Below are 72,089 nucleotides of genomic sequence, written 5' to 3'. Positions count from 1 at the left end.
GCTTGGGTTTCATGATAAAATCTGGCTTCTACTAACAATAAATACTCGACCAACTAAAAGCAACTGCTTGAGCCTAACCCCACATAAAGCTAGTCCACTTCAGCCAAACGGGACATTTGCTGAGTACGTTGATGTGTACTCATCCTTGCTTTACCACAAAACACCAGGTTGTCCGCATTGTAACCACTGCTCAGGAGAAGGTGAAGCCGTGGAAGGAGACTTCCAGGAGTTCCAAGACTACGACGAATTCTAGGTGTGGGTTGGCGGCAACCCCCAGTCAGCTGCCTGTGAAGGCCTTGTCTTTACTGCGTTCCGCTAGTACTTTGATTTACTTGTTAAGACAATGACTATGTGGATGTCTATGACTCTATGATGTAATAAGTACTCTTTTATGTTATTATTCGAGCATTGTGTGATGATGTTCATTTATGTAATCGCTGTGTACGTGAGTTCTGATCCTGGCACGTACATAGTTCGCATTCGGTTTGCCTTCCAAAACCGGGTGTGACAACCTGGCTCTCTATTAGTAATAATAACCTGACCAACTAAAAGCAACTGCTTGACTTAACCCCACATAAAGCTAGTCCACTACAGCCAAACGGGACAATTGAGTATGTTGATGTGTACTCACCCTTGCTTTACACACCAACTCCCCTAGGTTGTCCATGTTGCAACCACTGCTCAAGAGAAGATGAAGTCGTGGAGGAAGACTTCCAGGAATTTCAAGAGTATGATGAGTTCTAGGCGTGGGTTAGCGGCAAACCCCCAGTCGTCTGCCTGTGAAGGCCATGTGTATCTACGTTTCTTTTTCGCACTTTGATAATTGTTAAAGACTATATGGATATCTTGGACATCATGATGTAATCAACTATTACTATCTTTTATGTTATTATTTGAGCACTGTGTGATGATGTCCAGTTATGTAACTGTTGTGTACATGAATAGCTGATCCTGGCACGTACATGATTCGCATTCGGTTTGCCTTCTAAAACCGAGTCTGAAATAGGTGGTATCAAAGTCGTGCTGACTGTAGGATCACTAACCTAGAGTAGAATGGTCGTTCTAAGGACTATAGACCCCTATTATCACCTTGACTTTGGTATCCCTTCAAAAGTTGGTCATATCGACCAAATCTATGTTCTACTATATATATTATACCTTCCTGAAAATTTTGTTTTATGCTAATTCCTAATTTTATGGTTTACTTGCTAGTCATATTAGCTCTGTTCTCACTCTTATGCTTACGGTATCTTTTGTAGATGGCTCGTCTTAGACACACCGCGCGGAAGTCAGTCATTCCTTTCTTGCCTTCTCGTCTCGCGGAGCGCCTGCTTCATCGTCCGGTGACTGGTCGGTCTAGCCATTTGGAGAGGCTACACCATCGCCTGCACGAGGAGCAGGAGCATCGGCGATAGGAGTTGGAGCAGCAGGGCTCTTCTTCATCGCTTCAGCAGGAGGTAGAGTCTGTGAGGAGCTGCTCTCCTGTGCCCCCGCTGGAGGCGCCCCCTGTGCCACCACTAGGTGTCCCAGCCACTGGAGTAGCTGTTGGAGGAGACCCCGACGACGGAGGTGACAACAGCAGCTCAAGCCACAGCATCGACCTTTCAGAGGAGCAGGAGCTGGAGGGATGGGTTGCTCGACCCATCACTCATGACGTCGCTCGCGGGTGTCACTTCCACGATGCACTCGACACCTTGTTATGCCAGACACTTGACCGGCGTACCTGGTCTATCGAGTATCGCTGTGTTGTCTTCCAGCACAGTCGCGGGGTTTACCCAGACCGCTGGGAGGCGACTTGCTTGATGCACCGTCCGGAGAACAGTCTCCGCCTCTCCGGGGTGTGGAGGTCTGCTCAGAGCATTACTCTATTCTGAGCGGGACTCAGCTGAGGCGCCCATGCAAGATGTCGCACGGTGTGCACTTTCGCACTACTACTCAATGCTCGGCAGGGTAGCCGATGGTCTTATCCTGAGGTATTACCCTCGCCGTCCATCTGGCAACACAGGACCAGCTCAATCTTGGTGGGAGTCCTACCTCGCCACCCACGCCAACCCCGACACTATCACTTGGGAGGAATTCAGAGACAATTTCCGTCAGTATCATGTTACAGCAGGTCTGATGACAGTGAAGAAGGAGGAGTTTCTGGCGCTCAAGCAAGGGCCTATGTCTGTCATTGAGTACCGAGACAGGTTTTTACAGCTGTCCCACTATGCTCCTGAAGATGTCAACACAGATGCCAATAGGCAGTATTGTTTCCTGAGAGGCTTAGTCGATCCCCTGCACTATCAACTGATGAACCATACCTTCCCCACCTTTCAGCACCTGATCGACAGAGCAATCATGACAGAGAAGAAGCGCAAGGAGATGGAGGATTGCAAGCGCAAGATTGGTGGACCTCAGCCTGGAAGTAGCAATCGCCCCCGTTTCTCAGGCAACTCACGTCAGCGGTTCAAGCAGAATAAGTGCCTGCCTTAGTAGCTGTTTCAGAGGCAGTACCCCCAGCATCAGCAGTAGAATTGCCAGAACAATCAGTCAGGAGGAAGTCAATACCAGAGGCAGAATCAGCAGGCACCGTGCCTCCCCGCCCCAGCAACCAACCAGAGCAGTCAAGCAGCCCCAGTTCAAGGCGGAAGCAGAGCATGTTTCCATTGTGGAGAGCAAGGCCATTGGGTGATGCAATGTCCGAAGAAGGTAGCCCAACAGCTGTCAGGCCCTAGTGCCCCAGCAAAGCAGAATGTGGCTCAGCCAGGAGTAGGCAACCGCACCCAGACGTGCTACAACCATGGGAGACTGAACCATTTGGAGGCTGAAGCAGTCCAGGAAACACCAGGCATGATAGTAGGTATGTTTCCAGTCGACTCCCATATTGCAGAAGTATTATTTGATACTGGAGCCACACATTCTTTTATTACTGCATCATGGGTAGAAGCACATAATCTTCCAATAACTACCATGTCAACACCCATTCAAATTGACTCAGCCGGTGGTAGAGTTCGAGCCGATAGTATTTGCTTGAATGTAAGTGTGGAAATAAGGGGGATAGAGTTTCCCGCTAATCTCATAGTAATGGGTACTCAGAGAATAGATGTCATCCTAGGGATGAATTGGCCAGATAAGTACCAAGCCATTATCAGTTGTGATAAGAGGATAATTAAGTTGGTGTCCCCACTAGGAGAAGAAGTGGTAGCTGAGTTAGTCTCACCTAAGCCAAGGAAAAGAGGTTGTCTTCAGATGGCTATTGATAGCAAGGAGGCAAATTCACTCGAGACTATCAAGGTTGTGTCAGAGTTTCTAGATGTGTTCCCGAAGGATTTACCAGGTATGCCACCTGAGCGGAAAAATAAGTTTTCCATAGAGCTTCTTCCTGGCACCGCCCCCATTTCTAAAAGAGCCTACAGAGTATCTGAACCAGAGTTGGTTGAACTCAAGAAGCAGATCGATGAACTATCAGAGAAAGGTTACATCAGGCCAAGCACCTCGCCTTGGGCCCCCCCAGTCCTGTTCGTGGAGAAGAAGGATGGCACTAGGAGGATGTGCATCGATTATCAAGCTCTGAATGAGGTCACAATCAAGAACAAGTACCCCTTGCCCAGAATAGAAGATCTGTTCAACCAATTGAGAGGAGCCAGCACGTTTTCAAAGATAGATCTGAGGTCAGGTTATCACCAGCTCAGGATCCGACCCTCAGACATTTCGAAGATGGCATTCATTACTAAGTATGGGCTATATGAGTTCACTGTTATGTCCTTTGGTCTAACAAATGCACCAGCCTTCTTCATGAATCTGATGAATAGTGTATTCATGGATTATCTTGACAAGTTTGTGGTGGTATTTATTGATGATATTCTTATATATTCTCAAAGTGAGGAGGAGCATGTGGATCATTTGAGGATGGTATTGCAGAGATTGCAAGAGCACCAGCTGTATGCAAAGTTGAGTAAGTGCGAGTTCTGGATCAATGAAGTCCTATTCTTGGGTCACATAATAAACAAAGACGGATTGGCTATGGATTTGAAGAAAGTGGCAGACATTCTGAGCTGGAAAGCGCCAACATATGCACGAGGAATCAAGAGCTTCATTGGAATGGCCAGATATTATCGGTGATTCATTGAAGGGTTTTCGAAGATTGCAAAACTGATGACAGCTTTGCTAGCCAACAAAGTGGAGTTCAAGTGGACCCAAAAGTGCCAAGAAGCCTTTGAAGCGCTGAAAAAGAAGTTGACTACAGCGCCTGTCTTAGTCTTGCCTGATGTGCACAAGCCCTTCTCAGTGTATTGCGACGCTTGTTACACTGGCTTGGGATGCGTATTGATGCAAGAGGGAAAGAGTTGTGGCTTACTCGTCCCGGCAGCTGAAGGTTCATGAGAAGAATTACCCAATCCACGACCTAGAGTTGGCAGCAGTGGTTCATGCACTGAAGACATGGAGGCACTATCTGTACGGGTAGAAATGTGATGTCTACACAGACCACAAGAGTCTGAAGTACATATTCACTCAGTCGGAGCTGAATATGAGGCAACGAAGATGGTTAGAATTGATCAAAGACTATGAATTGGAAATTCATTACCACCCAGGCAAAGCGAACGTAGTGGCGGATGCTTTGAGCCGGAAAAGTTAAGTCAATATGATGGTCGCTTATGTGATGCCCTATGAGTTGGCCAAAGAGTTTGATAGGTTGAGCCTCAGATTTCTGAACAGCATGCGAGGAGTAACAGTTGAGTTAGAACCCACCTTAGAGTGGGAGATCAAAGAGGCACAAAAGGATGATGAGAAGATCAGTGAAATCCGGCAACTGATTCTAGAAGGAAGAGGCAAAGATTTTTAGGAAGATGCAAAAGGTGTGGTATGGTTCAAGGACCGCTTGTGTGTTCCCAATGTTCAGTCCATTCGGGAGTTGATCCTAAAGGAAGCTCATGAGACAGCTTATTTTATACACCCTGGAAGTGAGAAGATGTATCAGGATCTGAAGAAGAAATTATGGTGGTACGGAATGAAAAGGGAGACCGCGGAGCATGTGGCCATATGTGATAGTTGTTAGAGGATCAAGGCAGAGCATCAGAAGCCAGCTGGATTGTTGCAGCCGTTGCGAATTCCTTAGTGGAAATGGGATGAAATCGGGAAGGACTTCATAGTCGGATTGCCTCGCACTCGAGCCGGCTATGATTCCATTTGGGTAGTGGTGGACCGCTTAACCAAGTCAACCCACTTCATACCTGTCAAGACTAGCTACAACAGTGCAATATTGGCAGAGCTGTACATGTCCCGGATCGTTTGTCTTCATGGTGTGCCAAAGAAGATAGTGTCAGATAGAGGAACGCAGTTCACCTCTCATTTCTGGCAACAATTGCAAGAAGCCTTGGGTACACATCTGAATTTCAGTTCAGCTTATTATCCACACACAGATGGTCAGACTGAAAGGACCAATCAAATCCTCGAAGATATGTTGAGAGCCTATGCGTTGCAAGATCAGTCCGGATGGGACAAGAGATTACCTTATGCATAATTCTCCTATAACAACAGTTACCAGGCCATCTTGAAGATGTCACCATTTCAGGCGCTTTATGGAAGGAGTTGTAGAACTCCATTGCAATGGGATCATCCTGGGGAAAAGCAAGTGTTTGGGCCAGACATTTTGCTCGAAGATGAAGAGAACATCAAGATGGTTCGTCAGAACCTGAAGATAGCACAATCAAGGCAGCAAAGTTACGCAGACACAAGAAGGAGAGAGATGAGTTTTGAAGTCGGAGATTTTGTCTACCTAAAGGTATCGCCTATCTGAGGAGTAAGAAGATTTAGAGTCAAAGGCAAGCTAGAACCCCGATATGTTGGTCCGTATCAGATTCTCGCAAAGCGTGGAGAAGTGGCCTATCAGCTTAGTCTGCCAGAAGGTTTGTCAGCGGTGCACGATGTCTTTCATGTGTCTCAGTTGAAGAAGTGTCTGTGTGTGCCAGAAGAGCAGTTGCCAGTGGAAGGTCTAGAAGTCCAAGAAGACTTGACCTACATAGAGAAGCCAGTGCAGATTCTTGAGACTGCAGACAGGGTCACCCGAAGGAAAACTATCAGAATGTGCAATGTCAGATGGGGTCACCACTCTAAGGAAGAAGCAACCTAGGAGCGTGAAGATGATCTGATGGCCAAGTATCCTGAACTCTTTGTTGTCCAACCTTGAATCTCGAGGGCGAGATTCTTTTAAGGGGGATAGGTTTGTAAACTGACCAAATTTAGGCGTTACTCTCTTTTCTCTTCCTGTTTCGCTCCTTCTTCCCAGTTTCAAAGCAGTACAGTGACTGGTGTCCGTATTGCGTGTAAACAAAAACCTAAGTTGACATGGGTGTTGCATCATGTTGAAGCATATTTCTTTTGTCTGATGTCGTGTTTAATCGCGTGTTCGCCTCGTCTCATTTCGGATTTCGATTCGCGATTGGATTCCAATTAGTGGTTGTGTGTGTCGTGGGATTTCGACCCGCGATGCGACCCAGCCCGGCCAGGCCTGGCCTGGTCCAGCTCGGCCTGGCCCTAGCCCGCGCGCCCCTGCCCCTCCCCCATGCGCCCCCCTCTTGTCTCTCTCTCCCTCATTCAATTTTTCCCGTGCACAACTCCCTCTCTCCCACCTCTCTCTCTTCCCTATTGTGCCCTAGGATTTGGTGACGGTTATCGCCGGATTTGGATCCTCGAGGTGAGCTCCTCTCCCCTCTCATCTCTCTCTCTCTCTCTCTTCCTCTTCCTCCCCTTCCATTCCCTGTGTGTGCCCCCTTCTTCTCCCATGTGTGTGCGCGCCCCTGACGCCCCTGCGCGCGGACCCTGCGCCCCGGCGGCGTGGCCCCTCGGCCCCCTTGGGCGTGGCCGCCTTGGCCCCCAGCGCGGCTCCCCCAGCCCCCGGCGCGGCCCCTTGGCCCCCCTCGCGCGCGGCCCCCTTGGCCCCCTGGCGCTGCTTCCCCAGCTCCCCGGCGTGGCTTCCTCGGCCCCCAGCGCGTGGCTCCCCTGGCCCCAGCGCGAGGCCGTCTCGGTCCCCTGCGCGAGGCCGTCTCAGCCCCCTGCGCGAGGTCCCCCCGGCTATAACACCCCTGGTGTTACTGCCACTAAAACTTGAGCATAAGATCATAAGCATGGGCATATCATGTGTTTGATACACCTAGAATGCATTCACTAGGCAAAACTTTCAAACAAGTTGTGTGGATATGACTGGTTGTGGGTAAAACCCTAGAATAGGGTACTTAACCCTAAACTGGACTCAGAAGAGTAAACAAAGCCTAATAAGAGAAAATTTCAAAACATAGTAGAAATAGTCATAAAATGTCACCATGAATAGATTTAAGTGGCATCCAAACCCTAGAAGTACAAGAAACCCTAAATAGACCCCTGGAAAACCCTAGATTGAAACCTTAAGGGGTTATATGCAAAATGTGCACATTTTTTGGACCTAAGTGCAAAAACCATGAAATTATGGTACCTTAACTCATATGATTCACATGTATGTGGATTTGCAACTTAAACCCTGAGATTTGGACTTATTTGCAAAAAGCCCCACTTAAACTCTATGGAGTTAAGTCTGAAATTCAGTGGAATTGGGTCAACTTTGAAGCCCTATATCCTCCAAATTATGAAGATTTTGCCCTAGGTCAACACATCAAGTTTGTAGAGCTATAAAAGGAGGACAACTTTGCTATAGGGATTATGCCTTGGTGCCATGAAATATTTTGAGATAATTAGGCCCAAAGATGGGCTGTCAGACTGCGTAGGTCTGAATTCAAGCTGACAATGTGATTGGACAATCTTTGGACTTGGATTTGACCATAATCCAGTCATTGTTTGGCTATGGTTTCTATAGTAAGAATGTAGCTGGATCATTAGGCTACAACTTTGCTACAGAACAATGGTCTTGTTGCCATGTAAAATCAGGAGGAAATCCGCCCCAAACATGGTCTGTCTGGCTGACTAAGAACAATCCCATGATACAGTAACACGTAGGATCAGGTTTTGATCCCCTCGCCGTCGACGAGCCGCGCACGGATTCGTGCTATCGCCGTGATGATTCACGCTTGGATCAGTTGGATAGCATCGGGGGTAAGTAAATATCACACTGTGGATACACTTCGACCACTATTTTACTCCGGCCACCGTACCCGAGCAGACCACGGTCGATTTGGATGGGTTTGCCGGAGATAGCCACTTCGCAGCCTTGTGCCACGTGCCTTGGCACATTAACTTCACCGTCGTGACTCACGTTAGCTCGTCCGGTGGTCGCCGGGGAGCTTGCCACGGTAATTGCCACCAATCGTGCGCGCCAGTAACCTTCTTCTTCTCCGGCCGCCGCGTGTCTCTCTCAAATTCACTGGCCACCGCTCAAGCCTGCTATAAATTGTTGACCCCGCCTACTCCGCTAAGTAGTTGTGCAACCAGTGTAGCAACCCGTGCCTCGAATCATCCACTAGAGCTCCCCAATTTGGGATTTCCCCCAAATCACTCAAGAACACCGAGCGGTGTGACCTCACCGTGGTCAGCTCGTCTCAGGTCCGCTCATACCCTCTGCCCTTTCGTTTTAGTGTTCTTGTGTGCCCCTGATACTCCTTCACCAACTCAATTGAGCTAAGCTACCTTAGATCGCTGGGAACGTGTTAGAATGTCCGTTGATCATACGGTCACCGTGCACAGTGCGTGTTCGAGCTCCGATAGTGAAATTGGTTGAGGGGAAACGCTTATTAGGGCTTGAATTAGGTCTGTGCCGAAGTAGATCACCGGTCGTTGCGTGAATCGGCCGGTGTAGGCTCACCGGAGCTCGGCCCTGCGCTATTCGCCGTCGTGGACGTCGGGCTGTGAAGAAATAGAACTAGGGCGATGCTTTTGTAAAGTGTCAGTGACTCTAGGAATAGTACTATGACCCCGCTTCAAGTTATTCAAAACGTCGGGGGCCTATTCGTAAAGTGAATATCGCGAGCACGGGCGCGCGCGCTTCCGCCTGAAGATGGGCCGACTTGGGCCAGTTCCGGTCCAAAACTGTTCATGTCTTTTTCTTTTTCTTTTTCTGTTAGGATTTAAGAATTTCTAGAAAATTATAGAAAAATGCTAAAAATACCAGACCAATTTTGCTAGGCTTCTAATTTCCTATAGTATTTAATAAAAATAGTTTCATGATTTTTAGTTCCAATAGGGAATTATGGGACATTTCAAACAGCTAAAAACCATACTTCTGAAATTTTAGAGAGTAATTAATAATTCCAAAATTCACCAAACTTTTTAGGTAAACTTTAAATATTAGTTAGAAGCCTTCGGTAAAGTTTGAAATGATTTGGACCATGTTTGATACTTAGAACCCAAAACCCTAGCCCCCCTGCCCTATGAACTTCACTATGGACTCCGAAAACCCTAGTTTCTCGGAGATCCGTGAAGGAAAGTTATATTCAAGACCTTAGATAATAAACTTTTATTATCTTTGCATCTTCATGAGCATTACATGAGCATTCATGCATACATATGGTTATATCTAGAGAATGAAGAGGAATTAGAAGTTGAAGAAGCGAGGACTTCACCACCACCACCTGAAGAACCTCAGGCGGGAAACTGCTTTTACTTTGGTATCTGCGGAACAGAGCCTGATTCACCTATCACACAAGGCAAGCCCCAATGCATTTGCCACCCCTTGTTATTTTGAAATCTTTCTCACTTACTTGATGCATTAGGTGATAGGAGTTGTGTGTTAAACCAGTTGCTGCATTTCCTTCCTTGGGATTTGATTACTTCTCCTTAATCCCTGTTTTACAAAAAGGTTTTTCTTATGCTTAGCATTGCTCTAGAAAAACAAAATGTTTTGTTTTGACAAAAGATGATGCTTCAAAGTTGGTGGGATGTTATCAAAAACAAAACTTGATGGTGGATCCATCATGGGTTCAACATCGGAAAAGATGTACCTCTGCCAGCTACCAAACATTGGGTTGAAATGATAAAGCTGAGACCGGGCGGGTGACTTGCACGAGAAGAGAGTCTCGGTGTAGTGTCTCCGTCTGAGTCGATTAAGGACCTTCTTGATGTAGGCTTGATGATCGAGGACCCTTTAAATGGTCACATGCCTCGTCATGGGTAAGCTTTGCCTCGAGCAGACTAATACCAGAATAAGATAACACACAATGGGAGTGGAGAGATGGCGAGAGTAGTGTGTACCCTCCGTGGCAAGAGGCTGGACGGTGGTGTATCTATGCTCTCGGTTGGCGTGAACCTGATCTGGTCTTAAGAACCCCGGTGGCGAGTTGACATATGCAAGGGTTAAGTGCTACATATGTCATGTGATTGGAGATCCTCAGCTGAGTATAATCGATTCGGATCACCGTAACTTCGCGGACATGAAGACTTGGTCATTGACCTACACGTAGCATTCCAGTGAATAAGAAGGGTTGATAAGAAATTGGCTAGTATAGGTCCAGTGATTGAAGTAGGGTAGAAAGAACCCTAGATGCAGGTAACTTTACTTAACCTGACAAATAAAACTTGATTTTTAAGGATCCACTATTAGTAAGCATTTCTGCAAACAGAGTCTTTGATTATTGATAAGCCATACCTTGATCCCCAAAAGGCCAGCATATCCTTGAGAGTCTTTTATTTTGGACGGGTAAGACTTGCGAAAGTACACTTCGTACTTAGGGCTTTGTCCCATGTTGTTTTAGGTGAAGAAGCAGCAAACTTTTGTTGCTTCTGTTCCAAGGTGGTGCCCAAAGAAGAAAATCAAGACAGAAGCTATGGGAGGAAAGGTCCTCCGTTAAGAAAAACTTTTTACTGTTTATCGGGAGGGGGTTTTGCCTCCCAGGTTATGTAATAATAATACTCAGCACTCTTATATTTGTTCTGGTCTGTAATAAATACTACTCTTTCTTACTTTTCAATAAAGTAAGTTATTGTAACTGCTTCCGCATTTTCGTACCTCCGATGTATTGTAATGTCTGCGTGACGGGTGAAATGCTCTTGGGAAAGGTAAAGAACACAGATAGCGAACTTGTCAAGTGATTAGGGGCACCTGCAGGTTGTCCGAGGTCCGTTAGACAAGGACAACTGTAGGTGGGCCTATTGACTTGGGAGGTTCTGTCATAGCTGGTATCGGAGCGAAGCCCATCTCTGCAGATGTTATGAGACATTTTCAAAAAGAATTTTTCAAGACTTATCTAGAAAATTTCTTTCCTTCTTCTCTAACTACCTTCTAAAATATCTACTTTAAGGACCAGATAGTAGAGTGCAATGTATAGAAGGTTGTGAATCAACTAAGGTTGATTCTATAATTATGCATGCATCATACTAAAAACTATGTTAATAAGATTTTCCCCCTCATGGAGATATGCCGCCGCGCACAAGAAAAATCGCGCGCAAGTCTACCGGGCCAATTGGCGTGCCTCGCCATCAACTAGCTCCAAGGCATGAGGACAGTAGTAGTGGTAGCAATGATTCAATTAGAGATCTGGAAGCTCAAATAGAGCAGCTTCAATCGGAGCTCCATCACAGGAACGAAGTATGGGTCGAGGATGGTCAACGAATAAACGAGTTGAGAACTAACGTCCGACACTTGCAAGACCAACTTGCTGAACGAGATTTAGCGCTCGATTGGGCTATTAACTCACGTTCACTTGCTTGGGCCAAGGAAGCCAAAGCTCGAGCCCGCGTGGAGGAGCTTAGCACCACCGTGGACAACTTGCAGGTTTTCTGTAATACACTACATGAGGAAGTTCATGTATTGTATTCACAATTGCACCCTAACGTACCTACGGATCCTGTCGGGATGGAAGCCGGACCTTCTGGAGCAGCGGGTAAGCCCTTGGTGGGGAACTGGACCTTTTTAGGCCCCCTCCTTCAATGAATCTGGTGGATGAATGGTCTCCTACACCCGACAGCGAAGCTACCAAAAGTGATAAGAAGCTAGAATAGTGTAGTATAGGAATAGTGATATTGTGTAATAGGTAATGTAATCCTGTTGTAAATTCGAGTCTGTATCATTACCTTTTGAAGTAATGTAAAATGGATGGTTTGCTTTGGCATATTATATTCTCCAAATGTTCTTTGCCTCAGATGCCGTCCAGGACTCGTGGACAGGATGGTGCGGGAACCTCCCGTGGGAGGGAAGCTACTCCTAACCCGCCACCAATACCCCCAACCTTGGCTGAGGCTATCGCTGCCTTAGTCAATGCAACAGCCGATAACACCCGCTTTCTGCGGGAAATGGCGGGACAACAAATGCAACAGCAAGGCGGGCGAGCGTATCCGCAAGGACCCCCGCGAAACTTCATATTTGGACTTCTCGGAGACACGTCCCCCATTATTTGTCAAGGCTGAACATCCTCTTGAAGCGGATGAGTGGATCCGGGTTATCGAACAAAAGTTTGGGCTTCTCCGATGCACGGAGACTCAAAAGCCCTTATTTGCGGCAAAGCAGTTGCGGGGCCCTGCCAGCACTTGGTGGGGAAATTATGTGGCTATCCAAACTGCTGGTCATCAAATTACCTGGGACGAATTCAAACTGGCTTTTCGGGAGCACTATATTCCTGAAGAAGTGCTCAATATGAAACAGGAAGAATTTATGAAGCTCAAACAAGGTGGAGATACTGTCACTCGGTATCTCAACAAATTCAACCACTCATCCCAGTATGCCATTGATCAGGTTAACACTGATCTAAAGAAGAAAAAAAATTTATGAGAGGCCTCAATGACCGGCTGCAGTGAAAATGGCCACCTGCCTCGATCTATCTTATAGAAGAGCTGTCAGTACGGGCACTGGCAGTCGAAGCCAAATATGCAGGCCTGGGAAAATCAAAGGGCTATGGAGGCGACAGGCCCAATCAGGGGCCTGAGAAAAGACAAAGGTTGGTAATCTGACCTTTTAATCAGAGTCGTTCTTAACCACGTACACCCTCCTACCCTTTCCAACAACCAGTCTTTATTCATCCTGCCACTGCCCCCACCCCAACAAATCAGCCGGGTGCCCCTGGTACTCGTTTCCCTGCTCTCCCAAGCTCTTCAACTAGCTGCTTTAATTGTGGAAAGTCTGGACATTTTATCAAGGACTGTCCATACCCGAAGCAGAACAGATCAAATACTCAGCAGAGTTCAAGGAGTTCCGCTCAAGACAGGGGAAATGCGGCGAACAATACCGTGGGCAAAAATATGAATAAAACTAGGCGGATTTATTATACGCAAGTGGCCACGACACCGGAAGGAGAACCGGTTATGATGGGTACGTTTCTTGTGGCCAATCACCCTGCAGTTATTCTTTTTGATTCTGGTGCTTCACATACATTCATAAGCAAGAAGTTTGTGGAGCAACATTGCATTCCATACAATGAATCAGAGGAAGGGTTTATAATTCATTCACCTGGGGGACAAATATTCACTAAAGAAGTGGCTTTCCATGTGCCTATAACATTGGCTGAACAGGACTTTCCTACAAACATGATTGTTCTAAAAGGACAAGATATAGATGTAATTCTGGGCATGAATTGGTTAGCCCAACACAAAGCTATCCTCAACACTGATCTGAGAACCATCAGGTTGAGTTATGGCCAAGAAGAGGTTCTCTTGTCTATCCCTATAGCTATTCCAGCTAAACCAATTGGCAGAGTATATGAAGCTATCATATCGGAGATCCAAGATATTCCGGTAGTATGTGAATTCTCGGACGTCTTTCCGGAAGATCTACCTAGATTGCCTCCAGAAAGAGATGTAGAATTTGTGATTGATTTGAAGCCCGGTATGGCTCCTATTTCTAGAAGGTCGTACCGAATGCCTCCGAATGAATTGGCAGAACTCAAGACCCAATTACAAGATCTACTAGAAAAGGGATTCATCCGACCAAGTTCATCACCTCTTGGAGTTGTCCAGCCATCTTTGTCAAGAAGAAGGACCAAACACTTCGGATGTGCGTGGATTATAGACCCCTTAATGAGGTCACCATCAAGAATAAGTACCCTCTTCCCCGGATTGACATCCTATTTGATCAACTTACCGGAGCTCGGGTATTTTCCAAAATTGACCTCAGGTTGGGTTATCATTAGATCCATATCCGACCCAAAGATATACCCAAGACCGCATTCACTACGCGGTATGGATTATTTGAATATCTGGTTATGTCTTTCGTACTAACAAATGCTCCTGCCCACTTCACATATCTTATGAACTCGGTATTCATGCCCGAGTTGGATAAATTTGCGGTGGTATTCATTGATGATATCTTGATATATTCTAAGAATGAAGAGGAGCATGCTCGGCATTTGCGGATTGTATTAACGCGCTTAAGGGAACACCAATTATATGCTAAGTTCAGTAAGTGCGCGTTCTGGCTGGAGGAGATCCAATTTATGGGACATGTATTATCTGCCAAGGGGATTGCGGTAGATCCCAGCAAAGTCAAGGATATTTTGGAGTGGAAACCCCCAACCACTGTACATCAAGTCCAAAGTTTCCTTGGACTGGCTAGTTATTACCGCCGATTCATTCCAGATTTTTCCAAGCTTGTGAAACCAATCACAAGTTTATTGAAGAGTGATACCAAATTTAATTGGTCTTCAAAATGTAATGAAGCCTTTGAGCAGTTGAAAGTATTATTGATCACTGCTCCGGTATTGGCTCAACCGGACATTGAAAAGCCCTTTGATGTGTATTGTGACGCATCAGGCAGTGGTCTAGGTTGTGTTCTAATGCAAGAAGGCCGAGTGATAGCTTATGCTTCAAGGCAGTTGCGCTGGCATGAGGAACATTATCCAACTCATGACCTGGAGTTAGCTGATGTGGTTCATGCCCTAAAAATATGGCGTCATTATCTGCTGGCGAATATCTGTCATATTTATACAGATCATAAAAGCTTGAAGTATATCTTTACCCAGTCAGAGTTGAATATGAGGCAGAGGAGATGGCTTGAGCTGATTAAGGATTATGAACTAGAGATTCACTATCACCCAGGCAAGGCTAATGTAGTGGCAGATGCGTTAAGTCACAAGGCTTCCTGCCATTGTCTGACGATGAAGACTTCTGACATTACGTTATGCCAAGAAATGGATAAGTTGAACCTGGGAATAATTCAGCATGGAACTTCATATCACTTGAAGCTTGAGTCAGTCCTCCTGCAAAGAATAATGGACGCACAAAGAAATGATGTATGAAACACATTCATGAGAAAATGGAGGCTGGTAAAGCCAACTGCTTCAGAAAAGATGATCAAGGTGTTGTATGGTTTAACAATCGCATAGTTGTGCCTAAAAATGATGAGATCCGCCAGCAAATTCTAGATGAAGCACATCTTAGTCGCTATTCTATTCATCCCAGAAGCACTAAGATGTATCATAATCTAAAACAGCATTATTGGTGGACAAAGATGAAGATTGAAATCGCACGCTATGTGGCAAGATGTGACACTTGTAGACGTGTCAAAGCCATACATATGAAAACTGTTGGTCCATTGCAATCGTTACCTGTCCCAACTTGGAAATGGGAGGATATAAGCATGGACTTTATTGTGGGATTGCCTAGGACCGCAAAAGGGTATGATTCTATTTGGGTTATAGTTGATCGGCTTACGAAGATTGCTCACTTTCTGCGAGTCAAGACATATTACCCGGTCCTCACTTATGCCCAGATGTATATTGCTCGCATCCTCAGTTTGTACGGTGTCCAAAGACAATAGTGTCGGATCATAGACCTCAATTTGTATCCAAGTTCTGGGAAGAACTTCACAAATCCTTGGGTACTAAATTACTCCACAGTTCGGCCTATCATCTCCAAACGAGTGGACAGACTGAGAGAGTAAATCAGATACTTGAAGATATGTTGTGAGCATGTATTCTAGAGTTCCCACAGAAATGGGATGACTGTTTACCATTAGCGGAGTTCTCGTACAATAATAGCTATCAAGAGAGCATTAAAATGGCACCCTTTGAAGCTTTGTATGGGCGACGATGTCGTACTTCGTTAAACTGGTCTGAACCAGGTGAAAGGTGTTTCTTCAGGCCTGATATGGTAAAGGAAACAGAAGAGAAGGTTCGAAGAATAATTCATAATTTGAAAGAAGCCCAATCTCGCCAAAAGAGTTATGCAGACAAGCGACGACAACCCTTGCACTTTCTAGTTGAAGATTATGTCTACTTGAAAGTTTCGCCAATAAACGGTGTATCACATTTTGGGGTAAAGGGGAAGCTTGCACCTCGATACATTTGTCCTTTTCCTATCCTTGAAAGATATGGATCAGTGGCATACCGACTCCAGTTACTCGAAACCTTGTCTGCAGTACATAATGTGTTCCACGTGTCTCAATTGAAGAAGTGTCTTCGGGTTCCCGATCAAACCATTGAAGTAACGGATGTTGCCTTAGAACCAGACTTGACATATTCTGAACATCCTATTCGAGTCTTGGATCGGAAGGACAGAATTACCCGAAGGAAAACTCTCAAGTTTTACAAGATACAGTGGAACCAACATACAGAAGATGAAGCTACTTGGGAAACTCAAGACTTTTTAGATAAGAATTTCCCAGGCTTTTTAGCTTCGTGTAAATTGTAAAGATGTGTACACTTGTTGTAATAAAGGAATGAACCCCATACCAACCCTGCCTTATACCAAAAATAAGGAAATAAAAGTATGACATGTTTCCTTTTCCATTACTTGCCCTACGACTTTTAATCTCGGGACGAGATTCTTTTATGGGGGGAAGGATGTAACACCCCTGGTGTTACTGCCACTAAAACTTGAGCATAACATCATAAGCATGAGCATATCATGTGTTTGTTACACCTAGAATGCATTCACTAGGCAAAATTTTCAAACAAGTTGTGTGGATATGACTTGTTGTGGGTAAAACCCTAGAATAGGGTACTTAACCCTAAACTGGACTCAGAAGAGTAAACAAAGCCTAATAAGAGAAAATTTCAAAACTCATTAGAAATAGTCATAAAATGTCACCATGAATAGATTTAAGTGGCATCCAAACCCTAGAAGTACCAGAAACCCTAAATAGACCCCTAGAAAACCCTAGATTGAAACCCTAAGGGGTTATATGCAAAATGTGCATGTTTTTTGGACCTAAGTGCAAAAACCATGAAATTAGGGTACCTTAACTGATATGATTCACATGTATGTGGATTTGCAACTTAAACCCTAAGATTTGGACTTATTTGCAAAAAGCCCCACTTGAACTCTATGGAGTTAAGTCTGAAATTCAGTGGAATTGGGTCAACTTTGAAGCCCTATATCTTCCAAATTATGAAGATTTTGCCTTAGGTCAACACATCAAGTTTGTAGAGCTATAAAAGGAGGACAACTTTGCTATAGGTATTATGCCTTGGTACCATGAAATATTTTGAGATAATTTGGCCCAAAGATGGGCTGTCAGACTGCTTAGGTCTGAATTCAGGCTAACAGTGTGATTGGACAATCTTTGGACTTGGATTCGACCATAATCCATTCAGTGTTTGGCTATGGTTGCTATAGTAAGAATGTAGCTGGATCATTAGGCTACAAATTTGCTACAGAACAATGGTCTTGTTGCCATGTAAAATCAGGAGGAAATCCGCCCCAAACATGGTCTGTCAGGCTGACTGAAGAACAATCCCATGGTACAGTAACAGGAAGGATCAGGTTCTGATCCCCTCGCCGCCGACGAGCCGTGCGCGGATTCGTGCTATCGCTGTGGTGTTCCACGCTCGGATCAGTTGGATAGCACCGGGGGTAAGTAAATATCACGCCGTGGATACACTCCGACCACTATTTTACTCTGGCCACCGTACCCGAGCAGACCACGGTCGATTTGGATGGGTTCGCCGGAGATAGCCACTTCGCAGCCTTGCACCACGTGCCTTGGCACATTAACTTTACCACCGTGACTCACGTTAGCTCGTCCGGTGGTTGCCGGGGAGCTTGCCACGGTAATTGCCACCAATCACGCGCACCAGTAACCTTCTTCTTCTCCGGCCGCCGCGCGTCTCTCTCAAATTCACTAGCCACCGCTCAAGCCTGCTACAAATTGCCGACCCCGCCTGCTTCGCTAAGTAGTTGTGCAACCAGTGAAGCAACCAGTGCCTCGAATCAACCACTAGAGCTCCCCAATTTGGGATTTCCCCCAAATCACTCAAGAACACCGAGCGGTGTGACCTCGCTGTGGTCAGCTTGTCTCAGGTCTGCTCATACCCTCTACCTTTTTTGTTTTAGTGTTCTTGTGTGCCCCTGATACTCCTCGACCAACTCAATTGAGCTAAGCTACCTTAGATCACCGGGAATGCGTTAGAATGTCTGTTGATCATACGGTCACCGTGGACAGTGCGTGTTCGAGCTCCAATAGTGAAATTGGTTGAGGGGAAACGCTTATTAGGGCTTGAATTAGGTTTGCGCCGAAGTAGAGCACCGGTCGTTGCGTGAATCGGCCGGTGTAGGCTCACCGGAGCTTGGCCCTGCGCTATTCGCCGTCGTGGACGTCGGGCTGTGAAGAAATAGAACTAGGGCGATGTTTTTGTAAAGTGTCAGTGACTCCAGGAATAGTACTGTGACCCCGCTTCAAGTTATTCAAAACGTCGGGGGCCTATTCGTAAAGTCAATACCGCGGGCGCGCGCCCTTCTGCCTGAAGATGGGCCGACTTGGGCCAGTTCCGGTCGAGAATTGTTCATGCCTTTTTCTTTTTCTTTTTCTGTCAGGATTTAAGAATTTCTAGAAAATTATAGAAAAATGCTAAAAATACCAGACCAATTTTGCTAGGCTTCTAATTTCATATAGTATTTAATAAAAATAGTTTCATGATTTTTAGTTCCAATAGGGAATTATGGGACATTTCAAATAGCTAAAAAACATACTTCTGGAATTTTAGAGAATAATTAATAATTCCAAAATTCACCAAACTTTTTAGGTAAACTTTAAATATTATTTAGAAGCCTTCGGTAAAGTTTGGTATGATTTGGACCATGTTTGATACTTAGAACCCAAAACCCTAGCCCCCCTGCCCTATGAACTTCAATATAGACTCCGAAAACCCTAGTTTCTCGGAGATCCGTGAAGGAAAGTTATATTCAAGACCTTAGATAATAAACTTTTATTATCTTTGCATCTTCATGAGCATTCATGCTTACATATGGTTATATCTAGAGAATGAAGAGGAATTAGAAGTTGAAGAAGCGAGGACTTCACCACCACCACCTGAAGAACCTCAGGCGGGAAACTGCTTTTACTTTGATATCTGCAGAACAGAGCTTGATTCATCTATCACACAAGGCAAGCCTCGGTGCATTTGCCACCCCTTGTTATTTTGAAATCTTTCTCACTTACTTGATGCATTAGGTGATAGGAGTTGTGTGTTAAACCAGTTGCTGCATTTCCTTCCTTCGGATTTGATTACTTCTCCTTAATGCCTATTTTACAAAAAGGTTTTTCTTATGCTTAGCATTGCTCTAGAAAAACAAAATGTTTTGTTTTTACAAAAGATGATGCTTCAAAGTTGGTGGGATGTTTTCAAAAACAAAACTTGATGGTGGATCCATCATGGCCATGATGGGTTCAACATCGGAAAAGATGTACCTCTGCCAGGTACCAAACTTTGGGTTGAAATGATAAAGCTGAGACCGGGCGGGTGACTTGCACGAGAAGAGAGTCTCGGTGTAGTGTCTTCGTCTGAGTCGATTAAGGACCTTCTCGATGTAGGCTTGATGATCGAGGACCCTTTAACTGGTCACATGCCTCGTCATGGGTAAGCTTTGCCTCGGATAGACTAATACCAGAATAAGATAACAAGCAATGGGAGTGGAGAGATGGCGAGAGTAGCGTGTACCCTCCGTGGCAAGAGGCTGGACGGTGGTGTATCTGTGCTCTCGGTTGGCGTGAACCTGATCTGGTCTTAAGAACCATGGTGGCGAGTTGACATATGCAAGGGTTAAGTGCTACATATGTCATGTGATTGGAGATCCTCAGCTGAGTATAATCGATTCGGATCGCCGTAACTTCGCGGACATGAAGACTTGGTCACTGACCTACATGTAGCATTCCAGTGAATAAGAAGGGTTGATAAGAAATTGGCTAGTATAGGTCCAGTGATTGAACTAGGGTAGAAAGAACCATAGATGTAGGTAACTTTACTTAACCTGACAAATAAAATTGGATTTTTAAGGATCCACTATTAGTAAGCATTTCTGCAAACAGAGTCTTTGATTATTGATAAGCCATACCTTGATCCCCAAAAGGCCAGCATATCCTTGAGAGTCTTTTTATTTTGGACGGGTAAGACTTGCGAAAGTACACTCCATACTCAGGGCTTTGTTCCATGTTGTTTTAGGTGAAGAAGCAGTAAACTTTTGTTGCTTCTGTTCCAAGGTGGTGCCCAAAGAAGAAAATCAAGACTGAAGCTGCGGGAGGAAAGGTCCTCCGTTAAGAAAAACTTTTTACTGTTTATCGGGAGGGGTTTTTGCCTCCCAGGTTATGTAATAATAATACTCAGCACTCTTATATTTGTTCTAGTCTGTAATAAATACTACTCTTTCTTACTTTTCAATAAAGTAAGTTATTGTAACTTCTTCCGCATTTTCGTACCTCTGATGTATTGTAATATCTGTGTGACGGGTGAAACGCTCTTGGGAAAGGTAAAGAACACAGATACCGAACTTGTCAAGTGATTAGGGGCACCTGCAGGGTTGTCTGAGGTCCGTTGGACAAAGACAACTGTAGGTGGGCCTATTGACTTGGGAGGTTCTGTCACACCGACGCGGCTCGTGTGGCCTCGGCGCAGCTTGCACGGCCTCGCGCGCGGTGATTGATTTTTTGTTTTAGTTAATTTTAAACTTTGTTTAATTAATATGCTGTGTTGCGCGCTTCGTCACGCGGCGAATTAGTTTGATTTCAGATTCTATTAATGTGATGCGTCGCGCGCTTCATCGCGCGACGACCCATTTAAATTTCAGATTATTTAATGTGTGGCGTCACGCGTCCAGTCGCGTGACGTTTCATTTTAAATTCAGTTTAGATGGCGTATGTCATCGTGCGCTTCGTCGTGCGATGCTTGACGCCATTTTTATAATTAATTCAAGTGCCTCGTAGCGCGCCCCGCCGCACGACGAGTCGTTTTATTCTTAATTCAGTCTAGGTGTGGTGTCGCGCATTTCGTCGTGCGACAATCCTTTTAGATATACTTTGGTCTGTTTATAATGATTAAACATGGAACATGACTTAATCCTATGTATAGCGCGATGGCCAAATTAATACTATTATGTTTAAACGAGTACTTTGATTTGCAATCGTGAAACGTAATTGCTCCTCGACCGTAGTCTCTACTGTTACTCTCTCTTTCTCGCTTAGTCGTAGGTGTGAGCCCTACACCGAGCGTCTGTTTATTTACGATATTTTATTGCATGGTGTACTGTTCTTTGCATTAAATTTGTGGAATGTATGTTTGAACTCGTATAGATAATGATTAGTTGGTGGAGTCTGAAGGAGTTGCAAGTGAAGACCTTGAGCAGCAGTCGGTTGGTGAAGGCAAGTGTCCCTTGACCCATCTATGTCCTACTCATGCTTATAATTCACTCCCCGCATTTACACAATTTATACCTAAGGTTTGACTAGCTTTTGTTCATCGTGTCCTTGTTTACCTATTCTGGTTGGGTTATTTTGGTTTAGCTTTATGCTAGTTCTTCACATTAATCAATGAACATGATGAGATTATCTATGATACGTTGTTTTCCCTTTTGACTATGATGACATACTTGTGGCATCTAAGGGGACTCGAGATGTTTCTCGAGTGCATCTTCGTAAGGACTGGTTCGTTGGATGACCGCCCGGGAAAACAGTGCAACCATGAGGGTGGAATGGGACGCCCTTAGCTGAATAATTAGAGGAACTGAGGTCTGGTTCGCTTCGTCGTCGTGCCATCAATGGGGCTCGGTGTATGCGGCTCGCTCTGCCAAGGGTGGATTGCCCCTTGGGGAAGAGTGTGGTACATTTAGGAAACCTAACGGGTGACTACAGCCTCAGGGAATCTTTGTAAAGGCTACATAGTGAAACCTAGCCTATTCACCTTGGTAGTGTTTAAGGGTTTGATCGACTAGAGGCAAGAGGGAATCACGGCTTGTGGGTAAAGTGCGCAACCTCTACAGAGTGTTATGAAACTGATATATCAGCCGTGCTCGCGGTTATGAGCGGCCAAGGGAGCTCCAATGATTAGAGATACTTTGATCAAAGATGTTTGGTTTACAGGTGGTGATGAGGATGATGGTTATGATTATGCTTATGGTAATGTTTCTGGTATTCTTTCCGTTTGGAAAGGGTACTTTTGGGTTAATAACTTGGGTTAATGCTAAAACATGGCTCTCTATTAGTAATAATAACCTGACCATAAAATCAACTTCTTGACTTAACCCCACATAAAGCAAGTCCACTACAGCCAAACGGGACAACTGCTGAGTATGTTGATGTGTACTCACCCTTGCTTTACACACCAAACCCCCCCAGGTTGTCCACGTTGCAACCACTGCTCAGGAGAAGATGAAGTCATGGAGGAAGACTTCCAGGAGTTCCAAGAGTACGATGAGTTCTAGGCGTGGGTTAGCGGCAAACCCCCAGTCGGCTGCCTGTGAAGGTCGTGTGTATCTACGTTTCTTTTTCGCACTTTGATAATTGTTAAAGACTATGTGGATGTCTCGAACATCATGATGTAATCAACTATTACTATCTTCTATGTTATTATTTGAACACTGTGTGATGATGTCCAGTTATGTAACTGTTGTGTACGTGAATTGCTGATCCTGGCATGTACATGGTTCACATTCGGTTTGCCTTCTAAAACCGGGTGTGACACCATCGCAGCATGATCGACCCGAGAACCTCCGTATACGTAGCTCCTCTACCGCCCTTGCCCCTTTCGGGTAAGGTAGGCCTCCACTAGCTTTCCTAATTAGTCAGCCAAGGGCGTCCCATTTCACCCTTGTGGTAGCACGGATATCTCAAGTTAAGCTCCATCTTCCAATTAACACAATGGTCTTGTCATGAACAATAATTAAAACAACAATATAACTAGAACATGATCATAATGTAATATTAATCCCAAAACCAGGTAGAGGAATAGAAAAACTACCCAAAAGTTTAGTGGTAAACAAGGTGTGGGATAAATAAGTCTAAGGAAACCTATTAGGTCCCATCAGATTAACCTGAGCATGTCACAGTGATTAACGGGAACATTATTGGGTAAAGAAAAGTGATCAAGGGCACAACTTGCCTGTAACTCAAATTTCCAGGTACTTCACCAAGTTGGTATTCGATGTCTCGTAACCTCATTGCTACTCGTAACAATACATACAAACAGACAAGGAGTACATAAAGATAACATTACACCAAACATGAGAACAAACCACGTAAGATTATTCTACGTGTGGTAACTAGATCATAGGTTCGAGAATCACTAAATTCGAAGTTACGGTTATAGAGTTATGATTTTCTAAAGTTTTAAGTGTTAGATACAAAATAAATTAATTGCAAACTTTTAACCTATGTTTCAAGACAAAATAATGTCACTAGATGATGAACATTATTAACATGCATTTAATGCAACTGGAATGGAAAAAGGAGTTAAAATGAATTAAATATGAATTAAACAAGTTTCTGGAATTATTTGTATATTAAAATCATTATCTCTAATGTGTCTTATAGGATTTAATGCCCTGTGGACTGCGGCCATTATTTTCCGGGAGCACGGGTCCTAAAATGCGAATTTCAGGGACTTACTTTTAACTCTCCAATACTATCACAGGATGGCGGGTTGATTTACCGAAAATAGAGGGGTTCTTAATTAAAAAGGCATGACGAAGGGGTACGAGTCGATCTCAGCCACCCAATCAGATTCGAGGGCTAGGATTAGATCACGCCTACACTAAAGCGGTACGCGAGGATCGCCATCGGATCAAAATTCGACGAACCGGATTTAATGAACTTCGGACCACCCACGACCCCACAATCGAAGATCTACGGTTAACCACACCACGGGCGAACCGGTATGCTGTAACCGCCCTCCGATCACACGATCTGGCGTCCCAGATCCAATATCCGAGTAGTTAAGCTAGACTCAGCTAGGAGCATCCAGCTCGTAGCAGATCGATCGGCTATGGTGGTTGTGCCGATCCTAACAAACTCTTGAGGAAGGAGAATCTGATAGTTGGTTCCCATGGTTCATTGACCAGAGGTGAGTCTGTGTCATGATGAGGAGACTGAACTGGGGACCCCACCTGGCAGCGTCAGATACACGCGGTACAATGGTTGACAGCGCGGGCCCTGCCTAGTAGTGAGTACGAGGCGCATGACAGGCAGGACGGCTGGGGACTGACGGTTGGGGCCCTTTTGTTAGCGCGTGAGGGAGCAAGGGGCTATGTGGGAGTTGGGTTGAGCAGAGGACAGATGTGGCCCAAGAGCTGGTTGCTGCACTTTTCTTTTTTTTCTCTTTTCCATTTTATTTTCTATTTCCTTTCTTTTCCAAATTCAAATGTTCAAGCTAAATTCAAATGTTTTGAATTTCAGATTTCCAATATCCAACATAATCCTAATGTGAATATAAATATTAATATTTGCAATATTTTTATTTATTTTCCTTCCTATTATTCAATTATGGGAGAATTAATGAATTTATTATTATTTCTTTTCGTTTTTACTTATTTTATGTTTTATGTTTTCATTTATAATTTGAGGTCAAATTTAAGTTATGAGTCCTTTATTCAAATAAAATGCATCACACAAAATAACATCATGAGATGCATATTTCTTTATTTATTTATTGGTTACTTGACTAATTTAATACTATTACTTGAATATGAAAAAGGAAAGGAACTAATTAATCTCCAAAGGTTTCCAAAAATTCCCAAAACACTAACATAAATATATTTATTTATATCATGATTTTTTTCTGGTAATTTTTTTGGGCTTTACACCGCCAAATGCACGCCCAGCTTCAACACTCGCCGACTTAGTGCGAGCAGATTCGAACGACTCGCCAACCAGCATATTAAGAACAGCATTCACTTCGGCCTCGTCAGCAATTGCTTGCATCCGGAGATGAGTATGTTTTTCCTCTTTAGGGAGACCCTAGTATGCAACAATGAGGGCTTCAATATCTTCTAAAGAAGGTCGCGCTCTATGGCCTGGACTGCCGTCTTGAACAGGCGGGTTGGATACGAACTCTGAAAAAAACCTCTGCAGCATCGAGTCAACCCAACTCAGCACGTCCTCCTCAGATATCCGCTTGATGGTAATTCGAGAAGGGTCATTAACACCGGTGTACAGGTAGGCAGGGTGGACTCTATCCTTCAAAGGCTGAATGTTCTTGAAAACATATTCAACAACAACAGCTTCAGCAGTCAAGCCTCTGTTCTTCAACGCATATATCTCGGCAAGCAAGACCTTGGACTCAACAAGCTCCGAGTCTGTTGGGACCTCTGTCTAGCTAGGCGTTCGGACGTTGGGTTGTCTCCCTGATCGAGCGGGAAGTGATTTGTTATGATTCTCCATGGTGAACCATTCGAAGTGTCATCCCTTAATACTATCTTTCAAAGGAATATCAAGATATTCAGTCTTCCTGCCTCGACGAAGTTCCAAACTAGCACCTCCAACAAGCTGATGCTGCCCTCGGGCCATCCCGGGCCGATAATGGTAAAGGTACTTACAAAGCCTAAAGTGTGGAAGACCTCTAAGGAAAAGCTTCACATAGGTGGACAAACACAGCAACTTGAAGCACAGAATTGGGATTCAGATGCGTAAGATTTAGAGAGTAAAAGTCAAGAAGGCCACGAAAGAAGGGAGAAACTGGCAAGGCTAGTCCTCGGATGAGAAAAGGCACGAAAATAACCGCCTCATGGGTATCCTCCGTCGAGACGGTAACTCCCCGCCAGATCCGCCAAGAACATAGTTCCTTAGGCGGCAGAACACCGATTTCAACAAGATGTAAGAGATCAGCTTCAGAAACAACAGAGACGTGATTACCAGCAAAAGCGAGTTGGCTATCAGGATCGATCAGAGGGATGACGGGCATGGCAGCACTATGTTTCCTCTTCCTGGGCGCCATCACGATCTTTCAAACAGTGTGGCTCAAGAACAAAATGTGAAAAGATGTGGGAGCTCAGGATGCTAGAAAACGGTGGAGGAAAAAACAAGAAATAGGATTCAAGGGCCAAGAAAGCGTCGACAAGAATATAGGTTGGCACACTGAGTCAGGCGCAGAATGACAGACTGGTGGCTCGGGCAAGTTTTTGGCGCAACAGAGTAAAAGGGCTCGGTCAGTATCTCTAGAAAGCTAAGACTCGTCAATAAGGTTATCTGGGATCAGATTGTCAGGCAAAGGAACAAAGTACACAACAACGAATTGGCATCAGACAAGCTTCATTCATTCATAGGTCGGGGATCATTACAAAAGGAAGACCGACTCATTATGAGCTGGCCAATTACCTCCTTGATTCAACACTACATTACACTACTACTAAACTACATTACTACTACCACTACAACTATACTATACTAATACTTAAGTCGGTGGCACATTGCCACCGGTGTCACCGTCGTCACCGCCACTGCCTTTGTCGTCGCCGTCGCTGCCATCACCGTCGCCACTGCCCTCGCCGCTGTCGTCGCCGCCCCCACTGCTGCGTCGCTGCTGCCGCCGTCGCCCTCCTCATCGTCGCCGTCGCTGCCCTCCTCTGAGTTCGAGGACTCATCCACCTCCTCTGAGGAGACCTCCTCCGAGTCATCTGACCCATCGAGTCCCACGTGCTCGATGGACCGGATGTACGTCCGCTCTGTGACGGACATCCCCATGGAGTCGTCCGAGTCATTAGACAACACCACGAGGGACGCCAGAGCAGGGGAGCGATCATACTCGGAGGAGAAATCCTCCTTCGAGTACTCTGAGTCCCCAAAGTCCTCCGATGGAGGGCTTGGGGCGCTTGTGCTTCCCGTCAATCGGGCGGCACCCCTTCTTGCCTCTTTTTCCTCCAGCCATCACTCTTTCGGAAGGAGAAGAAGCAAGGAAGAAGAAAGCGACTGAATGAGAATGAGTGGGGAGAGCAACCAAGGCGAGTGGGATATTTAAAGGGGCCGACAGACGACCGTTCACTTCCTACCCGCTCACCGAACAGTTACAAGAATTCAATAGCGGTACAAGCCTCCAAAGAAATGAGTGAGGCGTCTAGCGCCATTTCACATAACACGACACCAGATGGAATCAAGGTCAACTGCTCAAACGGAGTATTACACCTCCCTGTCACATCAAGTTACTATTTCAAGACTATAGATGGACATCTTTTACTAGGCAGACATCCATTGGGTGTACCACCCAGATTCTCCGAGATTTTCTGAAGCGGTGAGACCTGCAACATATACGCAATGAATATACCACGACAAGAGAGACGATCGGCTGAAACAGGAGTGAAAGGATCACGATGCCCAAGAGGGGGGTGAATTGGGCTTTTCTAAAAATCAACACTAATTAAAACCTAAGCAAGAGCTAAACAAGAGCCCAACTTCACCCCAACAACTAGCACTAAGAATATAATACTAGAAATGTAACAAAGCTAAGACAATACTTCATATACTTGCTAAACAAATACACAATGTAAAGTGCTTGAATTAAGTGCGGAATGTAAAGCAAAGTTTAGAAGACTCCTCCAATTTTTCCCGAGGTATCGAAGAGTCGGCACTCTCCACTAGTCCTCGTTGGAGCACCCGCGCAAGGGTATCGCTCCCCCTTGGTCCTCGCAAGAACCAAGTGCTCACTACGAGATGATCCTTTGCCACTCCGGCGGGGTGGATCCCTCAAGACTGCTTACAAACTTGAGTCGGGTCACCAACAAGATCTTCACGGTGATCACCGAGCTCCCAACGCCACCAAGCCGTCTAGGTGATGCCGATCACCAAGAGTAACAAGTCGTAGACTTTCGCTTGACCAAGAGAAGCCTAATGCAAGTGGTGTGTGCTCTAGGTGGCTCTCACTAGCGCTAATGAGGAACAAGCGCGGATTATGATTCTCTAATCTCCTCACTAGGCTTTTGGTGCTTGCAATGCTCTAGCAATGTGCTGGAATAAATGTGGAGTACAAGACATTGAATATGGTGGGTGGAGGGGGTATAAATAGCCCTCACCCACCAACTAGCCGTTACAGGCAATTCACTGCGCGAAGGCGCACCGGACAGTCCGGTGCGCCACCGGTGCGCCAACGGTGCGCCACCGGTGCGCCACCGGTGCGCCAACGGTCGTTTCCAACGGCTAGTTCTGACAGAGAGCCGTTGGACTCATGGCGCACCGGACAGTCCGGTGCGGTGTCCGGTGTGCCACTAAAATTCAACTCTGAAAGCTGCGCTCTCGGGTTTCTGCGAAGGGGAAAGACTCTGCTGTGGACCAGCCTGGCCCCACCTGGCAGAGGGTGCACCGGACAGTCCGGTGCACACCGGACAGTCCGGTGCTCCAAAGCCAGAAACACTAACTCTTGTTTTTCAGCTGATTTTCAAATCGGTTTTCGCTCTAACTTGTGTGTGAGTTCTAGAGTGACACCTAGCACTGTATATGAGTGTGATTGTGCACCAACACTACACTAGAACTCTCTTGGTCAAACTACTCATCGACAACCCCTCTTTATAGTACGGCTAAAAGAGAATAAAAGACCTAACTAAATCGCGAGTGTCCACATCTCCTTGACACTCGGACTCCGTAGACCTTCACCTTTTGTTACGTCGTTTTAGCCGTCGCTTCGAGTTCTTATCTCCGGGATTGTTTTCACCGTTGTAGTACTTCTACCTGTCATGCGACCTAACTTACCATTTGTCTCTGCAAAACACACGTTAGTCACATATAATATTACGTTGTCATTAATCACTAAAACCAACCAGGGGCCTAGATGCTTTCAATCTCCCCCTTTTTGGTGATTGATGACAACCCTACAAGTTTTGTGAGAGTAGTTTGTTTTGAAGATTCTGTCAATAGAAAGAATGGTTAGTTATACTCAGTAATCTTTGACAGAAAGAATGTGTACCATAATAATATAAGTGAGCGCATACACATCATAAGATTCTTGTTCATATAAAAGTGAAGTTAAATTAATGAAACAAGAGCTAGAAGACTGGTGATAAAATATAAGGTGAAAACATAATACACACAGTCAATCATACGCAACGAGAGTATATGACGAGTTTGTGAGCCAAAAACATCAAGCTAGTACAGAGAGTAGCAAGCACATATATTACATCAAAATGACTCTGACTCTCTACTAACTCTCTAACTCCCCCTAGCTCTCACAACTCATATCTCTCCCCCTTTGGCGTCAAACACCAAAAGGGACCGGAACCTAAACATCTGAAGCAGGTTTATATAGGTGAATATGAGTGAAGTGTGTGCTTGGTTTGAATTTAGGCGAAGAAAAAGAGATTTGGGCACTCGGCTCGGAAACGATCGCTCAAAACGGGAAATTTGGTGAAATTTAAGCCTGGGATCTCGGATTGGCGTGAAATTTGGCAAGTAGGTTACTGGAAGTGTTGTGAAGGTGCCTGAAAAATTTGGGTTCAATTGGAGAATTTTTGGCTGGTTTGGGCATTTCACCGAGCACGTGGCGTGCGGGGAATTAGGTTTTCGGTGAAATGGCTATTTGAGGTGGGAAAACCCTCCCGAAGGAGCTAAGAACCTGCAGGGATACTCAATACACACAGAGACTCACAAACCACAACAGGGATTCACCAGATTCCAAGAGATTTGGAGTGTTGCACAAAAGGGAGAAGAGAGGGACTACTGCTCACCAGAAAGAGAGGGAGAGGAGAACAGAGGGAAGATCTGCTCACCGAGGGTGGGAAGGAGAGGTGGCCAAGGTTGCCGGAGCACCGTCGGAGATGGTGGCCGCCGGTGGCTGGAGATCGCCGGCGGGGGGGAAGAGGAAATCGCCAGGAAACAGAGAGCAGAGAGAGCTGGCAGAGAAGATGAGCGCCTCTGGCTCGGCTGCGGGCTGGAGGCCTTTTTTAAAACGCGATATGGGCGCACCGGACAGTCTACAGTGCCTGTCCGGTGCACACCGGACAGCGCACAGTAGCTGTCCGGTGAACCACCGGACAGCGCACAGGAAAATTGGATTTTAGCGTGCGGCTGCCGGTGCACCGGACATTGCACAGTGCAGTGTCCGGTGCACACCTGACTGTCCGGTGAGCCCAGACAGAGGAGAGTTTGGAAAAATTTGAATTTTTCTATCTAACTCCCAACCAAACCAAATCCCAACTTATAATCACTCAAAATAACACTTGTTGGGACAGGTATTGGCACCCTCATATACTTTTCAAAATATTTCGCCATAGGCTAGATAATTTTTAGAGAAAATAGGCAAATGGTGAAATTTGCATTTTGGTTTGCACTAGGGGTTTTCATGAGTGATTTGAGTTTTGAATACTCCCCCTAAGTGCAGTACCTCATGCATATTTCAAGAACCAATAATTGCATAAAAAGTAAGAATTTAAGTGCTAAAAGCTTAAAACTAAGACTTGTCAAGTTTGACCCGAGTTAAGCTTTTTCACTCGCTTTGTTGGCGGTTATCTCAACTAGGTTAGACAAGTCCTAGATGCAATACAAGGAATTTAAATATGCAATGCACGCTTGACAACACCATTTGACATTTTACATAAAATTTCTGAGATCAAGAATATTTAGTTCATTTCTCAACATGCAAAAGCGGGTCTTATCAAGTGGCTTAGTGAAAATATCCGCTAATTGATCTTCCGACCTCACTCCTTCTAAAATGATATCTCCTTTAGCAACATGATCTCTAAGGAAGTGATGACGGATATCAATGTGCTTGGTGCGAGAGTGTTGTACAGGATTATTAGCAATTTTAACAGCACTCTCATTATCACACAACAAAGGTACCTTTTCTAGAACTACGCCATAGTCTAGAAGAGTTTGTTTCATATATAAAATCTGTGTACAACAAGCACCTGCGGCAATGTATTCCGCTTCGGCAGTTGACAAGGCAACACTATTTTGCTTTTTGGATGTCCATGAAACTAGTGATCTACCAAGCAGATGGCATCCCCCAGAAGTACTTTTCCTATCAATTTTGCAACCGGCATAATCCGAATCGGAATAGCCAATTAAATCAAAAGTAGCTCCTTTGGGATACCACAGACCAACGCTTGTGGTGTGCCTGAGATACCTAAGAATTCTCTTAACAGCGCGAAGATGAGCCTTCTTAGGATTAGATTGGAATCTAGCACACATGCAAACACTGAACATAATATCGGGCCTAGATGCGGTAAGGTACAATAAACTACCAATCATAGAACGGTAGAGAGTTTGATTAACCGGGTTACCTCCCTCATCTAAGTCGAGATGTCCATTTGTAGGCATGGGAGTCTTGATTGGTTTGCACTTCTCCATGTTGAATCTTTTCAACAAGTCCTTGGTATACTTCTCTTGTGAGAGAAAGTTACCATCTTTCATTTGCTTGACTTGAAAGCCGAGGAAGTATGTTAGCTCACCAATCATTGACATCTCGAACTCCTTTGACATCAACTCACCAAATTCCTTGCAATGATAGTCATTTGTCGAGCCAAAGATTATATCATCAACATATACTTGACAAATGAAAATATCACCGTTATGTTTCTTTGTGAAGAGAGTTGTGTCGACGGTCCCGATCTTGAAGCCCTTTTCGATGAGGAAGTCGCGAAGACGCTCATACCAAGCCCTTGGAGCTTGCTTTAGCCCATAAAGCGCCTTGGACAACCTGTAAGCATGGTTAGGATATCTAGGGTCTTCAAATCCAGGCGGTTGCTCAACATATACAAGTTCATTTATGAAGCCATTTAAAAATGCACTTTTTACATCCATTTGATAAAGTTTTATATCATAGCATGATGCATATGCAAGTAGGATACGGATGGCTTCCAGACGAGCAACCGGTGCAAAGGTCTCTCCAAAATCTAAGCCTTCAACTTGAGAGAATCCCTTTGCGACAAGTCTTGCCTTGTTTCTTACAATCACACCTTGATCATCTTGTTTGTTTCTGAACACCCACTTTGTTCCAATGATTCTTGCATCTTGTGGGGGCTTCTCCAGGGTCCAAACTTCGTTACGGGTGAAGTTGTTAAGTTCTTCATGCATGGCATTCACCCAGTCCGGATCCTGTAGCGCCTCATCTATACAAGTAGGCTCAACACAAGAAACAAAAGAGTGATGTTCAATAAAATTAGCATGTCTATGTGATCGAGTAATAACCCCTTGTGAAGGACTCCCGATGATTTGGTTTTGAGGATGAGCTTGAAGTAGTGATGAGTTTCTCCTGTCAACCACTTGGGAAGAAGATCCTGGAGCATCAACATCTTCGGCTTGTACCCTTGCTTGTTCATGAGAGACAAATGTATCTTCATTTGCATGCCTCTCATCTTTTTCATCATCTTGTGGTTCATTTGATGAAGAAGGCATGTCAATGATTTGCACCTCTTCTTCATCTTCTTTTGGTTTGATAGCTCCAATAGGCATGTTCTTCATTGCTTCCCTAAGTGGCTCATCACCTACATCATCAAGATTTTCAAGTGCTCCTTGGGAGCCATTAGTCTCATCAAATTCCACATCATATGTTTCTTCTACCACGCCAGTGGCATGGTTGAATACTCGATATGCTTTGGACTTTAATGAATAACCCAAAAGAAAACCAATATCACAACGTCTTTGAAACTTTCCTAGGTGATGGCGTTTCTTGTAGATGTAGCATTTGCACCCAAATACCCGGAAGAAAGAGATGTCTGGCTTTTTCCCATTTAGCAGTTCATAAGGAGTCTTCGCAAGTAGCCGGTGAGGAAATAGCCTGTTTGATGCATAACAAGCAGTGTTGACAGCTTCGGCCCAAAACCTCTCCGGTGTGTTATACTCATCAATCATTGTTCTTGCAAGGGTGATCAAGGTCCTATTTTTCCTTTCAACAACTCCATTTTGTTGAGGTGTATATGTGGCAGATACTTCATGCTTGATCCCAATTTCATCACAGTACTCATGAATGTTGGTGTTGTCAAATTCTTTGCCATTGTCACTTCTAATCTTCTTAATCTTGCAATCAAATTCATTTTGTGCTTTCTTGGCAAATTTCTTGAATATAGATGCAACTTCAGATTTGTCATGGAGAAAGAACACCCAAGTGTATCTTGAGAAGTCATCAACAATCACTAGACAGTAGAGGTTGCCACCGGCACTGACATAATTTGTAGGTCCAAATAAATCCATATGAAGTAGTTCCAGTGGCCTTGATGTTGACATGAAAGCTTTAGTAGGATGTGTATTAGCAACTTGCTTTCCAGCTTGACATGCACTGCATGGCTTGTCTTTTTCAAACACCACATCCTTTAATCCTCTAACCATATCTTTCTTTAATACCTTCTTGAGTGTGCTCATTCCAACATGTGCAAGCCTCCTATGCCAAAGCCATCCAAGAGAAGCTTTGGTGAAGAGGCAAGTTCTTAAGTCTGCATCTTCTGAAGTGAAATCCACTAAGTAGAGGTTGTTGTATCTAAATCCCTTGAATACCATTGATTCATCATCCATTTTTGTTACAATAACCTCTGATGGAGTGAATAAGCATTGAAGTCCAAGATCACAGAGTTGTCCCACTGATAATAAATTGAAGCTCAAGGGTGCAACTAAGAGAACATTTGATATTGATAAATCATTTGAGATTGCCACCTTGCCAAGTCCTTGCACTTTTCCTTTTGAATTGTCTCCAAATGTGATTTTATCTTGACCATCAACATTCTCATCTAGTGAGGTGAACATCCGTGGGTTGCCTGTCATATGTTGTGTGCATCCACTGTCAATAACCCAATGGCTCCCACCGGTCTTGTAGTTCACCTACATTCACAGACAATTCAAGCTTGAGTTTTGAGGGCCCTATATTGCATAGGACCAGTGACTCTCTCAATTAAGGACTTTGCCACCCAGATTTGTCTAGGTCTACTCTTATTTGGTGGACCTAGGAATGTAACCTTAATCTTTCCATTTGCAACCTTTCTTAGAACATAGTGAGCATTGAAAGCAAATGGTCTTGAGTGCTTAGGAAAGGGAGTTGGTGGTTTAGCTTTGCAGTTGTGGGCAAAATGACCTTCATTTCCACACTCAAAGCATTTGATAGGCTTGTGAGTCTGCTTTGGCTTGTATTGAGTGATAGCTTTCTTTTGCACAAAAGCATTGTATCCAATACCACTCTTGTTATTTTTCATAACAGTGTTCATAAGCAGCTCATTTTGGAGGTATTGACCCTTGTTGAATTTTTGCACACTTGTTGCAAGATGTTCATTTTCACTTTTTAGTTTCTTGACCTCATTCTTAAGCCTTTGATTATCCACTGCCAACTCATTGTTGAAATCATTGTTCTCAATAGCAACTTTTCCTCTAGTAGTTGCATCAGTCAAGTAATTCTTCAATTTTTGGTTGTCTAAAGTCAGGACTTCAACTTTTTCAGTCAATTCAGCATGTAGACTAGTTTGCTCTTCTTGAATCAAATCATCACATGAGGTTGCTACATCAAGCTTAACAACAGGGTTAATAGCCTCATGTGTTTTGCAAGATAAAAGTTCATTTTCAACAAGAAGATTGTCATGATCAATTTTAATTTGAGTATAGTCTTCCTTGATCTTTACTAGTCTATTTTGCAACTCCCTATTAACTTCATTTAATTTGTCATATTTTTCGTAGCATCTTTTAGGGAGTTTGTGAGCTCATTTACAGTTGATGACATAGTTTTATTTTCTTCTTTTATTTCATCACTAGCCTTTATAACTATGTCATACTTGGCATTTAAAGATTCATTTTCATTTTTCAACCTATCACATTTAGCTTTTGACTTTCTAATGATTTGAGTATATTCTTTAAGCAAGTCAGCTAACTCATCATATGAAGGTGAAGCAAATTCTTCATCACTATCACTATCACTATCATCAGCAATATCAATATCATTTTGTACCTTTCGTTCACCCCTAGCCATGAGGCATAGGTGAGAAGTGGATGATGGCGATGGTGGTGGTGAAGAGAAGTCCCCGGCGATGGCCGCAACTTTTTCATCATTCTCTTCTTCACTTGAAGAAGACCCACTTGATGATTCGATGTCGGTGAGCCAGTCGCCAACAATATATGCCTTTCCATTCTTCTTCTTGTGGAACCTCTTTTGCTTCCCATCCTTCCTATTGAAGAATTTCTTTTCCTTCTTTTCATCATCGCTGTCATCTTCTTTCTTACCCTTGAACTTATTCTTCTTGGGCTTGTTGCACTGATGAGCAAGATGACGAAGCTCACCACAGTTGTAGCAGTCCATCTCAGAAATGGGCTTTCTTTTGTTGGAAAAGAACTTCTTCTTTCTTGAATCAAATTTGATGCCTTCTCTATTTAGCTTCTTCAACATCTTGGTGGTCTTCCTTACCATCAAGGCAATGTTTGCATCAAGGTCATCATCACTTGAGGATTCTTCCTCAACTTGTATTTTTGCTTTTCCTTTTCTTTCATGATTTGCTTTGAGAGCCAAATCCTTTCTTTTGGAAGATGATTCTTCTTTGTTGATGTGCATGTACATTTCATGGGCATTGATCTTTCCCAAAATTTGTGTAGGTGTGGTAACTGAAAGATCCATTTGATGTAGCACAGTGACAATGTGTCCATATTTGTCTATTGGGAGGACACTGAGAATCTTCCTCACAACATCCGGTTGTGAGATTTGAGTAAGCCCCAATCCATTGACTTCCTCTACAAGAATATTAAGTCGTGAGTACATAGCGTTTGCATTTTCGTTAGTAAGCATTTCAAAAGAATTTAACTTTCGCATGGCTTCTAGTTCCTTCGTGTAGAGCACAAATGTCCATCCACAAATCATGAGCATTTTTATGATTCCGTACTCTATTGAACACATCTTTGCAAAGGCCTCTAAAAAGGGTGTTTTTGGCCTTCGCATTCCATTTCTCATAATTGAACTCATCACCTACAAGATTTGTGGGGTCTCTAGGTTGGGGAAACCCTTGTGTGGCGGCTTTATAGACACCAATGTCTATAGCCTCTAAGTATGCTTCCATACGAATTTTCCAATAAGGAAAATCGTCACCATCAAAAACGGGAGGAGGTCCATCCCCACCGGACATCGTAACTCTAGCGGTTAAGCTAATCTATGAGCAACAAAGTTCTGATACCAATTGAAAGCATCACGATGCCCAAGAGGGGGGGGTGAATTGGGCTTTTCTAAAAATCAACACTAATTAAAACTTAAGCAAGAGCTAAACAAGAGCCCAACTTCACCCCAACAACTAGCACTAAGAATATAATACTAGAAATGTAACAAAGCTAAGACAATACTTCAAATACTTGCTAAACAAATACACAATGTAAAGTGCTTGAATTAAGTGCGGAATGTAAAGCAAAGTTTAGAAGACTCCTCCAATTTTTCCCGAGGTATCGAAGAGTCGGCACTCTCCACTAGTCCTCGATGGAGCACCCGCGCAAGGGTATCGCTCCCCCTTGGTCCTCGCAAGAACCAAGTGCTCACTACGAGATGATCCTTTGCCACTCCGGCGCGGTGGATCCCTCGAGACCGCTTACAAACTTGAGTCGGGTCACCAACAAGATCTTCACGGTGATCACCGAGCTCCCAACGCCACCAAGCCGTCTAGGTGATGCCGATCACCAAGAGTAACAAGCCGTAGACTTTCGCTTGACCAAGAGAAGCCTAATGCAAGTGGTGTGTGCTCTAGGTGGCTCTCACTAGCGCTAATGAGGAACAAGCGCGGATTATGATTCTCTAATCTCCTCACTAGGCTTTTGGTGCTTGCAATGCTCTAGCAATGTGCTAGAATAAATGTAGAGTGCAAGACATTGAATATGGTGGGTGGAGGGGGTATAAATAGCCCTCACCCACCAACTAGCCGTTACAGGCAATTCACTGCGCGAAGGCGCACCGGACAGTCCGGTGCGCCACCGGTGCGCCAACGGTGCGCCACCGGTGCGCCAACGGTCGTTTCCAACGGCTAGTTCTGACAGAGAGCCGTTGGACTCATGGCGCACCGGACAGTGAACAGTTCACTGTCCGGTGCACACCGGACAGTCCGGTGCGGTGTCCGGTGTGCCACTAAAATTCAACTCTGAAAGTTGCGCTCTCGGGTTTCTGCGAAGGGGAAAGACTCTGCTGTGGACCAGCCTGGCCCCACCTGGCAGAGGGTGCACCGGACAGTCCGGTGCACACCGGACAGTCCGGTGCCCCAAAGCCAGAAACACTAACTCTTGTTTTTCAGCTGATTTTCAAATCGGTTTTCGCTCTAACTTGTGTGTGAGTTGTAGAGTGACACCTAGCACTGTATATGAGTGTGATTGTGCACCAACACTACACTAGAACTCTCTTGGTCAAACTACTCATCGACAACCCCTCTTTATAGTACGGCTAAAAGAGAATAAAAGACCTAACTAAATCGCGAGTGTCCACATCTCCTTGACACTCGGACTCCGTAGACCTTCACCTTTTGTTACGTCGTTTTAGCTGTCGCTTCGAGTTCTTATCTCCGGGATTGTTTTCACCGTTGTAGTACTTCTACCTGTCATGCGACCTAACTTACCATTTGTCTCTGCAAAACACACGTTAGTCACATATAATATTACGTTGTCATTAATCACTAAAACCAACCAGGGGCCTAGATGCTTTCAGGGAGGAAGTCCAGATTCCGCCAAACACAAGTCCAATTTGTAGAGGCATTGAAGTCCATGGCCGAGTGGCGTCCAGCCAGGACCTCTATGTTCCGACTGACCGGGCTCCAGCTCATCGCCGATCGAATTAACTCCAGACCAAACAAGATATGGACAGACGTCGTCACCAAGCTACTTCGAAAGACTATTTTGAAAAAAATCACAAGATGAAGACCATTGAGTTGATTATTTCAAAATCTAATCAAAGCTTGGAGGCTACACCCATTGGGTGCACTGAAGGTGCACCCAACGGACTCACAAAACTTCAAAGTCGAATGCTGAATTCTAAAGAATAAGATGAAGACCTTTGAGTTGATTATTTCAAAATCAAATCAAAGCTCGGGGCTACACCCAACAGACTCCCAAAACTTCAAAGTCGAATGCTAAATTTTAAAGCATAAGATGAAGACCTTTGAGTTGATTATTTCAAAATCAAATCAAAGCTCAGAGGCTACACCCAATGGATGCACAACGGAATTATAAGTATCTCAAAGCCAGACGATGAGCTCATGAGCAAGTACCGGGGACATTTGAATCGATTATTTCAAAATCAATTTAAAGATTGGGGCTTGTGGGGGATAGATATCCCCGGGTCCACTAAAGGATGAAAACTTCGCTTAGGGCCACATGGCAGTTGCCCCTCTGAGGCATCCTGTCATGGGTCGGGCGAATGGAAACAATGGAACTAGGCCGACCCGGAGGCGCGAGAGGCCCACGTCCGATCTAGTCGCGGCATAGGCGTGAATATGTCAGGCCTGTTCGTTTTCTCGCGCCTGACATCCTAAAGCGTCGGGTATAGCTCGGCATGGAGGCGCCGAATTTTCCTCGAGATAGTGGAAGTTGTTTGCTACTAATTAGGAGATAAGTAGGAAGAGTGCGATCAATATGTGTGCGGGAAGCACCCCACGGTCGTGTATATAAACCCAAGGGGGATCCCCTCCATTTTCATCTCAATTAGCATTCTGCAGCTCCGTAGACACCACTTGTAATATCACCCACATACAAAACTACCCTAGGAAGTAGGGTACTACACTCCTCAAAATGGTCTGAACCTACTGAAATCCGCTTGTCTCTCTCTCTCTCATGCTCGAGCGTGAGCCATCGAGTTACGATCCGCGACACCGTCCTGCCTGAAAGCACCACGAGGGTAACCCCGGGTGTGCGGTCGGACACAGAACACCGACACAAGGACAATTCGAAGGTGATTCTCATGCTCCTGTTGACTCTTGGAGTAGATGAGAATGTTGTCAATGAAGACTACGACAAACTTATCTAACTCTTCCATGAGTACCTTATTCCTGAGGTTCATGAAGAAAGTAGGTGTGTTGGTTAGACCGAAAGGCATTACGGTGAACTCATACTGACCATACCAGGTGGCAAAGGCAGTTTTCTAGATATCTTCCTCTCTGATTCTCAGTTAATGGTAACCCGATCTTAGATCAATCTTTGAGAAGAATCATGCCCCTTGGAGTTGGTCAAACATGTCATCAATCCGTGATAATGGATACTTGTTCTTGATAGTGACTTTGTTCAAGGATCAGTAATCAATACACATCCTCATACTACCATCCTTCTTGGTGACAAACATGTTTTATGTCGCTAGACTAAACACCATTCTTTGCAATCGGTGCGGTCCCCGGAAGGAGGTCAATGTAGAATTACACCTCTCTTTTTGCGGGCATCCCTAGTAATTCTTCTAGGAATACGTCCATAAATTCTTCAACCGCAAACATGTTTTCTGCTGCTAGACTGGACACCATTGGGTCTTGAGCCGTTGGACGGGCCTGACATGAAACTACATTCCCTTGATGATCGGTGAGAAAGACAGTCTTATCTACACATCCAATGATGCCATTGTGCCGAGATAGCCAATCCATTCCTAGGATTACATTGATTCCCTAGGATGTCATTTACTACTAGATCTACTAGGAACACTACCCCACTTAAAAGGATCTTGACTTGGGAACACTGGAGGTGGCAGAGAAGGTCCGCCCATGGGGTACGAGTGATCAGGGGTGTATTTAACAGTGCAGTTGGAATTTTATGCTTTTCCACAAAACGGATGGCTATGAAAGAATGAGATGCTCCAGAATCAAAACGTACTATTGCAGGAGTAAACTCTACAAAGAACTCACCGAGTACTACTTTAGGTGTCTGTTGAGCTTCCTGGGCGTCGATGTGATTTACCCGAGCCCTATTGTGATAAATTTGGGATTAGTTGTGTTTGATTCAATATTGTAGTTGTTTGGTTGAGGGAGAGACGCTGACGCAGGCACCCGTCTTGCCGCCACCATCCTAGCAAACCACTCAGGACTTTCAGATGCTCATTATAAAGGTTTGAAACATATGTAAACAAATACCCATTAAACAACGTCTATCTATATGATATATTGAAGTTGTAGTAATGCATGTGCATCTAACTAGTCACTATGTATACAACAGTGACACCCTGCAGAAAAATCAACCAGCTCTTGCATTCCATTAAAGCACAGACACAATACCAGGGGCAGATCTTAAGGTGGGCTAGGGGCTCTAGGCCCCTACTTCTATGACACTCCATTGAGGAAGGGGTAGAGGAGAAAAGGGGAAGAAGAGAGAAAAATGAATTCCTATCAGGTTGTGTTGTCTTCACCACTGGTCAATAAAAAATAAATTTCCTTGTAAATTCATTTCTAGGTCTGCCATTGCACAGTACCGAAGCTCTCCCACATGAGTGGGTTGTAAGACCGTTTCCAGCAATTCACCCATATAGTTATCTAAAATATTGTTTTACTATTTTTTGTATTGTAGACTATATTGTTCGTAGAGTAAAGTTTAAATATGGGGATAGGGATGGATAAACTGCTAGAAATAGCCTAAGAAATCATTCCATTGCTCGAAAGATGGGCCTACTTGTTTCAGCTTTTTTGCTGATTTAGCCCACCGACCTTTTATGCCCACTTCTATGAGAATTATTTGGTAAAAATCGTTCAAAATCAACATAAACAGGCAATCAATCAAATTGTCGCAATAGAAGTAATTCGTCACTTCCTTGATTCTAAACCCTATAGATCCGTTTATATTCGTCTGCATATAATCCTCGTTATACTCAAATCCTCCTATGGTCAGATTCTCCATGCGTCCAGATTTCAAAAATATCTGGTCAGAAAAAAAAAACGAAACAAACACGCCCATATCGTGTGCGTCCGCCGCGCCGGCGGGAAACCTCCACGCAGCTACTTGCTACGCAAAGGCCGACAAAACAGCGAACAACATAGCAAAACGCAGAGATGGTTTCACAACATACAAGGATGCTGCTACAAGGATAAACTCAAGACCTGTTACTACTAGCGAGCAAGTACTACGCACGAGTACTGTCCGAAAGTGCACCCCAACGAACATTTTACACATGTCGAATAGTATCCCATGGCGCACATACAGTGACCGCAATCGACGCCTACAAAGTCAGCTGCAGATCAGCGTTTGACATCGCCAGAAATTAGAGCTCTTTCTATCTGTCGCGCATCAAGTATCTGATGAATTCCTAACAAGATGACAGTGTACACCAGTCACTCCATCGCTCTCCCAACACTGGAAAAAGTCAGCACTGGCTCCGAGCGATATTTGTGGTTTTTTCGTTATCGCCACAGCCGGCAGCAGCCTCATTCCTACGGCTGCCTTTGTCCGTCCTTCTGGCAAGCCCAAAAGAGCAACCTAAACTATCTGTCAACTCTTCAGGCTGAGGTTATTCCAGCGTAACGGCACTTCAGATAAACTTCATGAGCAGGAGCAAGTCATTTGTCAAAGGGTGGGTTCCTCTGGAACGCCCCAGGAGCAAATATTGGCGAGGAGCCAGAGCCAGTCCTCGCTTTCTCACACAGGGCATTAGGATCTCTGCTTCCCTCGGGGCGTGCTCTTGCGTCTGCCTCATTCCTATTGGCGCCCACGCCAGGGGTGCTCAGCATGGGGCCACCGAAGAATATTGACTGCCCAGAATATGTCAACCTCTCTGAAGGCTGCCCTGATGGCATTGCTGAGGACGAGGCATTGCCAGGCACCACGCTCCTCACATGGCTGCTTGGCTCGCCACTTGGGTTCGTCAAGAACCGTGGGTTTCTTGCTGGCAGATCGACTCCACTTCCCATTCTTGTCTGTGCAGGAACTGACACGTACCGACCAGCCTCTTGATCCCAGATGACAGAGGCCCTTCGGTTCTCTCGAACATAAGACGTGGCTGATTGGAACATCGGGTTGGTTATTTGTGTTGTGGGAACAGCTGGCCGCGGTATCCCTGGGTTGGTTATTTGTGTGGTAGGAACGGGTGGCCGTACCATAGCTGGCACAAATCTTTCAGGAGGCGCAGGGCGAGGCGCTGCACTGAACTGAGAGTGAGAGGCAAGCTTGTGGATGTAGACCGGACTGCTTAGACTGCTTGCGGTTGGTGTGCCGGTATCATATTCATCCTGGCTTGCAAGGCTTTGGGGGTATGAGTTCTGAAGTGGAGAAAGTTTCATCTCGATGTTTGATTCCTTTGTGCCGCTGTAGTCACCACTCATGCCGCTCCTGACACTGGCATTGTCGCTGGAGATGACATCAGCTTCATGACCACGACGGGCATCTATTGGTCGCAGAACCGAGGATGATGCCCGAGCTTTTGCAGCAGCTTTCATTACCTCATTTTTATCGAGCTTTGCGAGGCTGCGAGCACTGATTTTGACTGCCTTCTTAGCTCTGTTTGCTCTTTCAGCATATCCAGCAGCATCAGGGTCCACAGTTGAAGGCACCATTCCAGGCTCCAAATGTGGGATCATTTCATCCTAGTTAATGGTGCCGACATAAATAAAGTTAGTATGTTTCAAGGACTCATTTGAACATTACAATTGTGCTTCTTATTGCTTTGAGCTCTCATCAAGCTTTTAAAGTTGTAACATGCATGCATTTCATAGGCTACGCCTTTGGAAGCAACTAGTTGCCATATAGCTTACCTGATCGATAAATATCCTTGGAGGTGTACACCAAGCACCTTTGTGGTGAAGACCAAGTGAACTTCCTACACTGAACCCAGTTGTTGCTGAATTTGATGGGGAGTAAATGATATTTGCTCCTTCCTCATCCTCTGGAGCTGCCTCACTCATAGCTCTCATTGCAACGACATAATCATAAGTTGTAATTCCCTAAAAGAAAAAGGAGCATAGCTGAGCAACAGACCAAAATTTCCATGTGTAACAGTCCCAATGGAATTGCATGCAGACCTTTCTTATCAATATTATGTGGAAGAAGAAAAGTTCGCCCAAAGGTATGCATGCCACCAATGAAAGTAAGGTAAATATGCCCTGAATAAAAAGAGCTTTTGTCAAGCAACAGCTTAAAATACATTTTTACCTGAAAAAGGTTCACTCAGAATTGCACATTAGTTATCTAATGTCGTAGCATGTACTATAATAAGTGTACCAACATGTTCATGAAAACAAACAAGTGTGTAACCATGTTTGATCTTATAAAAAAGACATATTTCAGAAAAAAAAGTGTGTCAACATGATTGAGAAAAAAAGTGGGTGAACAATACTAAGAATAATTCCAGAGTCCTAAATAGGAAGGAATAAACTTCTTGTCTTCTTGAAGGCAATCATACTGGTAAAATGTTTGAATTGTTGTATTCTGACAAGACTGACTGCACAACTCTATTTCAAAACAAAACAACGAACGAAATGAAAGCATCATAACAAAGCATAAGAAAATAAAATCAAGCATGTTTGAATTTCTATTTTCGAAATTGAAACTTGTTACTTCAAACAACTTATAGTCAATGGGAGATTCTAATACGCTACAGGCTACAGCTGTTTAATACAGCAACTTACCACGATAACAGCAAACGGAGCACGAGTCAAGCCATTCCCCAACTTGTCTTGGATATTTCGTGATGCATTCTTATCGACAAAACAGAGTACAATAACAGCAATTCCCGCTCCAAATTCAATTGCAAGCTGTCATAAAGGAAATTCAAACATTTTGCCTTGCTACAAGGAAAAGGAATAAATCTATACAAACCCTATAACTAACTCAAGGAAAGGAGCATAGAGCAAACTGATATTGCCTAATGCATACCCAGATAAGACTGATTGCCATCAGAGCAAGGAATGTGAAATAATTCTTCCGCCCAACACAGTTATTTAGCCACTGCATAGATGTACCATATTAGCTATACATTAGAAACATTACAGGTACTATAATAGCATACCACAGGTAAATAAAGGTACCCGACAATGATGATCAAATCCATCCACACACTTGTCACAACTTCTGCAGTGTTTGCTGAATTTGCCAACCTGAGAAATTACTTTTTGTGAAGCAAAAATGAAACAACACTAGCTAGACAGTGAGATATGGTGAAAAGCTAAATTGACATACCTCAGCATTACATAATGTGCAAAACAGAGCCTCCTCACCATTTGCTTGCAACTCTGAGTCATCAGTTTTTCGGCAATCCTCCTTGACAAATATAGCACACAGAAGCCCACCTAGCAACCAACAGCTTGATCTTTTCTTTGGCAATTGTGATCCTAGATTCATGTTTGCCTCCCCTATGGATGAACCTCTTTGATTAGAATGTCCATCTAAAGAACTTCTGCAAGTAGACGTTGGGGAGTTTGTTCCTGTAGCATTGTTTGCTTTCTGGGGCAAATTCATGCCTTCTATTCCAGAGCCATTGGTTGGTATCTTAATAAGGCCATCCTCAAACTTTGACATGATCCCAGGATCCGCAGGGTTTATACTTGTGCATCGAATATAAAGGATGAAAACTGCAAGTGCCTGAATGTAATGTAGGGAGGAGAAACAACTCATGTTAGCAGATTTTTTTTAATAAGATGGAAATTGGAGAAAATTTTAATGTGAGGGAACTTACCACAGGAGTATAAACGCCAATGGCAATATACTCGAGTACTTGCTTTCCCAAAAACGGAGCAAAGAAGACATAAAACGCAACCAGCAGAAGGAAGAAAACTGTAATTGCAACGATCTGTCAAAATGAGATGATGAGTTAGTTGCCAATCTTTCCAAATCAAATGTTTCATTTCAACTAGTTTGGAGCTATTTAAGCCAGAGTATGGACTATGAACCAGAAAAGTACGTTGCAAAAAAACACAACATCTATCACACATGGGTGTAATTTTCAATTCCACAGATAACAAGGAATTAAAAGTAAGTATGCATATCTGATCATCTAGGCACTATGTAGAGAACATCATAAAAAAAGGGCAGACCCAATGCCAGAGGCTCCAACATGAGTGGGGTCTGGGGAAATCACAGGTAAATTAGAATCACACAAATTTAACTTCATAGTAAACTTCCCATGGAGAGCATGAAGCCCAGATGATTTTATGTACAGGCAGAAGATACAAGAAAACTGTAAACAAATATAACATTTGTCACATGAACAACAGTCATTTCTTTGAATTAGAAGTCATACTCTGTTGTCTGTTCATCGTTAAATTTATAATTGTGCAAGGGCATTTCACACTATTCTCGGTGTTAATCTATAGTACCAGTGGAGCTGCCTAGTGGAGTAGTGGTGAAGTTAGAGAAGAGGTTACATTTTCTGTGTGCGTTTCATGGACAAGTTAGCAGATGAAAAGCCATTGTGCATCAAGACATATGATCATGTTCTGTTGTTAGATAGAGAAAGAAAATAGTCCCAGTGGGCAGTGGTGAGCTACCATAGAATTGAAAATCCCGACATCACGACAGTTTTAGTACAATTTGCACGAATCGCCGCCACACTGCAAGAATCGCATACCAACCCAATTCGCGAAGTATTTACATCAGTCATTTCTTTCGACTAAGGAGCCACATTGAAAAATAGATTCAAAAAAGCCCAACTACTAGCCCGAGGCCTCTCAGCAGATCTTCAAAATAAGCACGGAGGACTTCGAATTTCTCGCGCCACGACGGCGCGGGGACGGAATTCTACAGCGGATTCTGCCAGTTACTAAACATGTCTGCGCTGATTACACCGAAGCAGAGCAGCGATCCAGAAACTGGAGAAGAGGTGGGGCGAAGAGGAAGCATCAGTGAGTGCACCTGCAGGGTGTGGGCTGGGAGCTGCCAGCCGTGCTTCCGCGCCATGGCTCCCCGCCTCCCCTCGGAGCCCCTCCAGACACCGAAGCCGCCGCGCAGATGAACACCTCCCTCCCTCCCTTCCTCCAGGCCGGCAGGCGGCAGCAAAAGGAGACAGAGGACAGGACGGCAGGCTTTCCTTTCCAGCGCCGCCGGGTTGGTACCCGCTAGCTGCGGTAGTTCAGAAGCAGCATTAATTATTATTATTATTATTATTACTAGGTGAATGCTCGTGCGTTGCAACGGAAACATTTAATAACACGATAACTTATGTATAAATGTGTGTTATAGCGTTATGAGAAAATGTTTTGTAATCCATTTGTGATCTTAACCATACATAATTTTTGTTATTTTAATCAATTGAAAGATTCATTACTTGAACGTATAAGGAACTGATAGAGATCGAATTTGTTTCAACAATTATGTCGAATTGAACCTTAATACCATCATACTTAATTAAGATATAGTTAAAATCAAGGGGATTCCAATCAACACAAGTAAAGTATCTCAGGTCAATTTGACAAAATAAATAGCTCCATGTGATTGCAATGGTCTCATTAAAAACCAACAGCCCATCACCTCTTTGAGTGAAGTTATATTATTACAAAAGAAGTCATATTGCATTCATGGACTCAATTTTGGTCAAAACATAGTTTATCCAATTAGATATAGAACAAGAGAACTATCACCTTAACAGGTGGGGCAATGCCAGTTCGAGCATCCCACAGAATAAGACAAGCATCATCACCCACATTACAAAACTCCTGCTCACTTCATCCCCAAATAAAAAACAATATAAGGTATTAATATAAATAAATAAAGCTAATCTCACTGCCATGAATAATCCCAATTGGAGGAAAAGCTCAGGCAGACACCACCACGGCGGCACTCGTTCAACATGTCAAGGTAGAACTGGCACTTGCTGATCTCACTGCCATAGTCGTTGAGACACTGCATCAACCAATAAAAACGGTGAGCACACATCATCGAATGAGTATACAAAATGCAGGTTAACAATTCTTAACATGACCTCAACAAAGCCAACAGTACGGTGCCCATAATATTAAAACTTGATTGATGGGCCTAGGTTTGATGATTAGGTAATTTGCAGGTTCAGTAAAGGAAAAAAAGACACAATAAAACTTCACTACTACATCATAGAAGTGAGTAACCAAATGTTTCATGCATCAAATTGAGGAAAAACAAGGCAGCATAAAGCTTGCCATACATCTTGGAAAGCATTAGAATGGATGTTGCAAGCATCACCGTCCATCACTGGAGCAGCAGGGGCAGCAGCTTCTGAGACAACAATCTCATGCTGAACAGTCTAGGGACGCATTACACCATTAACAACCCTGTGTGCCATGGCACTACCCGTACCAAATTCCATACCTAAAACAATGTGTTCATTCAAATCAATTCAAGGATTATGATAATGTTTGTTGCTGAAGTAATTCAAAAAAGAACAAGCTTAGAAAACTACCTTGAGCAATGGTGGACCCAATTCCTCCAAGAATGGAGCAACCACCACCATCACGACCAGGAGCTGGAGGAGGAGCCTAGCGCGCTGCCAAAAAGAAAAGTCGGAAGACACTTAGGAACAGAAATAGAACAGATTAAAACTCCTATATAAACACAATGAGCTGTAATACTAATACTAATATGAGCTAAACATAAACGATTCTGATTCCAAAGCAATCAAGATTCCAAAACAATGAGCTCTGTAATACTAATACTATACTTGTACCACAAACCCATGTGTAAGCATTAGGAACAGAACTGAAACAGGTTCCAGTTCTACCAAAAAACAAGGAACTGTAATTCTCTATATAAACCGAAATGCCATTGACTCTGCTTCAAACACAATCAACAGCTTCAGACTTGTACAACAAATTCCAATATAAACTTAACAGTATCTTTATGTCATCAACATTGTTATAGTAACAAACAAGCTTCAGAATTTTGGATCCGTAAGAGAGATTGCCGTGAGCCCCATAAAGTACTAAACTAACCTAAAAGAAACCTGTAAAAGCAATTCTCTGTCAACTGTATTTCAAATTCAACCTCTATATGAATCAGAAAATCGGTGCTTATAATAAAGCATCACCAAACTTCAGAACTTTATGTATAGCAAAAAGAAGTCATCCACATTTGGATCTCACAGAGAGAAAACATGTTTCCCGAAACTCTTCTCATCCATGCATAGAGAAGAGCAAGTGGGATTTGCTCAGCTACTGCTATCCTTGGCTGCACATGGCAGTATATGGTCAACTTAACAATGCAGTTATCTAATAACAGGTAGCACATGATTCTGCTTGCAAAATCTGACCATCTAGAAGAAATGCCAGATAGGATCTCAGCAAAGGAAGTGTCAAATTCTCCATCAAGCTAGCTTAGCTTTCAGTGTTACCATTTGCCCATATAAACCAATAAGCTTTGGTTTTCAGGGCTCAGGGATATCCACACAAACAGTGTTGTGGAAGTATCATAGAATAAATATTAATGAATTATACTTGGATTGAAATAGTTCATAGTTCTGACCTTAGTATACTAAGTGTAAACCATACACAAGCAGTGATAAAAAATGGGTGCTCTCAGGATCGAGATAAAATATGACACCCTTTTACCAGAATAGACAACTCAAATTCACCATAATCTATTGTGACGTTATTTGCATAAAACTAAGGGTTAGAAACCTTAGCACAAGAATCAAACTCAGTTTTAAAATTCCAGTGAGAAAATGTAGAAACAGAAACAAACTGTAGTAGAATTCCTAAATGTATCGGAACTTACTTTTATTCAATGGCTGTAGTAAACTATGTTGGTATTGTTCGTCACTTAGAAATGTTCTTGAGTAATCCAGACAAGGAACCACAGTGTGTTGATTTGTACTCACACTGCTCACAACATGTCTGAAGTAACTGAATATACTTCAGGCTCCATCCACGGAGACGCTTACCTGTGAAGTGATCAGACACAGTGATTAATATATGATACCCAACAGTACCATGGTAAGCATGGTGCCCTTAATATAGTGTGCACCACATTATTTTCTCAACTGGAGCTGAATCTGAAAATTTTGGCCATTGTTTTTAAAACTGTCCAAAGTAGGGTTCAAATGGTTGATATCTTGTGCATTGAAATAAACAAGCAGTGGTACACAGTAACTAATAGTAATCCCTCACCTCAACATGTCGTGGCAGGCGGGCCACAGCATATGGTTTATGTATAACAACAGAAGCTGGTGTGTCTAACCAAATAATTCTGCCGTCTTGAATAAGTTTACCATTTTGATCAACGAATACCCCAATGTTATCCTAAATAAACATACAATACTATAAAGAACTAACTGAAACTAAATAAGAAAACAAGAATCCTTCAAGAAGCTAGTTAAGTGTTGGGAATCTCAATGGCTTCAAAAGAGATTCATATAAAAACTATTTCATTCAATATCATAGTTTGCACTGATATATTGGAAAACATTATCAATATCACACAAATTAGTTACAGACAAATGTGTCGACAACTGTTCACTAATCAGCTAATCCTTTTTAGCGATATCGACAAGTCTTTGTTGTATGTTTGCAGGGATGGCATATCGGCACGAATTGTCCTCATAACTTAAAAGATCAATCACAAAGTTTCTTCGAAGAGTCTTTGCATCCTACAGACAAAGAGATAAGAGAACAAAATATATTATATTGTAGAACGAGATAGCTAGAATGTAAGTTTTGAACATAAAACAAACGTACTACACTCACCCCAACAAATTTCAGTCGTCTGTCATTCCCCCACATGGCCATAGCTTGTAGAACGAGGTAGCTGGTATTAAACCTATAGAATAATATTTGGGCAACTATGTTTTATACAATGATTATCATAGAAAAAATTTAAACTGCTGAGAAGGTGGTACGAAGAAAATATCCTCTTAAGTCAATTGGAACACCAGTCTGAATTGTATGTTCCCACTTAAAGATATCCTCCGCCCATCCAGAACGTTTCTTGCTGTAAGCAATCTTATATTTTTTTGAGGCCATGATAATTGCTTCCGCGAACCTCTTGTATGGCATGTGTTTACACCAATCTTGAGTCGGTGTAAAATCGATAAAAGTCACATGCTTTTTAACATGATCTATTACGAAAAGGGCGTGACATCCATTGAATTTCCATGGCATGAGAACCTGCAAAATATCAGTCATTAGGATCCTACAACAGAAGTGTCCTTTATAAATACATTCGAAATGAACACATACTTACATATCTACAACCCGTGATATAATAATTCATTGATGGCCAACAATCTAGTGTTTTAGCCAACTCTTCTGTTGTAGGATCCTGATGGTACTTTGGAAGTTTACCAAAACCAACCATTCTCTGGACAGTATATATACATGTACACATGATGATTAGATGTAGATACTATATATTAATACATTAATGATTGGAAACAAACTTACCCAAAAACGCATGTCCATATAATGCTTTCTATTATTTATGATTTCTTCTTTCGGTTTACGTGACTCTTTATTGGCAAGCAGCCGAACAGCCATATCAAAACATCTTAGAATCATATCTTGAGTTGTCGTTAATATGTTTTGCAGGTCTTTGACAGATATTTCTATCTTAAAAGGATTGAAACTTCGCACCCATGTTCTCCTATAATGTAGCATGACGAAACTCTATATCAAGAATCTAAGTAGTCGATATACATAAAATAAATAAATCAATGAGCACTTACTCTAGTGTCGCATCGTCTTCTATTGCCATGATATAATCACATAAAACATCTATTGAATCGGCTTTGGTCACTGGCATGTCCTTTGTGGAAAGACCAACCATTAAAAAGTCACTGGTGCAACCATCGTTAGAGACTTTTACAGGAGCTCTTTTATCCCAATCATCAACAAACCACCTTTGCAAGTCTGCTTGAGTAATAGGGCCTTCCTCATCTTCAAACACTACTTCGCTATCATCAAGCACGTGGAGTAGTTTCCTCTTATTAGAATCTGTTGGGTTTTCTAATATCTCAACATCAGATGGGCTTCCAGAGTCAACTTCTTTTTCATTTTTGTATAACAGACACCCCCTTCTCTTATTCAGGTCTGAAGATAGTAATATAGCAGCCATTTTTTTCCTAAAGTGTGACATGTCATCCTACAAATAAGAAACAATTATTTAGCATTATATATGTAACACCGACTGTAGATGTCCATATATGTCATAGTAGTAATAATATACCTGGGTAAAACTGTCAGACAGTTCATCCCCTGTCCAGTATTCGATATAGTTCAAAAGAAAGAGGCCACATGAAGAGCTACAATATACATTAATACCAACATAAACATTAGTATGAATGAAGAAATTGGTAAAGAAGATCTTAGGACGTACCTATCTGTCTGCTTTGCATATCCCATGTCTATTTCTCTGAGCGGCCAAGAAGCAACTTGGAGGTCTGGCCACCTGTGGTCTTTTAACTCCTTACGTTGAGATATCATATCTATTTGTCTTTGCAGTCCTTTAATCTTTATATATGGTAAAATAAAATTAGAGATTGGGATAAGTTAATATTGAATTCATAATTGTTTAGTTTGTGCATACTCACAAAGTCAGTGAGGTCTTTGCGGTCTTGTGAAGTACCAAGTGAATCGAGCACTTGTATCTCCATATTTCTTGCATGGATCACAGCAAGATACCAATGCGTCTCTCGGATGTTTATCGGAATAAACACCTACAAAACAATTATAAATACTTGCATAAGAATAAAATACATATAAACACTAACTGTTCAGATTGCAAACTCATATGTACCATGTCATGGTCTAGGTAAAGTAACACCCTTCGTTCAGCGCTACATATGTGTGTCATGTCTTTAATTGGATATAGCTCCTCTGTTTTAATTTCAAGATCACCATCTCGCTTCAGGAAATTGAATTGGAAAGCATTTTCTATGTGAACGCGACCTCCAGATCAGCACTTTAGATGCTTTTGAGCTTTTATCAAATTTATGTAACAGTCTATAACCTGCAAGTGTGTAAGTTGTGGTTAAAAATACCAGGATGAGTAAAAAAACTTATACATAACAACATCGCCAAATATAAAAACTAAGCATGCATTACCTCGTCACCTAAATATGCGCTCGGCTGAAATAAACACTCCATCCACTTCCTTTCAACAAAGGCATCATCAATAAGAACGACTTCTACCCTTGGTTCACAAGGGATTTCCTTGATAAAATCGATGAGAGCAAGATCACCTTGCGTGCAAATATAGTCTAGGAGCAACCAGTCATGAGATAAAACTAAAATTAGTTATTACAAAAAATACAAATTGATCCATACAGAACTATGAAAATTTTAATACCTTCTCGAACTATTGCGGTTGCCACCGATTTTTTTGGCTTGTTATGAGACAAGCCTACAAATAGAGATTCCATTCTCGCGGGACAAAAACCTACATTCATAACAAATTGTTAGATGCATAAAAATTATTATTGCTAATTTCACAAATGATCCAAAACTCAACAATACTTTAAGATAGTATGCATGCTCTAATAATACACAAACATGTGCGTCTCTAATAAAAACAATTGTAGCATGCAAACATGACTTGATAATACACCAGACCAATCAAACATAAGACAAACATCATCCTATTAGTTTGTTAGCTGAACATGCAACTCTTACCATGGGTCTAATTTGTTAGGACCTCTTTGTAGACGATGTTCTTGGTATATGTCCCACAATCTACGGTGGGGGTTTTCTTTACACCCTTCCTTGACTTTTTCCTCCCATCGACAGCTGGGATGACAAGAATCTTTATGTTCGATCGGGCTGTCGCTCTAGATAGAGCAACATATAGTTGGCCATGAGAGAACACTGGTTCAGGCAAGTATACACCAACATTGGGAATAGTCTGACCCTGTGCTTTGTTAACCGTCATTGCAAAGCTAAGCCGTACAGGAAACTGCTTTCTTTTGAACTGGAAAGGGAACATCTCTTCATCGGAGGGACACAACGGTATACGCGGTAGGAAAATCCGTTTTCCAACGTGTTGACCCAGTACAATCTCTGCGTCAATGCTATTTCTTTGGAAGCCACGAACGACCAACCTGGTGCCATTGCAAAGTCCATTTGCAGGGTCTATATTCCGGAGCAATATAACAGGACATCCAATCTTGAGCTTCAAAACATGAGGTGGTAGCCCATTAGGCGTCAATGTGTTTAGGAACTCGGGTGGGTAGTAGTTGTGGGGATCATCCATGGCGCTATCGAAACTATGATACACCATATGCTCCCCTTGAAAACGATCAATCATCTTAACATTTATCATATCAACCCAGTCGTTCCGTGTTGACAGTATCGCCCTTGAAGTGATGTAGGTGGAATCAGACATATTTTCGTTGAGATTTGGGAAAGCAAAGTCTATTAGGTTGTCAAGATCGTTGTCACTCCCACTGTAAGGCACACACACATCATCAGGAAGACGAATGTCGCCGTCACTATTTGTTTCCTCAGTTCCACCGCCTACGCGCAGCAAAAACTCCGCAAACCAAGGGTCGTTTTTTGCTCTCATGTTGCTAACAAGCTTTAAGTGGGACATGGACTCCCATAGGTAAGACATTCGTAGCGAAGACGCGACCACTTGAGCCCTTAACCCTTTACGAACAACAGGCAAGACCTGTCTGAAATCTCCACCGAAGACAATGGTTTTACCACCAAATGGTAGTGCGGGGCGACCCATTATATCGCGCATGCTATTGTCCAGTGCCTCCACGACTTGTCTCTTAGTCATAGAAGCCTCGTCCCAGATAATGAGAGATGCTTTCCGTAGCAACTCTGCTGTTCCACTCTGCTTCGTGAAGCTACATACAGCGCCATCGTCAATAGTGAGTGGTATCTTGAAGCGTGAATGGGCGGTTCTTCCTCCAGGCATTATGGAAGCCGCAACGCCAGATGTAGTTGTTGCCACTACAATCTTGCCCTGGTTGCGTAGCGTCGCGAGCAGCACTCTGTATAGATAAGTCTTCCCGGTGCCACCAGGTCCATCCACAAAGAATAATCCGCCCTGATCGGTGTCAACGGCAGACATAATCTTATCATAGGCGACCCTCTGTTCCTCGTTAAGAGAGTCTTTAAGAGCCACATCTTCCACTGTCGGTTGGATACTTTCCTCCTCGTAAACCTCCCGAGCAGTACCAATAGCATCGTCATACGCGTCGATCATAGGAGGTAGAGGGAATGTCTTTATGTCCTTTCCCATTGACTGCAGCATGTTCCTAATGTCAATCAATACCATCTGCTCAACATGAGTTTTGTTCTGACTCTTGTGTTGATAGTCCTCGGACATAGAATCTTTGTGTTTATGCCAGAGTACAGCCACATCGCTTGGCTCACAGTAAACCAGTATTGTGGCAAAAAGCCGTCGCAGCGACAATGGCATCTGGAAAACAGCACGTTCAGTGAGACACTCATCCAGTGTGTTGTCCGACTCAAGTAGTCCCCTTCTCTCTGCTGCCTCACGAAAAGTCGGTAGGGTGACACCATCAACTGTCCTTAGATCCACATAGGAGGCGGCGCCAGTCACGTGGTTTAGGAGAACACGAAGATAGTAGCGCTCCCCTCAGCCGGATGAGCAGAGACTATCCTACCGACTTGTCCACCTGTATCTCGTTTCCTCCGTTGCCATACTTTTCCCTTACCACTCTGCCAAGTGTACCACTCAGGGAAGTCACGATATAGAATGCCACGAGCCTCCTCGTGTAGCCTATTCGCCTCAAAATATGATGTGAGCATCGACCTATCAACACCTGGACGGTTGACGACTCGCTCGACCATTTGCCGCTCGTGAAACGCCACCATGTGCATGTTTGGAAGATGGAGTTGAAGCTGCATAACAGGTGGAGATATCTGACTAAGCTCAAAGCCGTATATCCTCCACAAGGCTTCCGGAGGAGTCACCCATCTTGCATCTCTATACTGCTTGATCTCATCAACATCATCATCTGCCTTGCTCGCATCTCTCATAACAACAGACGCACGATCATGGCCTTTGTATATGTATTTGAACAGGTATTTAACAGCCTTGATGCTCCCACATGCCTCGACATTGATGTGGCAGTTGAAGAGACGAAGGAGGTATGGGTTATAAGGGACAACCCATCTATTGTCCAGTTCGCACCCTCGGACCTTTTCTTTACGGTCATCGTCACGACGTCTATAAATAGGGTACGAATCCTTCCCTTGCAAGGTTGTGTCACTGAAAGGCCGAGGGTAATGATTCTTGCACAATTTACGACCCTTAGTGCATGGGCAGTTAGGGTTTAGCGACCCACACGGGCCATGCATCATATGCTTGATAACCATCTTTCGTAGTTCAGGGTACTTGTTGCTTGGGATCTCGGCTGAGATCAAAAGGTCGTACTGCTCAGGACATGTGAGCTTGTACTTCCTCTGCATTATGAGTAGAAAATGGGCATGCGGCAAACCCCGCTTCTGAAACTCCACGACATAGACGTAGGCTCGGACCTTACCAAGAATATCCTGTTTAGTCAGCCGATGCTTTAACTCTTGTAGCTTCGCATGAAAGACACGCACTACAAGATCCGGACGATCTTGCGGTGTCTGCCTAGGGAGAAGCTCCCTCCTTATCTCATCCCAGTTAGGGTTACATGTCATGGTAAGAAATATGTCTGGTTTACCAAACTTCCGCACCAGAGCCATAGCATCCATATACCGACGTCTCATGTCACGAGGACCGCCAATAAACGACGTCGACAGCACAGTTCGCTTGCCAACCTTCTCTCCTCTAATATCTCCATCTAGCATGCTATCCACCAAGCCCTGGTACAGGTCTGCCCTTAACCGATCCTGATTCTTGCGTATGTAATCTAAACGAGAGTTCTCAATCTTTATGTACGTGTCGTCCTGAAGCCGGATATGAACAAAAATGTATAAGAATTAAAAATGTATAAGAATTAAGACTGATCAATACTCAAAGAGGTCATGCTATAAATGAGAAGTATAAAAAGCCTAATTGAAGACCAGCATACATAATGATAGATAAAAGGACTGTCTTCAACTATTGATTCAGATCCAGCGAGGGAATAGAACAATTTGAAAATGTGAAAAATAAGGAAAATTCTACGATGTACTATAAACTTCTCTATTTCCCTCACCATACATGCAAATCGGCACATTGGTCGTCAAGAGCTCTCTGTTTTTTAATTAAAATCATGATCCTCGCTGTTTTAAATAAGAGCTCTCTGTTTTTTAATTAAAATCAAATTTCCGTGCAGCTGAGATGTCTTGATCTTGATCAAGCAAAAGACTTATATATCTACCTCACCTTACATGCAAATCGGCACATTTGTCGTCAAGTTGACCGACATATTAGCGCTACTATTAGTCACAAATACAAAGCACATTTTCTTTGTGACGGCACACAAATTAATTCAGATACAGAAACTGCACCTTGAACTCATAACAAAAATACATGAAAACTTCCACATTCACTAACCAACATTGTGATCACAGTACATGAACTTGTGACGCACCTCCGTGTCTTCTCTGCACCTCCGTGTCTTCTCTGCACCGCCGTGTCTTCTCTGCACCGTCGTGTCTTCTCTAGGGACGGCGGTGGCGAGGGCGAGGTGTGTGGAGGCAGACGCCTCCACCTTTGCTCGGATGTGGCGGCAACGTCTGAGCTGTTGATTGGGCGGCGAGCGAGGGGCAGGATCTGATGGCGAAAGGATTTAGGTCTAGCGAGTGCTGTCGGTTGACTGTTGAAAACAACCAGCGACCTCGCCATGGATGGAAGGGGATCGCGGGGGCAACCGATTGAAGCCATGGATGCGGTAGCGGTGATTGCGCGATGGAATGCGCGAGCGTTGATTGCGATGGATGGAAGGGGATCGCGATGGATGGAAGGGGATCGCGCTGATTGATGGAAGGTCGCTCGTCTGCCTTGCGGCCTCGGGATGGAAGATGGAAACCCTTGAGCGGTGATTGCGCGAGCGGTGATGCGACCGCGGGATGGAACCCTTGATCGATCGGCTCTGCGCGGAGGGAGTGATGCGCGGCGGGAATGGTGCGGCGGGCGGCGTGAATGGCGGCTGCGGGAGTGAAATGGCGTTGGTGGTGCGCGGCGGGCGGCGGAAATGGCGTTGGTGGCTTCGCGGAGCGTTTGGCCGCGGGCGTGGGGGAGCGGCAGAACGTGCACCGCGGGATGTGCACGCCTACACTGCTCACATAATAGTAGTAGAGATTATCTCTACTACTTATTAAGTAAGTAATAGTAGTTTGCCTCTGACTGTTCTGCCTTTGACCTGTTCTGCCACCGACCCGTTCTGCCATCGACGGACACTGTTCTGCCTTTGACCTGTTCTGCCACCGACCCGTTCTGCCATCGACGGACAGCCCCGCGCCACCAAAAAATCTGAATAACAGACAACACACTAACGCTTTTAGTCTGAGCAATAGACAACATACACTAACGCTTATAAGCCATGTTTCGATGCTCTCCGTGGCCGGTATGGCACTAATAAAAAAAACCCCATAGCAGCGTCGCGGTTTATACAGGCCAATGGTTCGTGCGGCCCAGTGGTTCGTGCGGCCCATTGTGCGGCCCAGCGCGCCTGCCATCCTCTTCGGTGTGGGCGGTGGCCTCCCGCCGCACTCCTTGACCTCCTCCCCACGAGCACAACCTCAACCGCTCCGTCAGCTCCACCACTTACGCACGCACGACCTGCACTACACCACGCGGCGAGGACGGATGGAAGAGCCATGGCCACCAGCACGATGAAGCTGTCGTCGTCGAAGAAGGCAAGAAGAAGAACAAGTCCTTGCTCCGAGCTCGAAACCCACATCGCGTCGGCGACAAGGTGCTGGCCGAGTTCATCACCGAGCTCGGCCGCGACTCCACAACCGTCCTCGAGTTCGACGCCAAGCTCATGGAGAAGGGCGACGACTTCCCTGACTACTTCGTCCATGCGCTCCTCACCATCCTCCAGCCTATTGCTTCCAACCCTAGCTCTGCCACCGTCGCCGAGGGCCCTGCTGGCGCGGAGTCGGCCAAATTCCCCGGGCTCGCCCGCCCCGACGACCCCGACCATGCCCGCAACCTCCGCCTCGAGCTCGAGCGGGATGCTTATGCGGACCCTCCTGCTCCAATGAGGGACGACCGCGACCGCCGCTGGGATGGGAGAGGCCGAGACCGGGACTACTTGCCTTTAGTTGCAGCTCACCCGTGTAATCCTGTTTGCTTCGAATGGTCAGGGCTCGTAACAGTTTGTTTGTGTTCTTATGTGAGCAGGTGTATGATGTACATGTATCGCACTGCTTCACATAGAGATTTTTAGTGGTTTAGAGGATAAGAAACAACTAGCAGTCAAGCACAGTATGTCGTAGCTAATCTTTGTGTAATGGGCTAATGGCTGCTTACTCATTGTCATAGTTAGTTTATCGGGCATGTTTTGCTACTGCAGGCCTCCAGCTCAGGTGTTTCTGAATGTTGTTACATGTAAAATCCAGTTTCTTTATCCTATTTATTTGGTAATTTCATTTACTTATCTAGGCCTGGGACATGCAATTATGTTGTTTTAAAAATGCATCTTAATGTTCAATTTATTACATAAAAGATATCTATTGAATTGATATTCATTAACTGAAAACATTCATCATGAAGGAGCGCAGATTGTACATTGACTTCCTTTACTTCCACTTAGTGCCTTTATCTTCATATTATTTTCTTTCATGCAAATGTGAAATTATCAATCTGTCTTTAGGCGTTGTATTGTGCGCTTTGTCTTCTAAATTCATATCAATTTCTAATATCGTTATTTTCCATAGGTTGGAAGAGATCCAGGTGATGGAAGCCATACTCGCTTCGGCCTCCTCCAGCAGCGCTGCGAAGACGAGGTGCTCGAGGTGGCCTATTGACTGTTGGTGTGCATCAGCACCGTCAACCTTCGTGCATCCCCCAGTTCGTGTACCGATACTTTGGCCACGGCAGAGTCGACATCTGGTGAGCCCCCATGCCCCACGGTGATTTAGTCGGCGCAGTTGTAATTCATATTACAATATGCTCTTTGGTGATGTTGAACAAAAAGATTAAATGTGATACCATGCCATGTTTAATAATTTTGACATGTCAATATCTGTTATTTGGTTTGGGATGGATTTTTTTGAGAAATCTCTGTTTGTGGTCCAAACACCTTTGCTTTTTGAATAGGTCACCTTTTTGCGATTGCCTCCAATTCTGTATGTTTGGCACATATGCACAAAATTTTGACATTTTTATCTTTAAATAATTGACCTCTCAGAGATATATGAGGCCTTGGAATTGAGGAATGGTGGATCTGATTATTTTGGCAAGGGTGTTCTTAAGGTTAGTTAACCAACCAATGTTTATATTTCAGTCTGAGGGTATATTGGTAGAATCACCATCCCCAATTTTGGATTAGCGAGCTCAAAGTTCCATGTATAGTTAAGAACATATGTTTGGGACGTCATGTCTGCCCCGATGGCAAGTCCATAGTGCTTGATATTTAGATGATCTTAAGAATGGGAAATGTTTACAGATAGAATTTTCTTGCTACATTGTATACATGCTTGAGCACATCTTGTTTGAAATATCATGTGTTTGGGACCTATCAGATAATTATCTGCCACACGCATGTCCGCCCTGTTAATGCACTAGGAGCTGCCATTACCATCCTTGGTTATGCTTTTCCTCGATATAATGAAACAATTACTTTCTTTAGAATCGAGTCAAGAGCGGCTGCTGCCGGGACAAATACTCTTCACTGCTCGTCGTGAGGCCGCACTGGCCTGGATCGCAACTGCCAACGAAGGCCTTTTCTATGCGCCAGAACGGTGGTGTCTGTTTTGATCTCCTCCTTCCTTACCCTTCAGCCATGAGTTTACCCCCGCTCTTGTGAATGACATTCTGGTTTTATCTATATATATTTTGTTGCTCAGTGGTTCTTTGACTTCGGCCTTACTGATCTTTCATTATATTGCTTGCAGCATTATATGTCGATTCTGAAGCCAAGTACCGTTTGATGACCTAGCAAAGGGTTATCAAACCATAGTAAAAGGATATGAAGATCAACAACAGCATGATGACCTATTTTGTTCAAGCAAAGCTAAATAGAAAGTATGCATATTTATTTCTTTTGAAAGCTCTATGAAAATTTATGATAGATGGGCTATAGAAAGCCACTAGAACTGTGACATCATATCATTTAAATTGATATTTCAGTCTGCAGCAATTAGTATTTAGTTCTCTCATTCATCAAGCTAATTTTTATTTTACAGAAGAGGAAAATTCTAGATTTAGAAGAGGAAAATTCAAGACAGTAGAGGAATCTTAATTGGACAGATTGTAAGTCCATGTGCCTGGTGTTTCATTCTGTGCCTATACCCATTCGTCTTCTCAAGTATAAGGCTATTGATTAGTTATAATCTATTTGACCGCTACTTATGTCTACAAATTTTAGCTAATTTAATTCCAACCAACTATTGTGAAACGAAATCCATGTAATGACCATTTACTGCTACTATGTCATGTTTTGAGGTTTTTTATTGGCAAAATGAATTCACCTCATCCCTGGTTAGAATTAGAAAGTTGAAGCAAACATCAAATTTGTGCTTGATTGACACAGTTCACAAGTTATGAACCTTTTTGCAATTTTTCTTTAATATTCTACTCCATGCGTCCCAATTTATAAATTGTTTTAGCTTGTTTATTTTCCCCTAAATGGTCAGCAAGTTTCAGTTTTGTTCACAAATTCAGCAGTATTTGATTTTAGCCACATCTGGAGAACCCCAAAATCTTGGATCTGTTTTTGCACTGTTTTCACTGATACAATCATGCTACCTTTTAGTTGCATAAATTACAATTTACAGAGGTTTATTTTCATAAATCCTGCTAACGAAACTTCTTTCTTTCGATAGGAGTAGGATCATATCCATTCTAGCATGGTTTATTAGACAAAGTGAATTAGCTATTTAGCATTTATTAGTTTCAAGAATTCAAGTGATGTAACTTAAAACTTCACTTGAAGCCAAAAGATGCAAGAGGCCAATAAAAAATGTTCTGATAACACTGACAGAACAATATGGTCTAAAATATAGAGATTTATAGACTACTGGTAATTTGTGTTCTTCTTAACTTTTAGCTTTATTATCTACTGTTCTTCTTTTAGTTCTTCCACCTAACTAATCGGTGTTGTTGTTCTCACCTATTGGGTAATTCTGTAACCTGTGGATTTATACATCCCTTTAATCACAAGTATATATTCATCACTTTCTGTCTTTCTAAATTGGTTATTCTGTAAGTTGACCATGTTTTATCTCAAAAGAAAAAGAAATACTCAGTATAGTACCTCATCATATTAGTACTATATTCATCACTTTTTGCCTCCCACTATGACTGTCTAGAGGTACCTAATGCTTATGTATTGAAGCAATGGTATTTCAAAAACCTATTGGGTTCCTTTTTTCCCTCTCCTTTAACAGTTCAATAATGTACATATTAGTGACCTGCAAGCAGTAAAAATCACAATATTAGAAGATAGCGGTAGGGATCCTGGCATCACATATTACAGCTACAGTTTATGTTTTTGCAACATTATAGCCACATCTACTAAAGACAAACAACTTTTATATTAATCACTTTTTGCCTCCCACTGACTGTCCAGAGGTACCTAATGCTTATGTATTGAAGAAATGGTATTTCAAAAACCTATATTGGGTTCCTTTTTCCCTCTCCTTTAACAGTTCAATGTACAGATTAGTGACCTGCAAGGAGTAAAAATCACAATATTAGAAGATAGCGGTAGGGATCCTGGCATCACATATTACTGCTACAATTTAGGTTTTTTGCAACATTATAGCCACATCTACCGAAGACAAGCAGCTCTTATTGTTTAATTACTTTTCTGGGATGTATCCACAATTCTGAACCTTCCAGCTTTTCGGTAGATGTCTACTTAGAATTTAAGTTTGAGGATCTTATTTACTAGATTAAACTTCAGCAATAGACATTAATTTAGAATACCCAATTTATTGCAGTCTAATTATCCGTCGCATAACTCTTTTTAAATGTCTACCTTATATACCTCTGCTCGCGCGGACAAGATATTGCTAAAGGAGGTGCTCGCAGGGAGGAGGACCTCAACGTGGTGGGCATACTTTGCAGGTTGAATTGTTTCTAACCTTATTATCTCATTCTTGTAACATGAAAGTCATATATAGTTTTCTGAATGGGACATATTTTAACTAAACAAAACAATGTTTAACACACAAATTACTTGTTTAGAGCCTCCTCTCGTTCATAAAGATTGTCCACGTTTCTAAGCAAACTACTGTAATTTCATATATTCTGTTACGCAATCTCAGTCGCCTGTTGTGCCATTATGCAATCTAAGTCGTTCGATTCGCCCACCATCAGAACGATCCCACGCGTCCAAACCAACGCTCGGACCCCCCTGCAAGGCTGCAACCCCTAGCCAAGATCCCCAACAACCCTAGCCCCGATCCCACCGCCGACGCCCTGGCCCCGATTTCGCCATCGCCAACGGCGCACCGGCCCAGGTGTCAGCACGGCCCGCCCCAAACGTCGCCCCCGCCCCGAGGCTCGCCGGAATAGATGACTGGATGCCACGGCCTCGACCCACCACCACGCTCCAAACAAACTACGTGCATCACTCATCTCCAAGTTCAACCCCCATGGCCGAGGACTTCATACCGCCCTTCCCCCAACTCCCCCATTTATGATTCTGGCACCCTCACGCTGCTATACCCTCGAGTGGAACTTCCTTTTTTCTAAGACCGCGATCTGAGGCGCCATGTTGCACCCACATAGACGCATGTATTTATTTTCATCCACAAAACTGTGTATGTTCAGAAAACTTTCTCCTTTTTGTCAATTGTCAAATACTCTTTCTGCCATCCAACCAAAAATAAACTATAGTTGGTTTGTTGATGTTTGCCCTTTTTGTCTGGTAGGATGAACAAGAGACAAAGAGCAAGCTTGCTGGAACTGATGCAATGAAGATACAAAATTTCTATTACCAATACTGTAGAAAATATCTTCACAAAGGTGATGAAAAAGGAAACTGTAAGAATGGTTATTGTTTAGTTGTATTAGCAATCTTACAAATTATCATACTATACTACATTGACTTACTTTTTGTTGAGTGACGAAGGGAGGAAATGGGTAGACACTTCCAGATTACATCTGTCCTACTTGATGTTCTGAAAATTGTTACACCTAACAAACTCTATCCATTTATTACTTCACCGTATAACATGATATTTCATATTAATCCCATTTTTAATATCATGAAATGGCATTGCTTTGATCTTTTGCTTATCAGTTGGTTGTTCAGTTCCCTAGATTAAAGACAAAAGGGTGTCTACTAGGTGGTGTTTATGTGGTAGGTTGTAGTACACAAGATGAATTGGTTGACTGTATCATATTAGAATCTGATGGATTTGCTCTTATTTTAAGTTTGACGTTTGCCATTAGTATTGAACATAGTTCTACTGTGCAAGTACTTCGCCTGCATTGCACTATTTTATGCCCATTTTCGGGAACATTGGGATGGCTAGAAACCAAGGATACTTCAATTTTGAATGTATGTGTGAATTACAAGTTCTGTATTATGATAGGCTACTGGCTATTGCTATATTTTGTGAATGGTATCGTGTTTTTAACAAATATTTTTTTCACCCATTGCAGGTTCAGTTTCTCAACTTTGTTCTTTGCCCACAATAAGTGAAATCCATCATGATTGATCTTGGGACAAGTGGGTGGATGGAGTTGGTCTTACTATGGAGGGTGCTGGCCGCGGGGGAGCGATGTTGCTTAGCTTTGACTTTGCAACGACACGCTGATATGTTTTTAGAGCTATGGATCAATTTGTTGGCTTTGAAGGACAAGATCAGATTATTGGCTGATAACTTGGCTTTGAATTTGGATGCCAGACTGCATGATCTTCATCCAGCATCTTGGTATGTTCTATGTTCCTTTTATTTGGTGATATTATAATTTAACATGTACATGTATCTAGATTTGCAAAACTTTATGGGGCGACTTGTGTTGAAAACAGATCTCTCTCTCTCTCTCTCTCTCTTCAAATCCAGGTACTGTGTTGCATGGTATCCTATTCCCTTGGGCACTAGATTCATTAGAGCAGCTGGGGCTGCTGTTTTACCAGTCATAAGCCTATAATATTACAATGCCAAAGTAAAGGACTGACATACCACATGATACATAGATGCCAACTAAAATGACTGGTGCAAATTGGTGGTACAACTTGAGGCCTAAAACAAGATATCCCTTCTTATTACATGATTTGAGGTTTACATGCTTCATTTTTCTGTTTTCTGGGATGAACATGCTTGATTTGTGTTTGCAAAGCATATAAATTACTAGATGGGATACTAAAAATGGTTGGAGTTTTTGAGAAACTAAATCATACCACCTACTTGGGTCATATCTGTTAGAGCAGCTCCAGTAGTTATGTAAATTTTAACTCTCTAAATCACAGATTTAAGGAGTTGCTAAATAACTTTGGTAGTAAAAAATTGAGTTCTCCAATAGCTCTCTAAATATATGTTGTAGTTTTGTTTTGAATCTATCCATATAAAAAAGTCACACATGTCAACAACCACCTTCATTACCTACATAATGTAAGCATTTTTTTGTTTAGGAAGTTAGTGAATGGTTGTCAAATGTGGATTTCTAAGTTCTTGGGGCCCAGGTGAATGTTCTGATAGTGAGTCCTTGTCATGTGGGTTGCTTATTAAGTGGCAGAGTAGTAGTAGGTTGCTCCATGTTTATTGATCACTATTAAATAGATGGTTCTCTAGATAAATGTGTTTTGAAACTATTGTACTTAACTCTTCTCTTGTAATGCAGGCAGAGTGGTGGTTTGCGATGAGCAAATCTGATTCTAAAGACAGCCAATTAGGAAGGCTACAATCCAGTGTGGCATCCTAGATTCTGAAGGAGAGGTTGCACACGCTGAATGCGGCTGTGATGGTGATGTCTAGGGCTAGCGTGCTGAAGAATGGGCAAATGAGTAAAAATAAGCATGGTAGAGAGGGAAGCTGTTTTGGAGGAGCTGAAGACTGTAGAGCTACACCATAAGAAACTCAAGGTGCCATTATATTAGTTAGTCTATCCTATGGTTACTTTAGTCCATTATATTCTTATTAATAAGTAACTGAGTAACTGAAATCTAGGTTGGGGTTCCGTCACACTCCAACCTTCCTTTGCCTCTCCATACTCGTCTCGTGCTGATACTAATCAATTAACAATTAACCAGTGCATACACACATATGTGCCTAAAAGTCAGGTGACTGCTATAGCTCCTTGTTAGCTAGGCCACTTGTACTCATCCAATGGATCAAAACCAACAACGGGCAATGCTTGGTTACAAGTTACTATAGCCTGAATGCATGTATGTACGTACGCACGTATAAATGTATGTGTTTAGATGCTTCATTCTCACCTGAATAACCATTGATTTGATTGCAGAGTCATAAAGAGGTGACCCAATTCATACTTGCACCAATGTGTGCATGTGTGTACCTGATGAGATAGTTAGGCTCAACAAACTTTGTATCTAGCCATGTTAAACACTATACTTGAAATTTTTATTTGACCATGTATAAAATACAATTATACAAGCACCAATCCGTCCTCCATCCCATGAGCAGTTGAGCACCTCATGTGAACCAGTGCAGTGTGCTGCTGCTGCTGACATATCACTAGCTAGCTAGCTGCTTTCAATTTGTGTGACTTTTTTCTTCTTTGCCTTTGTTTCATGTTTGCTTCTTTATTCATCTGCTCTCTTCTTTATTACTCCCTCCTGCCAAAATTAAAATTTGTTTTAGTTAATTAATAGGTTCATACAATACTTGAAAATGACACATGTGAGGCTTGTCATTTCCATTCTCCAATTTAGGGCTTGTTATATGTGAGGGCTTGTCATTTCATATTTTGACCACCCCATCCTCCAGCGTCCAAAACTTCTCACGTCGTCCCTCGCCCCTCATCACATTGTATAACTTTTTCAGTTTCTTCGCTTGTATGTTTCTCTCCTCTTTAGCCACTAAAACTTTGCAGCGATTTTTTTCTTGCAGTTGCAGAGAAGCGAGACAACAATGCTACAAGAGGAAGAGATGGTAGGCTATGACCTATGATGGAGGCAAGTCAGCGACATGCATGGAGGAAGAGGTAATTTGGGTTGTTACTTGGTTCACATACGTTGTATATGCATGCCTTGTTCATTTCCCTAGCTATCTGCCTACCTACTTTGATTAACATTGTCCTGCTTTGCTTAGTTTCTAAATTATTAGCCTCAAAGCGAAATTTTTTTGGGGAGTTTCCATTGGGACTTAAGTTATTATTACTTGGAACAGATAAGAGTTTTAGTTGCTTTTTACTTGAAGCTGGTCTACGATTTTCAAAGTGTATAACTTCGTTAATGCCAATTCTTGTTCAATTGTTGGCATCATTCTCAGCTACTAATGTCAATAATACCATCCTTTTCCTAATGAGATGCATACAATTTCATATCAAAGGATCAGAAACATCACCCAGGAAAATGTTAATGTTATCTCTGTTAATATCCCAAAACTGATTGGTTTTTGTGCCTGTTATGTATTTGTTAATGTTCCTTGGCCCTTTGGATTTTTAGGTGTTCTCTCATGATAAGTCAATATATGAGGCAGTGGAGTGTGCATTACAACAATCATTGTTAGAATGCATATATAATTCAGTCGAGATTAAAATCTGGCAACATGATTGCTCATATGCGTGATAAATTGACTGGCTTGCGTGCAAGAGCGAGTCATATTTAGTTTTACGGTTAATATGATTGTGTGTATGATCTCCGGGACAAAGGTTGGTCATCACGACCTCCTCAGAGGTAAACAGATGATCTCTATGCAACCCCGACCTGTAGAACCTCACGTCCATGTCTCTCTTTTGGCTCCTCTTGTCCTTGTCTGGCCGATGGTGCCCAGCAACAACGACAACCCGTCGTTGATCCCAACAAATAGCAAATGGTTCCACCTCATTGTAATCTACGCAATATTCGGGTGTCCTTTCATACATGCTTTGGTACAGACTGTTGTACCGTGCGATGAGGTTTCTCTTCAATCTATTATAAGTTTCGGTCATTATTGAACAACACTTTATGGATATGAAAATTTTGAACTTGGTTCTTTGATGCCCACATAACTGAAAGCATGGTAACCTTTGACCAGTTCTTCATCTTCTACTCGGTAATTTTATGTGTTTATTAAAGTTTCATGAATCTCAGTTGAAATATTGGAACATGCTAGAACAGTAAAATTTGTACTAATGTATTTCCATAGCTTGAATTTTCTAGCTCTTCATCTTATCACTAGGATAATGCCCGTGCGTTGCAACGGCACACGATCATATTTAATAAGTAACTTTAGTAATTCATTTAGACAAGGAGTTTACCTTATGTGTATTTCACTTGCATACATGGGAGTCCGTGAATTAGTACATGACATCACGATCACGATAGTGGCTTCGATCACTGTGCTCGCATTCTAGCTCTCTCACAATTTAATAGGCAAGTGTATTAGCATATAGTACACAGAAATTGTAAAGAGAGCACTACAACAAGTATCTGCCTATAACTATGTCATTGTCTCCACAGATGGTAATGAAGTAAGTGATTCCATACATGATATCTAACTTTTGGGCAAAATAACATGATATAAACATTCGCAAAGTTAACAGAACTTGTTAACAAGCATGATCAGAGAACACCAGTATCAGTGCTAAGACCAGAACTTGCTTTCCAAAATGCAGGCCACGGTTAAACATGAGTCATAGTAGTAGGTGACAATTTCAGCTGTCCAAGACCAGAACCAACTGATATCCAAATCCAGAACCAAGACTAACTTCTACAAACATTTAGAATAAAACTGGCTTGCTACAAACATTTAGACTAAAAAGGAGAACACACATTTGGAGTGAACCCAGTGGTATCCAAGTACAGAACCACACATTTTGAGTGAACCAACTGCTGTTGCATGGCACAGGATCACACATTTCAGATTTCAGGAACCAAATTGCAGTTGTACATGGCTTGGATCTTCTTCTTTGGAGTTATCTTTTTCACAGCTCTCCTTAATTTCCTAGGTGGGGACAGTGTTGAAACAACCTCTGCTGCACATTCCACCGGTGGCACAAGTTCATTCACAGGAGGCACTGGTACAATTTCAAGTGAGGAAGATGGAATGCTAACAAGCAGCTGTGAGGAAGAATCCACACTTACTTCGAGCTACTCAGCAAATGCCTCAGGCTCTTTTGGAAACCACTTTTTAGTCATGCATCTTGATGTACCAAAATGTTTGTAAGAAACTGCATCAAATCAGTGTTCATAAGAAACAGAATTTCTCTAGTGTAGGTCAAACATAAACTGCAAGGTATGATTTCATATCACTTGGGAAATGTTATAAATGCTCCCAATGGAACATCAACATGATCATGTTAAACTGCATCAAATACATGTTATCTGTTATTTTAGTGAAAATCTGAACAGCACACAGAAGAAACATGGGTGAACTTTTGCTAGCCAAGCTATACAGAAGCTTATTTGATCATGTCAAAAGAAAAGAGGAGAAAGATAAAGATAAGTTATATGTACCTACTGTGTACTATGCAGACAGTATATAAAAGTAGAAAAGATCGCTAACCAATCATTTTACCCCACAGCTAAGCTAACTGCTTGAAGTAGCGGCAGCGGTGGTCGAGCGCGGGCTGAGGCGGCAGCAATGGCTAGGAATCAGATAAATAATTAAGATTGATAATGTTATTGTGTAATTACTACACACCTCTAATTAAGAGAGTTTCGGTATTCTCACCTCGAGAAGTCTCTTAGACAGTTTCAGTATTCTCACCTCAAGATTGTGAACAGGTGCACCCCTGTCTCCCTCTTTGATACCAGGCACCAACAATAGATTGCAGCCCATCGGTTCTCAATCCTGCTAGCAGCAACAGCAGCCCATCACCAAGCAAATAATATTCAACAAAGAAAGCAATACAATAATTGTGCAAGGAATAAAATCTTTCAGTTAAATTTTGAATAATATCTTTTGAACAAACACAGTCTAGCGCAGATGAGCAGTCGGTGAGGTCGCGACCGGCCAGGTCAAGACGAAGGATGGCGTGGGGGAGGGCGTATCCCTCGTAGATGGGGACGGTGTGGCTCACACCATCTCCCGAGTCGAGCACGATACCTAAGAGAGGACACAGATTTTAGAGATTACGGACTGCAGGAGAAAATCGGATTTGGAAATTGTTAAGCAGAGAACAGAATCAACTCACCTGTGGTACGACCACTGGCATACAGAGAGAGCACGACCTAGATGGCGACGTACATAGCGGGGGTGTTGAAGGTCTCGAACATGATCTGGGTCATCTTCTCCTTGTTAGCCTTGGGGTTCAGGGGCACCTCGGTGAGGAGGATGGGGTGCTCCTCGGGAGCCACGCGGAGCTCGTTGTAGAAGGTGTGATGCCAGATCTTCTCCATGTCGTCCCAGTTGCTGACGATCCCGTGCTCGATGGGGTACTTGAGGGTTAGGATACCCCTCTTGGACTGCGCCTCGTCACCGACGTAGGCGTCCTTCTGCCCCATCCCGACCATGACACCAGTGTGGCGCGGGCGCCCCACGATGCTGGGGAAGACGGCCCTCGGGGCGTCGTCGCCAGCGAACCCAGCCTATCAAGGTTGGTGCTGTTGTTAGGGCCCCAGCAGCCACCGAGAACCTTGCATTCTCAAGAACAGATGTGACCAAACCGGTGGCTTACCTTGACCATGCCAGTTCTGTTGTCGCAGACGAGGGGCTGGATATCCTCGGCATCAGCCATTTTCTACCTACACCAGAGCTCGCCCGATGCCGCGTTTATTAAAACAAGCAGAAAGTATCCATGAGTTGCTCTACAGAATCCGTTCTAAAAGGCATCAATTGAAGCTATTCTTTGTTTCTATTTTGCTCCCAGCATAAGACAGTAATAAAAAAACATGGCATTGACCACCAAACCACAGATCGGGCCATTTCGTTACGAAAGCAAGTGAAAAATGCTTCCTGATCAAAGGCAAGTATTTGTTTTTGCATACTTATGGTCAGGTCAAATAATTAGCTTACCGCTTGTCTCAAGGTTCGAGGAAAGCCATCAAGGATGAACCCCAATTCACCCTTTTCTTCTCCCTCTTCTAGGCGTCTTGACAGCAGATTTATGATGATCTCATCAGACACCAGTTTTCCTTGATTGACAATATCAGCATGCTGGAAAGAAAGCATACAACAACACAATTAAAAAACTGACAGAAGATTTATGTTGATCTCATTAGATGCCAGTTTTCCATGATTGTCAATCTCAGCAAGCTGGAAAAGAAACACACAACTAACACAAAACCAAGCAAACAGAACTACAAAGTGGTAAAAGAGGAGGCACAGCAGGAGATTCTAATTTTCTATGTGAAATTGCATTGGCAAGGTTATGGTCTAACTACAACTAAACTACAGCCTACATTCAGAGGCCAAACGATTAAATTACATATTTACACTGTTTTATTTATTTAAACAACAAACAGCTAGTAGCCTATGTGGAGCTACTTATCGATTTTACAAGCTTCTGAAGGGTTTATGGATTTGCCCAAACATTTATTTAACCATATTACTCTACAGGTCAATTTTCCTTTTGATTCATTGAACTATGTGTGCAACCCTTCTCCATTTCAGTAACGGACATATTTCTTAACTGAAGGAAGGTTCTAAATTTTCAAGGACTGTTTTTTGTCGATGGCTGCTATGGAGATGATTAATGGGGCTGCGAAAGGATGTTTCTTGGTGCATAATCAGCATGCACCGACTTTTCGTAAAAAAAATAAAAAGTTATAGATAAATGAGAACAACCTCTGAAAAAAATTATACTACAATGAACAAAAATGAGAACAAAGATAAAAATCTCACCATCTAAATTTTTCTACAATGCATTTCTGACCAAACAAAGCTCAAATAGACATTGATTCCTAAAAGGAAAATCAGAATTCTTCTAGTTCCAGACTATGGGGTAGGACTCTACCTAGCAAGAAGAGACAGTGCAAGTGCAAAAGTACCAGTATCCTGTACAATGCTGCTTAGTTTAGCCTATTACATAGAGGCATGCAAGTGCAAGATCAACAATGTCTGTATTAGTATGTTTCTCAATAGCTCAAATGCTCAATATGACATAAGTCAAGAAGTATTCAAGGCAAGGCAAACCTTCTTCTCTGAGAGTATCTTTGGTTGCTTGCAAAAGTCTAGTGTATTTGGAAGGTCCATATACATCCCTTTGAAGAACATGCAAATATAGGATAGAAAGCTTGGTTAGAAACAATATTTATCCACGCTGAATAATCAGTTATCTTCTAACTCAGTTCAACTTGCCATTTCTGCTTGTAGCCTAGGATAGCCAATTCATTGAAAATACATCCAGGGACCAGGGGTGCATGGCGCACATCCGAGGATCAAAATAGGGATTGCAATTTCTAAAGTGGGGGTGATCATTTTACCTGTGCCCTACTGTTGTCGCTGGCTGCTTCTGCCCACCTGCACGGTGCCCCTGTTGGCCGTTGACGTGCAGCACCTGGTGGCCAGTGCTTCACGCCGGCAGCCTCCACCGAAACAGACAAAGACAGTTCGCAGAGAACAGGCATTAGAACAGACAACAGGCATCAGAACGGACAACAGGCAAGGCATTAGACAGAGCACTCCCAACAGGCAAGGCATCAGAACAGAAAAGGCATTAGAACAGACAAGGCATTAGAACCGTGCACCATCCTCGAATGTGGACGCCTACGATACAAACATAAGGAGGAGTAGAGATAGGATGACAACTAAGCGATTATGCTTCAATTTGCATAACAAATTTATGGCTCAAATATATTTCTCAGACACACAGTATACATGTATAATCTAGACAAAGGGACCTAGAAGTTACCTTGATCTAAAGGGAACCTTTGACATTATCCACAACTTCAGGACCATCAATGTGTCACAGTAGCGTACATGAGTTTTGAATCCAATGGCCTTCTTAAGTGACCTGCTAGATACCTGTCCCAGAAAGGAATAAGGTGAGGTAACTGGTAAATTTTAGAACAATTTGGTAAGTACAGGATTCGCCAACCTGTGGTACAGCATGCACAAAACGGGAGGTACGATGAACCACAAGCAAATGAAAAAAACTCTTGATGCCTCTAGTTCACAGTCTG

General features: G+C 43.2%; 2 protein-coding genes, 3 long non-coding RNA genes and 2 pseudogenes across 5 annotated transcripts; 1 reads left to right on the top strand and 6 right to left on the bottom strand.

The window, feature by feature from the left end:
• Window positions 1-41,046: 41,046 nt before the first annotated feature.
• LOC100383184 (uncharacterized) lies at window positions 41,047-45,885 on the bottom strand. The gene is made up of 9 exons (NM_001353407.1): window positions 45,740-45,885; window positions 44,565-44,678; window positions 44,069-44,470; window positions 43,918-43,986; window positions 43,766-43,837; window positions 43,519-43,644; window positions 42,913-42,993; window positions 42,646-42,834; window positions 41,047-42,477 (listed from the first exon to the last, which is right to left on the bottom strand). The coding sequence occupies exons 1-9, from the start codon at window positions 45,782-45,784 to the stop codon at window positions 41,455-41,457; spliced, it is 2,121 nt and encodes a 706-aa protein (NP_001340336.1). The 5' UTR covers window positions 45,785-45,885; the 3' UTR covers window positions 41,047-41,454.
• A 718-nt stretch (window positions 45,886-46,603) lies between these two features.
• On the bottom strand, window positions 46,604-48,718 carry LOC103633855 (uncharacterized; annotated as a pseudogene).
• Window positions 48,719-49,140: 422 nt separating this feature from the next.
• Window positions 49,141-49,611, bottom strand: LOC118472922 (uncharacterized). The gene is made up of 2 exons (XR_004851396.1): window positions 49,537-49,611; window positions 49,141-49,439 (listed from the first exon to the last, which is right to left on the bottom strand). It is a non-coding gene; the product is annotated as an uncharacterized lncRNA (long non-coding RNA).
• On the bottom strand, window positions 49,610-51,372 carry LOC109941051 (uncharacterized). Its single transcript, XM_035961227.1, has 6 exons — window positions 51,164-51,372; window positions 51,014-51,089; window positions 50,514-50,929; window positions 50,233-50,431; window positions 50,094-50,149; window positions 49,610-49,631 (listed from the first exon to the last, which is right to left on the bottom strand). Exons 1-6 carry the CDS (start codon window positions 51,268-51,270, stop codon window positions 49,610-49,612), a joined length of 876 nt encoding a protein of 291 aa, XP_035817120.1. The 5' UTR covers window positions 51,271-51,372.
• Window positions 51,373-51,385: 13 nt separating this feature from the next.
• Window positions 51,386-52,540, bottom strand: LOC103632330 (uncharacterized). The gene is made up of 4 exons (XR_004851395.1): window positions 52,136-52,540; window positions 51,892-52,046; window positions 51,584-51,796; window positions 51,386-51,503 (listed from the first exon to the last, which is right to left on the bottom strand). It is a non-coding gene; the product is annotated as an uncharacterized lncRNA (long non-coding RNA).
• Window positions 52,541-62,784: 10,244 nt separating this feature from the next.
• LOC118472921 (uncharacterized) lies at window positions 62,785-66,088 on the top strand. The gene is made up of 4 exons (XR_004851394.1): window positions 62,785-62,878; window positions 63,521-63,792; window positions 64,703-64,943; window positions 65,932-66,088. It is a non-coding gene; the product is annotated as an uncharacterized lncRNA (long non-coding RNA).
• A 1,463-nt stretch (window positions 66,089-67,551) lies between these two features.
• Window positions 67,552-71,492, bottom strand: LOC103632325 (actin-like; annotated as a pseudogene).
• Window positions 71,493-72,089: the final 597 nt, after the last annotated feature.

This window comes from Zea mays, chromosome 7 (genome assembly GCF_902167145.1).
Source record: "Zea mays cultivar B73 chromosome 7, Zm-B73-REFERENCE-NAM-5.0, whole genome shotgun sequence".
Taxonomy (NCBI): Eukaryota; Viridiplantae; Streptophyta; class Magnoliopsida; order Poales; family Poaceae; genus Zea; species Zea mays.
The sequence above is the reverse complement of the archived record's forward strand: the minus strand, read 5'-3'. Positions and strand labels throughout refer to the sequence as shown.

Coding starts and splice junctions, on each gene's coding strand:
- LOC100383184 (NM_001353407.1), bottom strand. CDS start 45,784: ATGGCGCGGAAGCACGGCTGGCAGCTCCCAGCCCACACCCTGCAG. Junction 42,835..42,912: donor ACATAATATTGATAAGAAAG/GTCTGCATGCAA, acceptor TTTTTCTTTTAG/GGAATTACAACTTATGATTA. Junction 42,478..42,645: donor CAAGGATATTTATCGATCAG/GTAAGCTATATG, acceptor ACCATTAACTAG/GATGAAATGATCCCACATTT.
- LOC109941051 (XM_035961227.1), bottom strand. CDS start 51,270: ATGATATCTCAACGTAAGGAGTTAAAAGACCACAGGTGGCCAGACCTC. Junction 51,090..51,163: donor TATGCAAAGCAGACAGATAG/GTACGTCCTAAG, acceptor TGTATATTGTAG/CTCTTCATGTGGCCTCTTTC. Junction 50,930..51,013: donor TGTCTGACAGTTTTACCCAG/GTATATTATTAC, acceptor TCTTATTTGTAG/GATGACATGTCACACTTTAG.